This window comes from Colossoma macropomum, unplaced genomic scaffold (assembly GCF_904425465.1).
Source record: "Colossoma macropomum unplaced genomic scaffold, Colossoma_macropomum, whole genome shotgun sequence".
NCBI lineage: Eukaryota > Metazoa > Chordata > Actinopteri > Characiformes > Serrasalmidae > Colossoma > Colossoma macropomum.
In genome coordinates this window covers 9,751,889-9,823,977 of record NW_023494803.1, presented here as the reverse complement: position 1 = coordinate 9,823,977, position 72,089 = coordinate 9,751,889, and the positions used below count along the sequence as shown (strand labels likewise).

At 40.9% G+C, this 72,089-nt stretch overlaps 2 protein-coding genes across 3 annotated transcripts in view; both read left to right on the top strand.

The window, feature by feature from the left end:
• The window catches only part of mdh1ab (malate dehydrogenase 1Ab, NAD (soluble)), a 13,269-nt gene extending 301 nt beyond the window's left edge, over positions 1–12,968 (top strand). Inside the window, exons 2-9 of the mRNA XM_036592994.1 lie at positions 4,814–4,912; positions 5,979–6,075; positions 7,835–8,010; positions 9,356–9,478; positions 10,436–10,612; positions 10,941–11,054; positions 11,417–11,506; positions 12,435–12,968. Of these exons, the coding sequence (XP_036448887.1) occupies positions 4,814–4,912; positions 5,979–6,075; positions 7,835–8,010; positions 9,356–9,478; positions 10,436–10,612; positions 10,941–11,054; positions 11,417–11,506; positions 12,435–12,557 (999 nt within the window). The 3' untranslated portion in view covers positions 12,558–12,968. The remainder of the gene's footprint in view (positions 1–4,813; positions 4,913–5,978; positions 6,076–7,834; positions 8,011–9,355; positions 9,479–10,435; positions 10,613–10,940; positions 11,055–11,416; positions 11,507–12,434) is intronic.
• A 2,727-nt stretch (positions 12,969–15,695) lies between these two features.
• ugp2b (UDP-glucose pyrophosphorylase 2b) lies at positions 15,696–69,229 on the top strand. 2 transcript variants are annotated; one of them, XM_036592724.1, is made up of 10 exons: positions 15,696–15,915; positions 26,267–26,394; positions 32,335–32,442; positions 52,156–52,341; positions 57,163–57,296; positions 60,267–60,564; positions 62,176–62,373; positions 63,694–63,936; positions 68,217–68,321; positions 68,632–69,229. In XM_036592724.1, the coding sequence occupies exons 2-10, from the start codon at positions 26,296–26,298 to the stop codon at positions 68,737–68,739; spliced, it is 1,479 nt and encodes a 492-aa protein (XP_036448617.1). In that variant the 5' UTR covers positions 15,696–15,915; positions 26,267–26,295; the 3' UTR covers positions 68,740–69,229. The 2 variants fall into 2 exon arrangements, with proteins under 2 accessions (XP_036448617.1, XP_036448616.1); XM_036592723.1 differs by lacking the exon at positions 15,696–15,915 and adding an exon at positions 18,730–19,125.
• The last annotated feature ends 2,860 nt before the right edge of the window (positions 69,230–72,089 follow it).

The following is a 72,089-nucleotide window of genomic DNA, read 5'->3' as shown; positions in this document are numbered from 1 at the left end:
TGAGGCTGTTGAGGTTGTTGAGATTGAGGACCAAAGTTGCATCACGTAGCTGTAGCAAAGCAACTGTCTGAATATAACAAGCCAGAAATGCAAACTGCTGAGTAAAAAATGATACTTTAGTGTATATTACATATTATATATCATATGATTATTATGCATTAAAGGGAAACTCCACTCATTTTTCAAAAATTCTACATAATTACATGCTTAAGATGTAAACAATGCCATTTAGAGTGGTTTGGTGTGAAATGCTCAGTTCTGGACACACTTACCGAGACAGAATTGTTCACAGTGGTGGTGATAGGAACCAGACGTCCACCTCTAAAAGCTCCTTCACAGAAAGTTATTACATGAAATAGTTATAAATACTCTGCCTGATGTCTGAGACCTTGTTTTATGATACCTTTGAGAAGATTTTGGGCCTAAAATCTGTTTCTTAAAAGGGTGTGTATATATAGTCTTCTATGGCATAATAGTCCCAAAAGTACTTATTATTTAAGTTTTTTTAGATATTTTCCCATCACCAACATTCCATATAAAACTCAGAAGTTCAGTGGTTTTGGACAGTAAAATAAAAGGTCTTTATTTGTGTCATGTTGACCCCCTGGTTCCTATCACCACCACTGTAAAGACAACTGAACCATTTCACACCGAACCACTCTGAATCACTCTTGTTTACATCTCAAGGTCTGAATTATTCAGAAATTTTGAAATGTTGGTGGCATTCCCCTTTAATGTCAAAGTGCTGTCCTGCACACGTCCTGTTTTCTAAATGTGGTTTGTGACATTGCTTGGAAGGACAGATATAGATATTGTTGAGATTTCTCCAGTTATTGTCCAGCATGTCTCTACTGCCCAACAGTCTTTTTGAATTGAGTCTAAAGATTTTAGTGGATTCGTGTTTGAATGAATGGGAGCTTTTGCACTGCCGGGCTATAAATAATCCTGCACTGTAACTGTCCACGTCACTCAGATGTCAGGCTGCCATGGGCAGGGCAGAGCTCTATTTTTACATTTTCACATGGATCAGCCTTGGGCTCTCTTCCGTTCCAGGTGCTGAGATTAAATTGACCTATAAGTCTTTGTCTGCGTCACAGCACTGCAGAGTTTTTAGTGTTCCTCCTAGGGGTGGGCAATAGGATGATACTTATTGTTATTGATGCCACATGTGATTTTCTGAGCACACTGTGTATATTGTCAGTGCTTAAAGAAAAGTGGGAGCACAATTAGGCCTGTTTCACTGGATTTAGTGCAGTGCAGTATGTTAAACTGTAAACAGTAACAGGAAAACTACCATATTCATAGTTTTTTTATTGTATTTTTTAAACATGGCTTTTTTTTTAACTGTTGCAATTTATCAAATCTCAGCAAAACTAAACTTTTCATAGCATGTATTGAAAAAATTATTTAAATATTTTAAATATATGTTGTGATAATTTTTAAAATCCTAATTCTACTTCATTAAACACACCATATTTGTCCCACACTGGGGAAATTTCACCTCCAATTTAACCCATCCATGCAGTGAAACACCACATACACACTAGTGAATGCACACACACTAGGGGGCAGTGAGCACACTTGCCCAGAGTGGTAGGCAGCCCTATTCACAGCAGTTGGGGGTTAGGTGCCTTGCTCAAGGGCACCTCAGTCATGTACTGTCGGCTCAGGGGATCGAACCGGCGACCTTTCAGTTCAATCCCCTCAAACACGGCTGGTTCCCTAACCTCCATCCCTCGACGGCCCCATAATGTGGTGTGAGCCTAAAGTCAGACTTTTGTGAAAGAGTGGTTACTTGGCCAAAGTAGAAGTAAAAAATAAGTCTTGCAAAAAAAGGATAACTGAGTTCTCTATAGAACTGCAGTGGAACCCTTTGCTGTTACAGATGCTGGATGTGTCCTGGAGGCACATCGTCCTGTGCTATTTAGTGTTTTCCCTGCTTTAACACAACCTCACCCTTAAAAAAGATGGTTCTTCAAGGGTTCTTTAGTATAGAAAATGGTTCTGTTCAGCACCCAAGACACTCAAAGAACCATTTGCATGCTTAAATGGTTCTTTGCATGGTGAAATGGTTCTTCAGTTTGGTGGACAGTGTGTTTTATATGGTTCTATAGAGCACCAAAATGGTTTCTGTTGTTGTATACAAGCTTGATATCATAACAATAGCAGAACGCTGTTTTAGTGCTATGTAGAATGTATAGGACCATATACAACACATTCTCCTCCAATCTAAAGAACCATTTCATCATGCAAAGAATCATTAGCTTTTTTGAGAACGGTTCTAGGTAGCACCAAAAGGGTTCTGCTGTTATTATGATATTAAGCTAGTATGCAATACCAGAACACATTTTGGTGCTACATAGAACCATATGCAACACATTCTCCTCCAATCTGAAGAACTATTTCACCATGCAAAGAACCATTTAAGCTATTTTCAAAACGGTTCTAGGTCACACCAAAAGGGTTTCGCTATTATCATGACATTAAGCTTGTATACAATACATTCTCCATCAATCTGAACAACCAATTCACCATGCAAAGAACCATTTAAGCAGGCATATGGTTCTTTGAGTGGTCAGGGTTCTATAGAGAGCCATAGTCTTTACGAAAGAACCCTTGAAGAACCATCTCTTCTCAGTAAGGGGTTGTTAATGAGCTGATTATTTAGATCAGGCGTTATGGGAGCAGGATCAGGGCTGGGAAACACTGATCTATAAGCATAACAACTGAAGTGTTCGAGGTTCTGTTCTCCTCTTAAAATTAAATGAAAAAGCTCTGAAGTAAAAGGAGTGATCATCAGTGAAGCAGCGCAAAGGCTGAACCAACACACAACACAACAGAACCAAACTGAACCCAATAAAAGAAATTAGGAACCAAATAATAGGATTAACATGGCCAGACGTGCTAATGTGGCTAACATAGTGGTGGGCACTATGATTCTTTATCATTATCGTGAGACGTTAATCTACAATCCGCTCGGAAAAGCCTATAACAGTGAACGACTGCGTGTTGCATCACAAGGAGAGCATAATTAATCCTGTTTAATTGTATTTAGTGCAATGAAGTGTATGAAACAAAAATCACTACTCATAGTTTTTTGTACTTTTGTTAAATGTGGCTCTACTGGTTCTGTGCTTTTCTGTTCCAACTTATCAGACAGAAAAATGAAATTGTGATACATATCATGTATCGTGAAAATGCCTTCAAGAATCAGGACGTTATATTTTGGCCTGATCAGCCACCCCAGGTTAACAGTGAATGGAGGCTTGTTTCAATCAAATTATGACCATAACAGTATAACCTTGTATAGTATAATAGCACATATGATTCAAATATAATCTTGAATCATATTTGCCAACTTCATACATAGTGTATGTATCTTCCTGCTTAAAGACCGGAATGCATTAATTTAAGAAAATACACAAATAAAATAAGTATGAAATATAAATACAAATAAAAGAGAAAGCTTAAAAAAAAGTTGAAAGTGAAAATAAAGTATCTAATAGTGAAATAGAGTTGGGTGATATGGCCAAAAATGTTATCACGATAAACAAAATTTATATCGTTCGATATCGATACATACTGCGATTAATGTCAAATCATTATTTCTTTCAAGTATGAAGGCTGATTTTTGGTCCTGGGGGGTTAACTGCTGTTTTAAACTATCCTTATGGTCGGAACACGACAGACACTCACCAAACAGTGGAACATTTCACAAATCTGTCATGGCAGAGTGGGAGAAAGTGTCTGGTGAGCTGTTTCTACCAGCTGGAAAAGCATGGCTGTTTTTGTAATAGTAATATATCAAAATATCAACACCACACAAACAGAGTCCTCCTTTTAGGTCCGTTTAAACTGAAAGCGGTGCTTTTGTGTCGTGTTTGATCTACAGTATCATCAGTTCTCCGTGTTGTGTGAGTGACGGAGCGCTGCTTCAAGTTAGCCAGCTGCTAAAAACAACTAGCCTGGAAAGCTAGCGCTCTCCCGCTCTCCAATGCCTCACAGCTTCCTCAGTTTACTTTCGTTTAAATCAGGGCTGTAATTTACATGAACCCACTTCTTTCTTTCACTTTCGGTGCTCGGGAATGCACTCATACTAAAATATGACTGTCCGAGCGCTGTAACAGCGCTGTAGTTGTGAGGATTGTGATTGTGATTGTGATTGTGATTTAACGCTGCTAAAGCTGGTTAGGATGTACAGAAAGAGGTGAGTTCGCTGCAGGTCAGTATGGTTACTCCACTGATCTCGTCACTCACACTCGGTCACAGGAGAACAGATCGCCGGTCGCTCCACTCAAACAGGGAATGTGTAACTCCGCATTTCAGCCGTTGCTAAAGACTCATTTTACTCGTGGCCCCCTCCCTCTCTAATCATGTAAAAAAACTCGGAAGTGCGCCCTCTCCTGGCGACAGCAGAGTAGTGTCGCTTTCCTTGCAGTAGAAAACGCCACCAGGGCTTTCGCTAAAACGTGGAGGTGTGAGAGTGGTGTATTATATCGAACATGTCGTAACGCTCTATCGAGGAAAAGTTATATCGCGATAATTATCGTTATCGTTTTATCACCCAGCCCTATAGTGAAATATAAATTTTACCATAATATATGAGAAGACTTTAAATAAATAAATAAATAAATAAATAAATAAATCAGTGAATGGAAGCTGGTAGCCACTGATATAAATGACACTAAATTGTGGTAATTGGCTGTTTTCATTTATAGCTTGTGACATTAGTTTGACTGTTTTTGACTTGTTATATTTTTTTAATGACTAATATACAACCTTCTCAATAAATCTTTATTTTTCTCACCCACAGGCTGAAACTATCAGAGTTCTGGTGACCGGTGCTGCTGGGCAGATTGCCTACTCCCTGCTGTACAGCATCGCGAAGGGAGATGTGTTTGGCAGAGATCAGGTAAGCACGGTTTGAGCTTATGCGATATTCTGTCTCCTCTCATTACGAGCTGCTGGGGACGTTCACAGCATTTTAGGCTTACAGTTTTGCACTGCATATTATAGTCATGGACTTTTCAACATGTTTTTTTTTCAAATATCTGCATTTTTAAATGAATAGTATTTGAATATTCAATGAGAAAATGTTTGGATTAGGAATAAAAAAAAAGAAAAGCACAGAAGCGACAACATTATATTTATGCTTACAGCCACACAGCCCTCATTTGAATACCTGATCGAGTAATTATCCTCATATTTGAATAACAGTAGCTGTTACTAACAGGATTTTTAAAGCCCGACTGATACATCACTTGAACGGTAATATTGGCCCAGACTGATGACCTGCACTTTTATCAGTATCGGCAAAAATATTGCTGATAACATGTTTATAAATAGTTTTTGTTTGTGGCAAAGCCAGGACTACAGAGCTAATTAATAGAGGCCAAAACCCCAAGGAATTCTGGGTAGCTCCTCCCCAGTACTGCAGTATTTATACCAAAACTGTGAGTTAAATCAGAAAAACACTGTTTAACATTAATTACTGGTTACAGTTCAAATCGGAAATATAATATAGTTTTGAGATAAAGTATTGGCAGAGAGGTACATGCAGGGTGTTGTGAGGCAAAACAGTCCCCAAAGAAAACTTACAAATTTTTTTATCACTGTTTTACCATCAACAACGTTCCATATAAACTCAGAAGACACGTGTAGCTTCACTGGTGGTTTTGGATTGTAAACATAAGGGCTATATTTGTGTTGTGGACGTCTGGTTCCCTTCACCACCACTGCAAAAAAAACTGAACCAATAAGTTTTCTAGAATGGAGCATTTCATATGAAACGAGTATTGAATTATGTTGAAATTCTGAAAATTCTGTGGAATTCCCCTTTAAAATCTGTATCGGTCACAGAAGTTTTATATCGTTATCGGTAAAGCCCTCAACAGAACAGGAGTCGCCCTCCTCTCTGCCTGATTTTTGTATATTTTTTCACACGCCTTCTTATTTATTCTATTTCTTCTTTTTTTCAGCCTCTCGCCCTCATCCTGCTGGACATCCCTCCCATGCTGCCGGTGCTGGAAGGTGTCGTCATGGAGCTGCAGGACTGTGCCCTCCCCCTGCTGAAAGGTAAACTGCTACAGCGTCCTGCACACACATGCACACATTATCTTGCATGCATAAGCACACAAACAACACAGTCACACATGGATACACAGACACGCTCTGTTCACTGTACTGCCTTCAGCTTCTGCACTGCATGTGCAAAAATGCACCTGAAGGTGGCGATTCAACTGCCTTCAGTGTTAGAATTGCTTTATAATATTAATAATATTAATATTAATAACATTGTAATGGTATATGTTTTGCTAACACACTGTTCTCAGGATATTTTTAAAGGTCAAAATCCACAACAGCTTGGCGGATTGTTTTTTGTCATTTATATAATCTGTGAATTCAGTGTATTTTTTTAATTAATTCTGTTTAATAAAAGCTTTATTTAATTCTGAAACAATAAAAAATAATCATGATGAAGTTTGAGATTTTACATTAATGCATACAAATCATTTTGTAATTCAATCACATTGTTGTTGAGGTCACAGATTTACACCCTCTGATGGCTTCAGGCTGCCACACCATTATTTACCACTATATTAAAGAAAGTAACAGCCATATCTGAGAATGAAATGGTAAAAGTAATGTCACTGACCTGTGGCTGACCCTCAGAGATGGGCTGCTCTGTAAACACCATTGTGAGCGGTATGTAGCTTCTCGTACCGTCTTTGTGTCCGTCCCTGCTGCAAGAGGCCCCTGCGCTCACTCTGTATAAACAGTAAGGCGTAAGCGAGGGCAGGGAGATTGCAGAGATGCAACTGACCGCCTGTACGAGCACTACTTGAAACCAGAATACTGATTAATGTTAATGGTTGCATTAAAGGGCCAATATCCACATTTTTCCATGTATTTTTCGCCTTGAAGTCCTCTTGTAACATTTGTGTAGTTTTGTATAACTCATATTTGCATGACCACTGTCCAGTCGCTCTTTATTCCTCACAATTAAACAGGCTGTTGTTACTGTGCCTTTAAGACAGTAATGTAAATTAGCTTTGTTCTGATTGGCTCATTCTAAAAGCACTCAGAGCAGAAACACTGCTTGGAACTTCAGTGTGAATGGGCGGGGCTTAACTGTTGTAGGCTAAATAGGTGGATATATGTAAATGTGTTGGTTCTTGTGACATCACTAAAACAGTGAATTCAAAACATGCTGTTTTTTTTTGCAGCATAGTTTCCATAAATGGACTTCAACAAGGTTTATGCTTTACTTTAAATACCTTTATTTTTTAAAGAAGCCCTTTAAAGTGATACTTTCAAAAAATTTGCACACTTTTTCCTTGTTTACCCCAAATGTAGTCGACCAGCCAAGTAAGAAGTTTTTAGTATTTCACAGGAGCTACGAGGCTAATGTTGCTAATAAGTAATGGAAGCTTATGTACACCATTTAGCATCACACAAACTGCATAGCTAAATCAAAAGGATGAGAACATATAACAGGTTAATAAAGTCTGAGGCAGTTTTGGATGATTTAGGCGTTAGCACAGTGCTAATTGGTGGGGTATAAGCTTCCATTACGTGCTATCTATGTTAGCCTCATAGCTCCAGTGCTAAAAGAAACTTGAGACACCAAACATGTCAAATACAAGTGTGTTAAGGTGGGAAACTGTGCAAAATTAAATTTCTTTGTCGGACTTTCGCTTTAAGCATTAAATTCTAGATCAAACCTGATAATGGACAGTTTATGTTTCAGCTTAGTGCAGATATTTGTACTGTAGTGGTCACTCCTGCAGGTCAATGCCGGGTGTTTGAGCATGTATCTGTGTGTTTTGCATAGAGGTCATTCCCACGGATAAAGAGGAAGTGGCTTTTAAGGACCTTGATGCAGCCATCCTGGTGGGCTCCATGCCCAGGAAAGAGGGGATGGAGAGGAAGGACCTGCTGAAGGCCAACGTCGCCATCTTTAAATCTCAGGGTGCCGCGCTGGACAAGTACGCAAAGAAAACTGTCAAGGTAACCCAAGTTTACGGTTGGCTATACATTTGCATTGTGTAATTTACATGCAGAATACATTATTAATATGTAATTACACAGGCATATCATTAAAGGGCCCATATAATGGAATATGAATTTCCCTCCTTTTTTAACGTAAATGAGTTTGAAGAAATATACATATTTTTAAAAAAAGTATTTTTAAATTTTCAAAATGTGCTGTTTGCTCCATAAATGGAAACTAGGCTGCAAAAAAACAGTTTATTTTGAATTCACTGTTTTTGTGATGTCATGAGAACCAACACGTTTACATGTCGCTGTTGGAGAAGGAAAAAAACTTGCTTTACTTTTAATGTAAGTCAATGGAACCAGACTTTTCGGGTCATTTTGGGTCATTTCTTTTAGTCCATTCATCATGAAATTTACATACAATGTAAAGGACAACAGGTATTTTCAAATTTGTCAAAAACCTAAAAGCATCAAAAATGGAGATACGAGGTTTTCTTCCCACAACGGCGATATATTCAGCCTGTAGCAGTTTAGCCCCTCCCATTTGCTCTGAAATTTATTTATTATTCCAAATTATTTGGACTGCTTTTTGAATGAGGCACAATACAGAGCAGCCAATCAGAACAGAGCTCATTTATATCATATCGGTCTTAAAGACATGGTAACAAAAACAGCCTGTTTAATTCTATGGGATAAAGAGAGGCTGGAAAAATGTCATATTAAATGGATTCTGACTGAACTTGGTGCATAAAACCACACAGGCAGGAAAAAATAAAATACAAGAGAAATGTAGAATATGGGCCCTTTGATTATTATTTACATAATTCATTATGTTTACATCCCTTTCAAATCTGTATTGACTCTGCCCTCTAACAACTAAACAACCTTTGTTTTAATGTTAATAAATGATAAATGCAGAGAAGTGTGTATGAAAATAACTTTGCATCAAATTCAAATCATAGTAAAATATCGCCGGCATGCAGTGAACCTTGGGATGTGTTGGCTGGCGAAGGGATCCACCTGTTGGATCCCTTGTTGCCACAGAAAAGAAGGACACATTTCTCAGCTGCATATAAAGAAGGCTTTGAAATGGGACGGCGTAGTCACACCGCTGTGACGCAATCAGACTTCAAATGCAGCCTCTGAAGGACGCCGCCCCTGAATAGCTATAGATGAGGCAGTTTAGACGTTTGTTTCCTTCTCTGCCTGTTTCAATGAGCTACGAGTGAGAATTAATTCAGCAAAGTGAAAGAGGTGTATATGACTGTGGGTTGAGTTTTAATGAACGTATCTTTTAATTTCATGATAAACTTAATTTGAATAAATTCTGACTCTGTTTGTCCCTGTTTGTGTGCAGGTTCTAGTGGTTGGTAACCCAGCTAATACAAACTGTCTGATCGCGGCTAAGTCAGCCCCCTCCATCCCCAAAGAGAACTTCTCCTGCCTGACCCGCCTGGACCACAACCGCGCTCGCTCACAGGTCAGCACTCGCACACCTCGCCACAGTTTTACTTTCCTATGGAATACAGGCTGACCATTGATTAGCACTATAAATGCAAGACTTTTCTTGTTAGTCTCTTATATTTCTTGTTATTTTGTTATTCTGTATTTGGCCGTTTTTTTCCTACTGTATGCTCATAGATTGCACTAAAAGAAGGCCAGTAATAATTAGGTAAATAAACTTTCTTTAAAGGGCTCATATCATGAAAAACTGAAGTAGGAGTTTAATGCAGGACATTAACATTGTTTTAAAACATACTGTTCACTGTCCAGTCCATACATTCTATATATGGAAACTAAGCTGTAAAAACAGCCTGTTATAAATTCACTGTCTTTGCGATGTCACAAAAACCAGCACATTGACTTACTTTTACCCATTCAGCCTATTGCAGGTCTGTTTCAGTCCTGGCTGCTTTCTGAGTGAGACGCAATACAAGGCAGCCAATTAGAACAGAGATCAGTTACATAATAATAAGGGCGCATTACAGAAACAAAATTCATAAAAAAAAAACACATCTTAAAAGAAGAGTCTTAAGATTCTGCTTAAAAAGATCCAGAATTTCTTAAAACAAAGCAAAATTAAAAACAGGTTTTTTTAAATTAAATTTTAATTAAAATCTTAAGATTCTTTTGAAAAAGAGATAGAAAATCCATAATTTCTGGATCTTACATTTAATCTGGACATATATTAGTCTTAAATGCACAGTAACAAAAACAGCCCCTTTAAAATCTAAGATATAAAGAGAGGCTGGAAATGGTCATGTAGGCATGAATTCTGACTGTTTTCGGTGCCTAAAATCACATGGACCGCAATGGAAAAAAAAAAATTAAGTACAACAAAAATGTAGGATATGGGCCCTTTAAATGCATCTCTTTCACTTAAAGTGCTATTTGTGGTTCAGTCGTAATAAGCTGCTGTTCACTGTGGTTCCTTCAGGTGGCGATGCGCTGTGGCATTCCCGCAGATAACGTAAAGAACGTGATCATTTGGGGAAATCACTCGTCCACCCAGTACCCCGATGTCCACCACTGCACGGTCAATGTGCAGGGCAAGGACGTGGCCGCCTTCGACATGGTGAAGGATGATGATTGGCTGAAAGGAGACTTCATCTCTGTGAGTTTCATTCACAAATATCACCCTTTAAAGTCAGAACATTTGCGTTAGCAGGGTGGATGTTTACAGCGCTGTATTTTTCAAGGTGAGTTAGTTTTGTAGTAAGCTTAGGTGATTAAATAATAATGATAATTATCATAATCAAAATTGGCATCAGTTTGGCATTAAATTGGTATTAAAGTGGTATTAAATTTGGCAAAGGAGAAGTCTAGCCATTCACTTACAACAGACCAAACCAGCAGAATTAGCTAGCATTTCTTTACTCTTCCCTTTTTTCTTTCTTTTCATGAACTAAATGCTTATTTTTCTGTCTGTTGCCTGTCCTCAGACGGTGCAGCAGCGTGGAGCAGCGGTCATTAAGGCCCGGAAGCTGTCCAGCGCCATGTCTGCAGCTAAGGCCATCTGTGACCACATGAGGGACATCTGGACAGGCACTCCTGAGGTCAGCCCACAGAGGTCTTCACTAACACTGTGTGTAGGGATTGCTGATCTGAAATCAGTTTATCTTATGTAGCTGTGGTTTGTTTTCTAAAGGTTAAAGGTTACCTTTTGATCCTAGGTCAGTATAAACATTACAAACCTTTATCTGAAACTGTATATATTAAGGAAAACCATTCATAGTGAAACAAGCATCTTAACTGTACAACCACATTTGCTGGTCACTTTAATACCTCCGTGCCTCCTTTTTGGAAGCTTTGTAAAGTTTCCAGAATGACCAGTTCTTTGTAGATTGTGTCCCACCTCTGTGCACTTGCATCTATTGTATTTGTTCATTCTGTATTTGTTGTTTGTTTGGCCGTGTAGGGTGAGTTTATCTCCATGGGTGTCTACTCCTCTGGGAACTCATACGGCGTTCCTGATGACCTCATCTACTCTTTCCCCGTCACCATTAAGGTAAAGTGAAGTCGGACTTGAATGTTTTATCGTAGGATAATGGTGATTAGTCAGAATAACTTAGTATTCATTTGTTCCCTTTGAGGGAGCGAGTGGACCCAAACCACGCCAGCAAAAAAAGCTATTTGAGATTCAGCCACTGTTTTGATCAGGACATCGGAGGCGCAGCGTGTTGTTTTGAATGAAACAGCTTTACTGTAGACAGAGCGTCTGTAGAGGCTGCGTTTCACGTGCAGTGTGAGCACCCATGTCGCGTCAGGTCAGTCGGGCTGAGTGTTGTCGTACAGGGTGAGCACATAAATCACAGGCTTTGGCCAAACACGAGGGGCGATTCAAACGTGCAGTGTGAGCTGTCACCAAAGAACAAGATTTCTAAAATAGCACAGTATATGTCTGGCTTTAAATGGTGCAGCAGTTCTGACCATTTAAGGTGGACTGCTACTTGATTACGGGCATCACCCCCACAGAATTTTACCATTCCACCTTAAATGGTACAGCAGTTTGACCATTTAAGGTGGAACGGGAAATTTAGTTAGCTAGCTACCGAGACATCAGAACTACTAGCGATTTTATGCTTGATAAGAAAAAAAGTAAAACCAAAAACATTGAAACGACATTAAACTAAGATAATACAATGATTATTGAAACTTTTTATTAGAGAATACTTACATTTGTGGGTTTCTTTAGTCTCTTGTACAGCCGTCTTGCTGGTTTTTCTTTTTTCTCATAACTCTGTTTGGAGTGAGTCTCTGAAAAACCTCCGTTTGGAGGGCCATGTAGCTCTAACACTTCACCCTACCCCTCTATCTCAACAAGAATCGGGACACGCTACCCCTAGATGTGAACTCGCAAAATGGAGGGGTAGGGCTAAGTGGTTGGGGCGAGGGGTGAAATAGGATTGGGCCTTACTGAAGTCTTTCTCCTGCAGGATAAAAGCTGGAAGATTGTAGATGGTCTGGCCATCAATGACTTCTCCAGAGCCAAGATGGACGCCACGGCAACTGAGCTGGTGGAGGAGAGGGACACCGCTCTCTCTTTCCTGGGGGTTTGACTAGAGCCACAGAGGAACCCAAAACTCCACCCAGACGCTCCAGAACCTCCAGACGCACGTCTGTGAGAGATGCCCCCCCCTCCCAAAACCCAAAAGCACTCCGCTGTCCTCTCGCTGTCTGTTTCTCAAACTCCTTCTTCTCCAAGCTTGTAGTCCACAGCTGAACTGGGTGGTTCTAGAATCAACTTAATGTAGAAGTATACATCTCTCTACCCATCATACTACACATTCATCCACCTCCTCACTGTTTCCCAGGTATTGTGAGCTACTGATGATTTAAGGATGGTCAGAAGATGTTGGGTAGAGCATCGTTTGGAGAACACAAACATATGTACCTGTCTCCAAAACCAGGGGTGTATTTCACAAACATTAGGATTTCTGACTAAGCTGGATGGAATTCTGGCGATTTGTCAAAATCGCTGCATATTTTAATGGCTGAAATGTAAACATTCAGAGTGGTTTGGTGTGAAAATGGTTGATTGTAGAGACTCAGATGTCTTTACAGTGGTGGTGATAGGAACCAGGGGTCGCCATGACTACAACACAAACATAGACATTTTATTTACTATCCAAAACCAGCAGTGAACCTACACGTGTCTTCTGAGTTTTTATGTAGAATGTTGATGATGGTAAAATAGTGGAAAATCTGAAGAAAAAACAAAAAAACTTTTTTTTGAGGACTATTTTGCCTGCATGTATCTTTTCACCCTGCATAAAAGATTATTGCAAAACTATCATAAAACAATGAGTGCGTTTACATGGACTTAATAATCCAATAACTGCAGAGAATCAGAGTTTGCCAGTAATTTGATCAACACGTTTACATGCACTTCAGTAATCAGATAATGTGAAAACTCCACATCTACATGAGTCAGACAGTAATCAAGTCAGTTTACCTGAAAATATGAACATACATCATCTAGCAGACGAAGAAAATTTAAATCTTTCATTTCATCAAGCATGTAGTCAGTTTCAGCGTCGCTCCAAAAGTGGTTTGCTGCGTCTTACGGCAGCGCTGCTTGTTTATTCTCAGTACTGCAGTCTGTTTTCCCACATGTGCAGACTAAGAAATCCGAAAGAAATCAGAGTGAGAGTTTACATGCACTGAGAAATCTGATCACTGAACTAAAATCCAGCTCTCTTTATTGGATTTCTTAATCAGATTTCTTAACCTTACTCCGATCTAAGAAATCAGAGTATGCTGTTTACATGACCATTTGAATAATCAGACAACTGCAAAAATCCGATTACAAATGGATTATTGAGTGCATGTAAACGCACTCAATGTCGCAGAAACACTTCAGATGTCTGGTTCCTATCACAACCACTGTGAACAATCTGACTCACTGAGTTTGTCTAGAATGAAGCATTTCACACCAAACCACTCTGATAGCTCAACCATTTCATTATGCAGGGATTTTGAGAAATCTATGGAATTCCCCTTTAAGCCAACAGAATTGTATAGGATTGTCCAATAGGAACGTCTCCTGTTCGTGTTGCGAATTCTAGAACGCATGGCTGTGGAGAACAAGCTCTTATTCGCTTCCTCTCCTGGCCTCATATGTATGACGACAAACACAATAAGGTGCTGATCTAGGCTCATGGGAGAGCTGACCTTAGACCAGCATTATACAGCACTATACATACAGGCTTTGGTCGTCTACATGAGCACAAATCTCTGTAGAGGCTGAATAGGAGAAGGCAGACTGACCACAGTACCTCCTTCTCCTGTAACATCTGATACAGAATCTATAGAAATGAGAACAGAGCCAAGGAGAGGAAGCACTCTCAATGCATAGGAATAGGTCAAAATATGGTCAGTAGGTTTCATATTTATGTTTGTGTCATTGTCAAGCCTTCAAATGAGCTGTTACATGTTCAACAGGAATTTCAGGAATGTGTCTTCATATACATGAAACTACCCCAACGTCGCACTAGTTGTAAAACTGTAAAATGACTGTGACATTCAGTTACTGTACGAGTCCTACAATCAATCAAGCCTTGGAAATGCACTCTACTCTTGGACTGAAACGGTTCAGTTTTGTCTTGTTTTGTTTTGCCTGTTACTGGAGAGCCTACCACCACATGCATTGAGGACACCTTTATATCAGTTCTGAATTGTTGTGTATCTGCACAGTAAATAAAACAGAACCTTAGTGACTTTTGTGTGTGTGGTAGTTTGTCACTAGGTGAAATCCAAGTGAAATCCAAAGAGTTTAGACCTCTGTTATGGCCATGTTTTAGGGCACCTTGCACACTTGTAGTAACATGTGATGGCCACATGAGGTCGGTGTTCCACATTTAAAAGTCATTATTCTAATTATTAAAGAATTCCACTTTTTTCCAAAGTTATACATAATTCAATAGTTGAGGTGTAAGTAAAGTCATTCAGAGTGGTTTGAGGTGAAGTTTTTTGGAGAGAAATGTATAGGCTCAGGTTTTTTTACAGTGGTGGTGATAGGAACCAGGGGTCACCATGACTACAACACAAATATTTACTATCCAAAACCAGCAGTGAACCTACACGTGTCTTTATACATGGTAAAACTGTCAAAAAAAGGTAAAAAAAATTTGTGAATTGCTATATATATATATATATATATAGCTTAAGTATATATATATATATATATATATATATATATATATATGTATATATATATATATATATATGTGTGTGTGTATATATATATATATATATATGTGTGTGTATAGTGTATATATATATATATATATATATATATATATATATATAAAAATGTATGTATATGTGTATATATATGTATATGTATATATGCATACATCTTATATATACGTGGTGTCTTAGCTTACCTGAGCACAAATTTGATGTTTTTTCTAAACCATGCCTGAAAAAATGTAACTCATCAATATTAAATATCGTTGGTCACGTGAGACTATACTTAAGCAATCAACATTTGATTATAAAAAATCAAAACATTCAAATATGTACTTTAAACCAATCAGGAAAAGAAAACGGTCAGTGCTATTTTTCTTACATGCTGGACATTAAAGAGTTAATTACCACAATACTCTCGCTCAAATGAGGATTTGCGGAGCTTGCGCACGCGGCTCTTGACGTCACGCCTTGTTAATAATGCACATTTGGAAAGTCTAAAGAAGGGCATTTAAGTCGGTGGTCTTGACGTGGGGGCTCTTGCAGCAGCACTGCAGCACTAATCAGCCTCACTGCTCCGCTCTGCCCTGAGCTACGTGCTCCAGCAGCTGTCTCAGCCTCGAGAGCACTTCCGCAGCAGCGCGAGCTCGACCTCAACAACGGGCTGCCCTTCCTCTGGACAGCATCATTTGCAGCAGCCTCGGCAGCGTCCTTCGACCTTCAGCGGTGAGAGGACTTCTTCGAATTTTTTCTGCATTTTTTTCTGCGTGTTTTTCTTCGAATTTTCCCGTTCCACCTTAAATGGTGCAGCAGTTATATTGTTACAATGTAACTGCTGCAGCGTTTAAGGTGGAACGGGAAAATTCGAGCAAGAGGTTGGCGAATAGGAAGCCAGCTGTTTCTGCTCTTATTAATAGATGTTATTAGATAATATTAGATATTACTGTGCACTTTCACGATTGCCAGCTAAAGCCTGTGTTGTGCTACGTGTCGTTATGGTTGAGTCACATTCACAGCTCAGGCAGGAAACTGAAGGGCGTTTAAAAGCAACGGTCATCTCTGTCTCTCTGTACTTATTCCCTTTTTTGTGGTGCTACACAGTCAGAACAGCCTTCCCTCTCCTGCTGTTCAGGCTCGTGACTTTGGAAATGTTCGTAAATGTTGTATTTTTGAATGGCGAAGAGAGGGGCAGGGCTAAGAGGAGGGAGGAAGCGAGTTGACTTGGGTTGTGTTCCCATTTGCGCGCTAGCTAGTGCACTCATGAAGGAACACTTGTTAGGGCAAACTTAGCAATAAAGGGAAATTCCACCGATTTTTGAAAGTTCTGCTTGGTTAAATGGTTAAGACGTAAAGGAAGTCGTTCAGAGGGGTTTGGTGTGAAATGCTTCGTTCGAGAGAAACTTAGAAGTCAGAATTGTTCACAGTGGTGGTGATAGGAACCAGACGTCCACCTCTAAAAGCTCCCTCATAGAAAGTTACCACCCGCTACAATGTGACACTTACTTACCCTAAACAAACAGAAGTGGCGTTGGTCGTCGGAGTAACGGTTGATGGAATTTAGGAAACAGTCTGTCCAGGTTTGCATTGCACTAGAATTGCACTCCTGACAAGTGTGAAAAATGTAGTGCACTCGCAGCTTTGCAGTAGCAATGCCAGACAGAATTCTAAAGCATTAGTATGCATAGTGGAAAAACACGTTTTGCTCACCTTTTATGGTGCACTGGGTTGAAAAAATGTTCAGTTTCAGACAGTAATGAATCCAGCGTTGTGGTAAAGCTGGCCTTCAGTGACCGTTGTAATGGAGGAGGGATTAGTGACCGCAGACCTTCCTGGGTCTAAAAGCCATGTTTCCATTATTACAGAACAGGTTTCTGTGGATGCTTCAAACATTTATTTGAATGGAGCTTCTGTTTTATACTCTGCACTGAAACACGCTAGTGGCACAAGTTAAACGGCATTGAGCCCTGCTCTGTGCTGACCTTCAATCATGCAGCCAGTGACAGCTCTCCATAGCAGTAATGCCAACCAATCAGCATTCAGTAGCAGTAATGCCAACCAATCAGCATTCAGTAGCAGTAATGGCAGCCAATCAGCACTCAGTAGCAGTAATGGCAGCCAATCAGTGCTCAGTAGCAGCAATGCTAACCAAGCAGCCCGCAGTAGCAGTAATGCTAACCAATCAGCTCTCAGTAGCAGTAATGCTAACCAATCAGCACTCAGTAGCAGTAATGCTAACCAATCAGCACTCAGTAGCAGTAATGCTAACCAATCAGCACTCAGTAGCATTACTGCTAGCGTCCTACTGCAAAAAATGGGAATATACATGATTTTTCTTCTATTTTTAGAGGACATCCTTCTGCTTTCCAGTGTTACAGGAGGATCACGTATAAATGGTTAGAAACTTGTTTTTAGCTCTTTAGCTCCATTCACCCCCATTCACTGAGGACTTGTTGGCAGGTACCGCGTAGCATTTTGCAAGTTTTTTTTTCTTTTCTTTTCTTTTCTTTTCTTTTCTTTTTGATAGAAAGGGAGAAATGAAGTGGGAAGTGGCCAGGCTCTGCTTTAAACTGGCTCTGTTTTTGCATTCTGTGGCTGTTTCAGTCTTTGTTTCAGGTTTTCCTGAATTATACACTACTACGTTGAAACAGATCCCGATCCCACAGTATTTGGGTTGTTTGTCTGAGTCTCTGGCATCTGGAGTGCTGAGAGAGTTCCATCTTTCTGAATCTACTAAGTGATGTGAATGTTGCTTAAAGGGGAATTTTTTAAAAATTTCTCTATAACATATTCCTTGCGATGTAAACAGAGTACTCCAGAGTGGTTTGGTGTGAAACGGTTGATTTGTAGAGACTCAGATGTCTTTACAGTGGTGGTGATAGGAACCAGGGGTCACCATGACCATAACACAAGTATAGACATTTTATTTACTATCCAAAACCACCAGTGAACCTTCTGAGTTTTTATATGGAATACTGATGATGATACAATAGTTGAAAATCAGGGAAAATAGTTTTCTTTGGGGACTATTTTGTCTTACAGCGCCCTGCCTGTACCCCTCCGCCAGGAATGAATTAAAATACTCGGGTTAACATACATTTTAGCCAACACTTTATCACAAAACTATCATAAAATGATGTGTCAGGCAGTGTATTTATAATCATTTAATGTAATAACTTTCTGTGAGGGAGCTTTTAGAGGTGGACGTCTGGTTCCTATCACCACCACTGTGAACAATTCTGACTCTCTAGAACGGAGCATTTCACACCAAACCACTCTGAATGCCTCTGTTTACATCTTAACGATTGACCTATGCAGAGGTTTTGAAAAATCAGTGGAATTCCCCTTTAACACTGACGGCCAGAATTCCACACACTAGTAAAGCATCTAGAATACTAGTAGAAGAGATTGGAACACAACCCGGGATCTGGTGCCAGCCTACAGTCCAGCACAGATGAAAAACTTGCTTTTGCTCTTCCATTCAGTGTTGCCTTCTCTTTCTTTGTGTGTGTGTGTGTGTGTGTGTGTGTGTGTGTGTGTGTGTGTGTGCTGTACAGCTCTCAGTGAAAGTGGGTGTGAGTCCTCTCTTTAGTCCCTGCCCTCTCTCTGCTGCTCCGCAGTGGGCGGGAGGAGAGGCAAGGGCAGTATTGCTTAAAAGCCAATGTAGTGAAGGAGTGAACGTAGTGAAGGAGTGAGGAACGAGGGAAATCAATCCCAGCTGATCTGTCGGACTTCACCGAGGATGAACCTCACATGTTGACCAAAGGTTTCCAGCTACAGGGGGCCGCTTCAAGTCGTTTGTATGACTTGAGGACAAGCGAAAGGGAGCACTCGAGAAGGATTATTGGATAACATTGTTTTGTAAGGAAATTTTACGCAGAAAGTCTGACTTTACAGGGAAATACTGACTCTAAACTACTATGAAGCTTTACATTGAAGGTAAGCTGGTGTGCTGCGCTGTTTTCTTCATGTGGAAAAGATGTGCACTGGCAAATTCCAAGTGTTGTCTTTTCACCTTATGTGTTCCAGTTGACAGGCTGCAGATCTTTATCAGCTGTATGGTGTGCTATTGAGGTTGCTTTGGCACTTTGGGCATTACCTTCTGAGTCATTCGCCTTACAAAGATGTAGTTTGAATGAGGTTAAAGGGTAACTCCACCGACTTTTCAAAATGTCTGCATAAGTCAATGGTTAAGATGTAAACAGTCATTCAGAGTGGTTTGGTGTGAAATGCTCAGTTCTAGAGAAACTTAGAGTCCGAATTGTTCACAGTGGTGGTGATAGGAACCAGATGTCTGCCTCTAAAAGCTCCCTCAAAAGTTATCATGTGAGATAGTCATGAATACTCCTTAAAGCCTGATGTCTAAGACTGTTTTACGATGGTTGTGTGACAAAGTTTGGGTCTGAAATGTATTTTAATCAACATATTATAATCCAGTCATGGTGGTGGGAGACATGCAGGGTGTTATGAGGCAAAATAGTCCCCAAAAAAGGTATTTGTTCAGGTTTTCTGCTTTTTTAACACAACTCTCCATATAAAAGCTCAGAAGACGTGTAGGTTCACTGGTGGTTTTGGATAGTAAATAAAATGGCTATATTTGTGTTGTAGTCATGGTGACCTCTGGTTCCTATCACCACCACTGTAAAGAAATCTGACCATTTCACACCAAACCACTGTCATTATTTGCATTAAATCAACAAATTATGGAATCATATCTCGAGTCAGATGTTGGATTGCTGAACTAAACGTTTGCCCAAATCCATGGAAAGCATTTATGGTAGGAAGGAAATTGGCCTGCTATCAGAATGAACTTTAAAATGTGACACGAGATAAGGAAGCTCTTACGCCAGTGTCTACTCAGATAGCACGTGTCCAATGGACTCTAGCCAATGCATACAAAGAAAAAGCAGGGTCATTAGCCACACAGACATACCATCTCACAGTGTCCACCGCAGTCGTCTGCTGTAAACAGAATCAGAGATCTGGGCTGCCAAATCTTTTGACACATTTTCATTCATACAGTCTGTCCTTGGGTCCCAAAAGTGTACACTTTTGGTGCAAGTGGTCTGTTCACACTGGAGACTGAAGTGGGGTGTAGCATAAGGATAGATCTGAATGTTTGAGAAGAACCCAAGGATCACCACCAAGGCCATCCTGATGCTTCTGAGCAATTCCAGTACCAACATCTCAAGGCCGACACTCCAGTGGACACTGCACAAGGCAGGTCTCCATGGACGCCGACCAAGAATCCCTTTGTAAAAACTCATCTAGACAGAGAAGAAAGCTTTTGGTCATCTGTTCTGTGGGTGGATGAGATGAAAATGTTCGGCTTTTGTTTGGCTAAAGAAGGGAGAAGCATTCGACCCTAAGAGCCCACACCGTGAAGCATGGTGGTGGTAGTGTAATGGGTCAGGAAACCTTGTCAAAGTAAATGGCATCATGAGAAAAGAGGACTGCTCGAAGATTCAGGAGGAAAACATCAGGCTGTCTGATGAAAAACTTGGCCTTGGGCAGCATTGGACCTTCCAATAAGACAGTGATCCAAAACATACTGCCAAAGTGGTCAAGAAATGATAAACAGAAAACAAAATCAACATTTTGGAATGGCCAGACAGAGTCCAGACCTGAATATCATCAAGATCTGAATGTTTGGTTACTCGAATAGTCACAAAATAAAAAAAAATCATAGTAATTAGAATTATTATCAGCAGTTTAGCATCTCTCTGACTTAATATATTCTTATATTTAAAGAGGATTGATCTGCAATTCAGTGGTTGAGATGTAAACAGTAGGCTAATTCAGATTGTTTTAATGTAAAATGGTGCATTGGAGACTAAAATAGTCAAAACTAAGGCAAAATGACCATTTCAGAAACATATTTCAAATTACTGGTAAAATCTGGCCAAAACTGAATGGATAGTTTATAGCGTTTGGCTCAATAATGCAAAAAAAAGTTTTGGCTACTATGCTTGAGCAGATCTCGACAGAGGGGGGAGCTCTCAGCGTGACCACCAAGCTGATCGGCTCTTTTTCTTGAGGAGCAGGACTTGTAATGCTCAACATGGTAAACAGACACCATGTTAAGCATTATAAGCTTTCCTATTCATATTTCAACCAGTGACCAGTCTCCTCCTTTATAATATCTCTTACAGTACTGCCCTGCAAGTATCCAGGCTCTAGAGAGAAGAGTGCATAGTGTAAGAATATAATGCACAGTGCCAGAATTGAGAGGCAAGGCATGTCTCTGGTCAAAGATATTTACTTTATACTAAAAAAAATCATACCAGAGCCCATATGTGGTTGGGCCCACTGACATCATACATACAGAGGGTCCTTTGTTGGCTCACATGTATATGAATGCGTGTATGTGTGGCTGCTTTTGCAAGCTTATGAAGCACATCTTTGACAGTAGTAGGTCGCTGAAAGCCCAGTACAGACATCTGGAAGTTGGTGAAGCCTGGCAGTCTCTAATAGCATAGCTGGTCCAAGGCATTGTTTTTTGTCATTCTAAGACCTAAGAGATTATTTAAGATGAACTCAAGTATGAAGGCTTTTGAAAGGAATGTTTCTAAACTATTCTCCTCTAGATTCTGTGAATGGAATGTTTACCCGTTTTAATGGTAATTCCACAAATATCAATATCCACATATGATTGGATGAATTTTTTCCCAAATGTAGTGTCCAGTTCATATCCAGCTTCCCCATGACTTGATGCTACCGAGTTAGGAGTGAAATCTAGAACGTACTTCCTCTGAAACACATGAAGCGCCACCACGTCTTTTCAAACTGCTGTTAACCTCATTGGGCAGCTGAACATGCTTGGAGGAGAATACTAACTGCTGATTCTGTCAGGTCAGCTAACAGACACCTGCTAGCATCACACTGAGTGATGGGAGGAGAGGGAGGGTCATTTTCCCCACCCAGAGAGAAAGTGGACAGTTATGACCTTTTGGACTCCTGGCCAAAGGTGACTGTAGTATCACTGGGGATCGAATTGCAATGCACTGGAACGTATTCCATTCATTTTCAAATGGAGACGTGGGTGGCCACATGCTGCATGGTGGGTCTGGTATGTTGAGTTTTGAGGGATGCAGTGCATCAAAAAGTGCTTTTAGATGTTGCCATGCGAAATGGAAGACATGCAGAAGACCACTGATGAAAGTTTATACAGTTATACCCAAAATTATTCATACTCATGCCAAATTTCTGTTTGGCTAACAGGTTTCTTTTGGCTGGAAATGACATGAACACGTGACAGATGATGGTAACACATTGTGCTAAAGATGTTAATGATAAATGTTAACATTTTTTTATTTTTTTGGTTTACATTTTTTCCTAAAAATACCATGTCCAAAGTTATTCATACCCCTTAAACTGTTGCAATTCTTTCAGAAAATGCAAGCTCCCATACCATTCCAAGTAGTCCTGGTAATTCCTACCAAGTTCTAGAGCATTCTAATCAACTATAAATTGAAAACAGCTGATACAGTAGTTCACTGGTGAGTTACTAGTCAATTGCAAGTCAGGACAAAAACCAAAGATCTCAGTGAGGACCTCTGGTTGCATATTGTGGCTTCTCACAAGACGAGGAAAAACTAAAAAGCCATGTCCAAGTGTTTTCAAGTGCCAGTAGCTGCAGTGCAAGGCATAATCAAAAAGTACAATAAGTTCCACAATGTAAAAAAATCACAAAAGGCGTGGTATGAAGCAAAAGAGACCCCTGTGCTGGCAAGATTGGTAGTGCAAAAGGCCAAGAAGAATCCAAGGATCACCACCAAGGCCATCCTGATGCTTCTGAGCAATTCCAGTACCAACATCTCAAGGCCGACACTCCAGTGGACACTGCACAAGGCAGGTCTCCATGGACGCCGACCAAGAATCCCTTTGTAAAAACTCATCTAGACAGAGAAGAAAGCTTTTGGTCATCAGTTCTGTGGGCAGATGAGATGAAAATGTTCGGCTTTCGTTTGGCTAAAGAAGGGAGAAGCATTCGACCCTAAGAGCCCACACCGTGAAGCATGGTGGTGGTAGTGTAATGGGTCAGGGAACCTTGTCAAAGTAAATGGCATCATGAGAAAAGAGGACTGCTCGAAGATTCTGGAGGAAAACATCAGGCTGTCTGATGAAAAACTTGGCCTTGGGCAGCATTGGACCTTCCAATAAGACAGTGATCCAAAACATGCTGCCAAAGTGGTCAAGAAATGATAAACAGAAAACAAAATCAACATTTTGGAATGGCCAGACAGAGTCCAGACCTGAATATCATCAAGAATCTGTGGAAGGAACTAAAGATCAGAGTGATGGCAAGGAAGCCTTCCAACCTCGAAGACCTGGAGATCATCACAAAAGATCCAAGAATCCCAGTAGAGACCTGCAAAAACTTGTTAGCAATTATAAGAACTATAAGAAAGGCTTTGCCATTGATTACTGATCAATGGCAAGAGAGAAAGGGTATGAATAATTATGGACATGGAATTTTTTTGTAGAAATATAAAAAGCAAACACATAGAAATAGTTCAAATTTGTCATTTATATCTCACTTGTTTGTCATTTCCAGCCAGAAGAAACCTATTGGTCAAATAAAAAGCCACTATAAATGATAATTTGACACGGGTGTGAACGATTTTTGGGCTCAACTGTATATTTAAACAATCCAAAATTTTAAATCCGAGTGGGAAAATGGTCGGTTGGATGTTTGTAAACTGAACCATTTGCTGACTTTCATTCTCTAATATTCCTTGCATTCCTTCCATTGCCTAATAAACTTGTCATTCCCTAACATTTATTTTATTCTTTCAATTTCCTAATAGCCTGGTCATTCCCTGATTTTCCTTCTGTTCCTTCCGTTCCCTAATAGCCTTGTCATTCCCTAATATTCCTTCCGTTCCTTTCATTCCCTAATAGACTTGTCGTTCCCTAATATTCCTTCCGTTACCTATTAGACTTGTCATTCCTCAATATTCCTTCCGTTCCTTCCATTCTCTAGACTTGTCATTCCATAATATTCGATATGTTCCCCAATAGATCTGTCATTCACTGATATTCCCGCCCATTCCCTAATAGACTGTTTCTCTTGTCATAGGCTACGTGCTGTTCAGAATTTTGCGTGAGAGTTCTCTGTACTAAAATGGGTCCATATGTGGGATTTCAGTTTCGTTTGGCTACACAGCTCTGTGATTATGATCTAGTCACTGTGAGCTGAGAAAATCAGCTGAGTGTCTGAATCCTGCCAAGTATTCTCTGCTTTAGAGGCTCCAGCATTTTTCCACTAAATCTTTATCTACCGCATCTGAAGCAGCTGCCCATTGGCTTCTATGGTAACTGTTTTGAGTGTGCAGTTTTTATGATTTATTGGACAGATGGAAATTTAATTTAAGCTTTATTTCCCACACTAAGCGGGTGCGTCTGGCCGGTTCTCGACTGGTGACTGGAGTTGCGTCAAAGAGTCATTCAAGACCTCAAGTTCAGTAGGAGATATTCTCATTAGTATACATGCCTGATTTCTGTGTCACCCGACATAAGAGACAATGAAAGAGCAGCGGACCGGTCAGACCGGTCTCCATGGAATCACTCGCTTTATCCCATTTCTTTTTCTGTACTGAAATACATGGAATGTGAGGGTAATAAAAGTATTTTTTAAAGTATTTGTTATGTGTGCTACACCTGACTTTATGAACATAATTATGCTAAAAAAGACACGATGACACGAAATGAGTTCTTTCAGTTACACCTGTTGAACTAAGATCTTTGGCTTTAGATCAACAGATCATGTATTTAATTTTCAGTAAAAATGGCTGAAAAAAGGAAGAAATCAATCAAAAAACTGCTGGTGTTCTCAGAACAGTGAACTGACCAACCTAGAGTCTAGGCGTCAACATTACTGAATGTGTTTATGATTACTTGGATTGTGAGAAAGTGCAACCAACTTCTAAGACGGAACTTTGGAGGTGTGTCTGCAGATTTCTTTGAGAAACTGAAAGTGAGTCTCCTGAAAAGAACAGAAGCTGTAACAAAGCCAAAGCGTGGACACACTGCATACCAAAAGAGTGTGTTGTGTTTAGTTGTTGAGTCTTCTGTGTAATTTCTCCCAAAGCCACAGATGAATAACTTTCATCTGCCTTTTACATTGAATTTAGTTAAGTGACCCTTATTAGTCGCACAATGGGGAAATTTCACCTCATTTAACCCATCTGTGCAGTGAAACACCACATACACACTAGTGAACACACACACTAGGGGGCAGTGAGCACAGCAGTTGGGGGGTAGGTGCCTTGCTCAAAGGCACTTCAGTCACGTTCTGTCGGCTCAAACCGGTGACCTTCCGGTCACAAGGGTGGTTCCCTAACCTCCAGCTATGGCTGCCCCACGATTGAAGGGTTATCTCTGACTTTGTGGCCCAATCCCATTTCTTATTTTTACCCCTACCCCTTGTTTTCAAGTGTCACCTTGTAACTCAGTTACAAGGGGTAGTGGTTGAAATCTTCCCTACAAAATAAAAAAGAACCCTCAAATAAAAAGAACATCACTTCATTAACAGCTACGAGCACTGATCTGTAGGCGACCCTGCCAGTCTGCAGTGACAGCAGAGGAGGGTAAAGTTCAGCAACCTCACTGCTGGGCTTTAGTTACATTTAGGGAATCTATGTCTTCAAAGAGGGGCAGTTATTTATTATCGTCCACCCCTAATTCTTCAGCGTTATAAAGCTGAAGTGAGACATCAGCACTACTAGTGTTTTTTATGTTTGTTATGAAGAAAAGGACCAAAATAATAATAATAATAATACGATGATTTTTGTAATTTTTAACAGAGAAAATATGCACATTTGTGGGTTTCTTTGGTCACTTCCGTGTTTGTGTATATAGATAGATACATATATACATGGATAGATAGACACTATAAATGTGTAAATTCTAAAATGTGACAGTTGATATTGATAAATGTCTATTTACACATGAGTTGCAATGATCTGATGTAATTATAGATGTACTGTTAGTTGCCTGTACAATGAATGATGGGCTGGGGATGAGGTTTATGACATGGTTATTATGAATTATAATGATAATTATAATGTGTTTGCAGGTGTGAGCAGGTGGGTGCCAGACAACTCCATGGCTCAGTTTCAGGAAGTGATGCGCCAGCAGCTGGAGAGCTCCATGCTTGCTGAGCTGGAGAAGCTGCTGAGCACAGCTAAAGGGGATGCTGCTGAGGTGGGTACCACTGTCCTTATCTTGAATAACGATACGATGTTCAAGTGACGTATTTGGTGTGTTTTTGGTGTGTAATAGTGTTAGCCAGTATTTAATGTTCTACGAGCACTACTTACATACTGCACAGCTTGTTTTAAATAACAAGAATAAAATAAGGTCCCAAAAATTACACCTCGTAGAAACTTAAAAGGGGCTCCAAAATGGCTACGTCACTTTAGCGTGGATGGGAGCATCTAGGGTGCGCCGAGATGGCTAGTTATGATTATTGGCAGTGTTTCGATCTGTCCTTCAGACTTTATGAAGGCCGTGTTATTTGAAGCCGTTTTAAACCTTAGATTTTCAGTAGGGGGTTATATTTGTACAATGCGACGGCTGCAGCTAATAATAGTACAAATTCTAGACTTGACTCAATTCTAGACTTGACTCAACTCGCACTTCAGAGACTCAAGACTTAACTCGGACTCACATCCCAAAGACTCAGGACTTCACTCGAGACTCACACTCGACCCTCAGAGACATGAGATCCGACCTGGACTCACACATCGTACAGTCGAGACTTGACTTGGACGCACACCCTAGAGACTCAAGACTCGAACTTGCACTTCAGAGACTCGAGATTAAACTTGGACTCGCATCCCAGAAATGCAAGACTAAGTAACAGAACTCGGACTAAGTAACTCGAGACCCGATGCTGATTGAACTCTGACTGAAACCGACATCCCAACTCAGACTCACACCTCGGTGACTTAAGGCTCGACTCAAACTTAAATACCAGAGACTCAGGAACTCAAGACTTTACTCAGACTGGACCCCCAGAGACTCGACAGTCCAGACTTGACTCATAATCAACCTCTCTGCCAGAATGATTAGTCTCAGGCTTGTACTTCAGAGACTCGAGACTTGACTAGGACTCGAACCCCAGAGACTCGAGAGTCAACTCAGACTCAAACCTCTGATGCTCGAGACTTGACTCGAACTCACACCTCAGTGACTTGAGACTTGACTCGGACTCAAATCCCAGAGATTCAAGACTTGACTCAGACTCTAACCCCACAAAGTCAAGACATGACTTGGACTTGAACCCCAGAAACTCAAGACTCAGTTCAGACTCAGACTCTCAACTCAGAGACATGAGATTTAACTCAGACTTGCAACTCAGAGACTAAAGGCTTAACTCAGACTCAAATCTCAGTGACTTGAGGCTTGACTTGAACTCACACCCCACTGACTCAAGACTTGACTCAAACACGAACCCCAGAGACTTGTCTTGATTCAAAACTCATCTCAGACCTTAACCCTAGAAATTTAAGACTCTGCTTGGGCTTGAACCCCGGAAACTCGAGACTTGAGTCGGACTCGCAACTCAGAGACTCGAGATTCAACTTGGACTCGCAACTCAGAGACTCGAGACTTGACTCAAACTCACACCGAAGTAACCCGAGACTCAACTCGGATTCAAGCCTGACTCAAATTCCCAGACACTCGAGGCTCAACTTGGACTGGAACCTCTGAGACTTGAGGCTTCACTTGGACTCAGCTCGACTCGAACTCAAATCCCAGAGAATTAAGACTCGACTCGGACACACACCTTGGTGACTCGCGGCTCAACTCAAACTCGAATACCGGAGACTCAAGACTTGACTTGGACTCAAACCTCTGAGACTCAATTTTCAGCGTGGACTCACACCTAAGTAACTCAAGACTCAAATTCAGCTCTAACTCAAACCCCAGATATTTTAGGTTCGACTTGGACTCAAACTCCTAAGACTTAAGACTTGACTCCAACTTACACCTCGGTGACTTGAGGCTCAACTCAAGCTCAAACCCCAGAGACTCAACATCCCGACTCGGACTCACACCCCAATGACTCAAGGCTCGACTCAAGCTCGAATACCAGAGACTCAGGAACTCAAGACGTGACTCGGACTGGAACCCCAGAGACTCGGCACCCTCAAGACTTGACTCATAATCAACCTCTCTGCCAGAATGAGCTGTGCAGAGCAGCTCCAGACACTGTACTCACAGTCCTCTCCAAATTAGAGACACAACTGCTCACCACAGTGACACATACTGAGCAGCTGTGTCAGCCTGAGGTCCACCCAGTCGCCCACCAGGCCACACACATACACATCTTTACTTACTGCTGGTTACGCCAGTGTGTGCCACACTCATCTAATCCAAACACTGTCTGAGAGGAAAACGGACAGAAAATTGCGTCACAGGCTGACCGGTCCACAGATTCCAAATGCACACGTGTAATAAGCTTGAACTATTTCAACATTCATCTAAGCAGCTGCTATATGACTAGCCTCACCCTCTTTCACAGCTTAGATGTTTGCTCTGTGGCCTTATTGTTATTGTCTCTGAAGTGCTAACCAATTACTTATCTGTCAAATTTGCACTTCGCACGTCAATGGAGAGCAGGTTTTGTGTGCATTGTGATGGTAAACCACACCTAACCGGCACATGTACAAAGTCCATGTAGACCTCTTTACAGGGTCAGGGAGTTGTGTATGTGAGGGATTTTGGACCAGACAGGTTAAAGGTTTAAAGGAGTATTTTGGCAAAACCTCAAAGATTCCCCTCCTTAATCGTCCAGCAAAGTCATGTTTGATGTCTGAAGTTTGCTTCTTTAGTACTGTAGCTATGAGGTTAATGTAATGTAATCAGGGTGGGCAAAACACTCTGAAAAAGTATTGATGGCTGAATTCCGTCCAAAATGTATTCAGTGAATTATTCCATAACAATGCAAAAAAAGACACATATTCAGAATACATTTAGAATACATTTGGATGAAGAATGTAGGAAACACTTTGCTTTGATTCTTATTTAATTTGCTCCTTATTTTTTTGGTTGGGAGTTTTGTTCATGCAATTCCTCTGATATGTTTCATAAAAAAAAACAATATTCAGATGAATACAAAAATGAATACAGACTTCTCAACGTTATTTTGGCTCTCATCACCTGCTTCAGTCCACTGCTGCTCCCATAATTCTGCTGCCCTTTCATGACCTAAGCCAACAATTTGTCATATCCCAGTAACAAAACTTAGACAATTTGACTCAAGTAGGTAGCTCTGTGATTTTCAGTTATCAATGTCTGGGATGGGGCAGGACGGTGGCACTGTCGCCTCACAGCAAGATGTGTCTGGGTTTGATTCTCTGGCCAGGTGACCAGGGTCCTTTCTGCGTGGAGTTTGCATGCAGTCTTTACAGACTGTGCGCTGATTTAAAAATGGTAAACAAACAAGCATTGATGGTGTTTCTTTTGAAGATAGTATATATTTTTTTTAATTTAGTGGGGAAGAATTCTAAAAGCATTCTAATATGTAAAAAGTAACTGTATTCTGAATACAGCTCTTACAAAATGTAACTTGGACTGAATACAGATACAGATTACATCTACACTATTAAGTAAAGAGAGCTTATGTACCATAATTAGCATTGTTATTTACAGCTGTGTGCTTATGTGGTTTCCAACACTGTATGTCATACTGTTATATACTCTCTGAGCCAGAAACCACCCTTTATTAACTTCTAGCCAAAATGGCCATTAAGGATGTTTTTACACCTGCCTGGTTTGGTGTAGACCTGTCAAACGTTTTCTTGGCTTCAGCCTGTTTTGACAGGTGTGAACGACCCACCTGTACTAGGATATGCATTGAACAAATGGTTTAGTTTGCTGCTAATGACGGCAGACGAGCAGTTTAAAACAGTGCTATGGTGCCAAGTTGTCAGCAACAACATGGAGATTAAAGTAATATAAAGTTGGCTTTTGTGATTTACACAAACAGCTCAGTAATGAAATGTGTTGAAAAAATTAGCTGCATGCCCTAAAAAAACACTCTTTGACACAGATCTCTTTAAAACACTGGCGGATCACACTGAATTTTGGTGGTAGACTGCGGCTAGGAAATGTGGTAAAATGGCCAGAAACTCCCGCCGCTTGACCTTCTTTAACAACGTAAAAAGTCAGTGTTAAATTGTGCCCCGCGTTAGCTTGCTGCCTGTGCTCCCCTATTAGTAGGTTCATTTGATCACCCAATCAGAAATTGTTGCCAGGATTAAAAGAACAGTGAGGATGTTTTGATCACCTAAATCACCTCATCAGGCAGTAAGTAATAATATGAAGCTGAGTTTGTGCTGAATTAACATTAAAAACACAAGAAAACCTTTAAACAGTAAGTTACTACGCTACAGTAATGATATGGGCTCTTTTGGTTTTTGGCCTGGCCTAGTGTTAAACCTACTCTTTTGGATCCTCCTCTTTAACAAACCTTTTGGTTTATTTTACATCTGCGAGTGTCTGATTGGTTCAACCAGTGTCACGGAACCCCGACACATTTAAATAATTGAATATGTAAAAGCAAACAGTAAACATGGTAACAATTATAACTGTGCTGGGATCTATTTAACAATATATCAGATACATGTGTATGATCCATATATTATATGCACACCATATATGTATGTATATCTTCAAATATATGCCTGACCCTTTATGATATATGTGCATATATGACTACATATCAGATTTCCTTATGGGGAGTGACTGTGTGATGATGTTGACCTGCTGTTTGCACAGTACTAAACTGTGTGATGTACATTTCCGTTAGCCTCGTAGCTCTGGCACAAAACTAAAGAAGCAAACTTCAGACATCAAACATGTCTTGGTTAATTTTCTGCGTTTGGATTCTTCCTTGTGGGCAGATGATGTTACGCTGGCCGGTGTCAGCAGTGTGGTAATTATCAACCACAGCTTCTCTCTCATAAGCGTCTTAATGAAGAAGGGATTAAAGAGTTCCGTGGGATTATTTTCTGCACCGGACGAACGGAGGAGGAAATAAAATTCCCGGAAACGTCTGAATGTCGTTGGTGATTAAAATGCATGGCGCGACGTCAAGCGAAGAGAACAGATCAAACCAGTTTGGAGTCAAACAAGTGAAATGAAGCAGACACAGTCTAGGCCTCTTCACTGAAGAAGTGCTGCAGTGAACTCACCATTTCTGTGTTACAGTAACAGCACAAGCCTTCAAACTACTGTACTACAAGCAGAGAGAGCACTGATCTGATACCAGGTGATGGAGGAATGTCGGATTGGTATCAGTATCGGCCCACAGTCGAGGTAGGGCTGCTTAGTTATGGAAAAAAGTCATAATCAAGATTAGTTTGGGCAATATTGAGATCCTGAAGATTTAACATGATGACTCATTGACTACTTGACTACTGAACTACAAAACTGAAGCAAATAAAAAATAAATGTCAAAAAAAGAGATATATACACACGCACAAAACCCCATTTCCAAAAAAGTTGGGACGCTGTGCAAAATGTAAATAAAAACAAAATGCAATGATGTGCAAATCATGTAAACCCCTATATTTCATTGAAAATAGTACAAAGACAACAAGCGCAACACACACTAACACACCACCACCACATCAGTGTTACTCCAGTGCTGAGAATGATCCACCACCCAAATAGTACCTGCTCTGTGAGGGTCTATGGGGGTCCTGACCACTGAAGAACAGGGTAAAAGGGGGCTAACAAAGTACGCAGAGAAACAGATGGACTACAGTCTGTAACTGTAGAACTACAAAGTGCTCCTATATAGTAAGTGGAGCTGATAAAATGGACAATGAGCGTAGAAACAGTTTGGCGTATGTGTACCTGAATTTAGTGCAGTGCAGTGCAGTATGTGAAACATTAAACAAAAATCATTGTATTGATAGCAGCATTCATGTAGCACTACTGCTCCTGCCAGAAAATCGGACACATTGTGTATGCAGGACGGTGCGATGTGCTGCAGTGGTGCAGTGAACGTATCTGGAACACTTAGGCCATTGAAGCCTTCAGAAACATCCCTGTTTAAACACAGACCTAAACTAAGCCACTGTAAACACTGTTCTCACTGTAAAACACTCTCTGTTCTCTCTCCAACAGGTTTGTAAGAAGGACTTTGAAGGCTTTAAGAAGCTGTTCCACAGGTTCCTGCAGGTGAAGGGGCCTTCGGTGGAGTGGCCCAAAATCAACAGACCCCCAGAAGACTCGGTAAGACCCCTTAAAGAAGCTCTTTCTTTCTCTTACTTTTTCTTTCTTTCTTTCTTTGTCTTTCTTACACATACATGTACACACTAAAAATAGAACAACAGTTTCTTAAAGCAGTTGATATGCATTGATTGAGCTGCAACGTTTTCCATTCCTTCATGGCGACATCCACAAGAAGTCAGGAAAGAAAAGTCAAGAGGAATACTTGTGTTGCTATACATTCACTCGTATACATAACATCATTACTCATAGTTAAATACATAGTTGGCTACATAATTTCATTTACATTCAGCTCTGACTTTAATATAATATATCATAATATTTAATAGGCGGCACGGTGGCGCAGTGGGTAGCGCTGTCGCCTCACAGCAAGAATGGCCTGGGTTCGATTCCCAGCCGGGTGACCAGGGTCCTTTCTGTGTGGAGTTTGCCTGTTCTCCCCGTGTCTGCGTGGGTTTCCTCCGGGTACTCCGGTTTCCTCCCACAGTCCAAAAACATGCAGTCAGGCTAATTGGACATGCTGAATTGCCCCAAGGTGTGAGTGAGTGTGTGAATGTGTATGTCTGTCTGTCTGCCCTGCGATGGATTGGCAACCTGTCCAGGGTTTATCCTGCCTTCCGCCCAATGACAGCTGGGATAGGCTCCAGCACCCCACCGCGACCCAGAAGGATAAGCGGTTTAGATGATGGATGGATAATATTTAATAATTACAAAAACTGTAGAGGACATGCACAACTTTTCATCAGATTCAATCATGACACTCCTCTTCTACAAGCACCAACATGATATGGATTGAAAGTTTTAAATTTGCAGCATCGACACAGTTTCTCCACTTGGTTCAATGAGCTATGAATCAGATATAATTTGTATAAAGTTACAGCATGTTTTCGTTATTGCCAGCAATAACTGACTTCTGTAAGGATTAAATACTTTATTGGATTCACTCCTGTCTGTCTGTTTAGAATGCCACGTAACTATGAAGAGTTCCAGTTGTGATGTAATAATGCTGCCTAGACACTTAAATTGATAAGCAGCCGATTATGAGATCATAGTAACGCATTGAAAACCTAGAACTGCATCTGTAAACACTCCAGAGGGTCACAGTGTGTGTGCCAGTGTGACGCAGCGTGTCTCTTTAGCCACTTGAGGCTGAATGGCAATGAAGTATCTTTATACCTTTCATTTTAAGTCAGGCCAGATGGAGGACCACAGATATTCAACATAGAAGTTGAAAATAGTTTAAAAGCGCAAGAAAACTAAACAGAAAAAAACGTTTCCCCCACTTTTCCTTTTCTTTCTATTGTACGGAGCCCCGCTGGTCACATTCTGAATAAATAAAAATAATGCCTGGCTACAACGTAGTAAGGCATGGGAACGAGATCCTAATGCGTGGCCATGACTTAGTAAGGCGTGAGAACGAGATCCTAATGCGTGGCCATAACTTAGTAAGGCGTGGCACGAGATCTAATTGTGGCCTAACTTAGTAAGGCATGGGAACGAGATCCTAATGCGTGGCCATGACTTAGTAAGGCGTGAGAACGAGATCCTAATGCGTGGCCATAACTTAGTAAGGCGTAGGAACGAGATCCTAATGCGCGGCCATGACTTAGTAAGACATAGGAACGAGATCCTAATGCGTGGCCATAACTTAGTAAGGCGTGGGAACGAGATCCTAATGTGTGGCCATAACTTAGTAAGGCATGGGAACGAGATCCTAATGCGTGGCCATGACTTAGTAAGGCGTGAGAACGAGATCCTAATGCGTGGCCATAACTTAGTAAGGCGTGGGAACGAGATCCTAATGTGTGGCCATAACTTAGTAAGGCATGGGAACGAGATCCTAATGCGTGGCCATAACTTAGTAAGGCGTAGGAACGAGATCCTAATGCGTGGCCATAACTTAGTAAGGCGTGGGAACGAGATCCTAATGCGTGGCCATGACTTAGTAAGGCGTGGGAACGAGATCCTAATGCGTGGCCATGATTTAGTTAAGCGTGGGAACGAGATCCTCATGTGTTTCCACAACCTACTAAGGCAGGGCTCCGTATTATTGGGAAAAAATATGTAGGCAGTTAAATTTGGAGAGTTTAGCTCAAAAGTCATGTATTCATGTATTTAATTCCCAGTCAAAACAGCTGTTAAGCACAAGCATTTTTTAACATCTGGACAAAAGCAGAAAATATACAGAAAACTACATATAAAAAAACTACACAGATGCCTCAACAATATGAAGGTAACATCAGATTATTTTAGTATTTAGTGTTCCAGTTTTTAGAAAAATGTAAAGAAAGTTCAGTCTTAGAAGTTGGTTGATCATTTTCTGAAGTAATCAAACACATTCAGTGATGTTGAGGTCTGGACTCTGGGGTGGTCAGTCCATTGTTCAGCATCTTTGTTTGATGTGTCTCCCTTTCTCAGTGAGGTTCTTCTTGAACAGCTACACATCCTTTCAGACCCATAGCTCTGAGTTGTCTTCTCACAGTGGCAGTGACAGTTTTGGTATCTACCAGGTCTTCCAGCTGGTTGTTAGGAGTTCCGTCTTCTCCACTTTTGAAAACCTCTGTGTTTTTCACTTATTTTGCTTTGACTTTCTCCTTCTAGATACAAGCGAATTGTCTTATATCTGATCTCCTAAGAAATTTCCCCTCAAAAGTGTGCTTGTACTTAATGGCCGTTTTGTCTGAAAATGAAATAAAGGTAACTTTTGCCCAGGACTGTATTTGCAGTAACATGTAGATGACTCTGCAGATGTAGTCAACGGTCATCATGACAACACACTATAATGCAGAATAATGATCTGAAAGACCAGCTTCCCTTACAGAATGTGGAGTTTGAAGCTTGTTGATCCTAACAGGTCATAAAGTTGCTCAAGTCAAAATGCTGTGTGTCATAAAGGTGTCTGCAGCCCTGTGTTTAGTCTTCCAGGGTTAAGTAAGGCTCAGTAAAGCTCTGTGATCTCCTCCCGAGGGCTGGTGGTGCAGTGTGAGCAGACTCAGGGGAGCGTGGGGTGCGGAGGCTGTTCATACGGGTTATTTCCCAGCTCTGCGTATTATTACAGCCCGCAGCAATATCGCTGCCCTCCGTGTTGTTATTAAACGCCCACCGAGAGCCGTAGAGCTCTGTTATTTCAGACAGCCTTATATTAAAATGGGGCGGAGTGTTATAAGCAAAGCACTAGGGCTAATGTTCAGGAGTGGAAATTGGGAGCTGTTTCTTTCTGTTTGACGCTTCATCGTCCCGAGAGCACAGATCATATAAGAATGGGTCTTTTGTCCCACAAACTTTCTCAGTCTCGTTTCCTCAGCCAAATGACTCACTACAAGAGCTGCTAGTCGACACAGCGAAGAAGTTAATAGTGGAAAAGTTGATGCATTATTTCATTAAAAACAAAAGCACTGCAATGCTGTATGATCCACGCGGTCATTCTGATAAAAGGTGTAGTGCAACCTAAAAGAAGCAATTGCTTGTTGAGGGCATAATAGTTGGATTGCAATAAATATTCAATAAAATTTGATTATTAAAATATTCAAAAGCAGATCCATTCAGATAACTGGTACTTTTACATGGGAAAGTAGACACTTCTGTTCATCGTTTTTTATCAGTCGGATGGGAAATGAATAGTTGTTTATGATGCTACATGCTAGTGAGTCACCACTGGTGAGCAATAACAGTGCATCTAAAGAGGCAAGAAGTGACCAAACAGTTATTTAATTGTGAAAATGTGTTTTTAAGAGGTTATAATGACTCTGTTTCCTCTGCTCTCCTGGACCACTCATCACTGACACATCCAAACAGCCTCAGCAACCTGCTCAGGGGGGCCAGATTGGGCAGGATCCCCCAGAATGCTGTTTCATGCTGCTACTTATGACAATAATTGTTTATCAGTGATGTTTCTCCATTAATAGTAAAATCCAGCTTCAGTTTTGTACATCATACGTATTTACCTCAGTATACATACCATCAGTGTTATTGGGGTATTACTTAAGTTCATCATAACTACCACAAGTTAACCCCTTAAATATCAAGGATCTGCCGGCAGGTCCTTATAACTTGAGAATACCTCATCCAGTTTGCATTGGTTGATGTGTAATTACTATGTAATAAGCCTTTGGCTGTATGTGTGATTGCAGAATGAATCATCCAGTAATTACTCTGTCTCTGCTGGTTTGCATTAAGCTAATCTAAATTAAATCAAATCAAATCAAATCAAATTTATTTGTATAGCGCTTTTTACAACTGATGTTGTCACAAAGCAGCTTCACAGAAATCTGTTTAGGACAAAGTTTTAACATGAAATGTAAATCCTCCAGGTGAGCAAGCCAGGGGTGACAGTGGCAAGGAAAAACTCCCTCAGAGCTGAGGAAGAAACCTTGGGAGGAACCAAGGCTCACATGGGGGGACCCATCCTCCTCTGGTCAAACTACCTACAAAATTATTATTCTACTAATATTAATAGTAGTAGTAGTAGTAATAGTTAGGAGTCCACTTCAGTGTAGAATGGGCAGCCAGTCCAAGGCAGGTGGCGGTGACTGGGTTGTGGGTAACTGGTCTGAAGCGGGTAGCCGGAGAGCTCTACAAACAATCATCCAGCAGCGTCCGGCCGGACAGGTGGGCAGTCGTTTTCTCGGAAGAAAGGTAGGGAAATGGAGTTAGTTTAGTTCTGTAGTTCTGTAATCTAAACACTGCATTTACTGCTTTCTAGGGCTGGGCGATAAAACGATAACGATAAGTATCGCAATATAACTTTTCCTCGATAGAGCGATAAGACAGGTTCGATAAATGTTCGATATATTACACCACTCTCACACTTCCACGTTTTAGCGAAAGCCCTGGTGTCGTTTTCTACTGCAAGGAAAGCGACACTACTTCCGAATTTTTCGACTTGATTAGAGAGGGAGGGGGCCATGAGTAAAAAATGGTCGCCAGATATACTTTAGCAACGGCTGAAACGCGGAGTTATACAGTCCCTGTTTGAGTGGAGCGACCGGCGATCTGTTCTCCTGTGACCGAGTGACGAGATAAGTGACGTAACTGTACTGTCCTACGGTGAACTCATCTCTTTCCGTGCATCCGAACAACTTTAGCGGTGTTAAAACACGTCTACAGCGCTGTTACAGCGCCAAACCGTCATTTTTTAGTATTAGTGCATTCTCGAGCGACGAAAGTGAAAGAAAGAAGTGGGTTCATGTTCGAAAGTAAACTGAGGAAGCGGTGAGGCATTGGAGAGCGGGAGAGCGCTATCTTTCCAGGCTAGCTGTTTTTAGCAGCTGGCTAACTTGAAGCGGCGCTCCAGCGCAACACGGTGAATTGATGATACGGTAGATCAAACAAGACACAAAATCACCGCTTTCAGTTTAAACATACCTAAAAGGAGGACTCTGTTTGACTGGTGTGAGAGATTCACACTGCAGATAATGCTTTTACACAGCGAGCGTCAGATATACTGCGGTTCACCCCTTAAACTACTACGGTAGCATAGAGAAACCCAGTCGTCGCTATCTCCACATCAGCACACATCAGCACTACCAACCACACACGCGATTCTCACGCACACTCACAGGCCAAACACAGCACACACTCCGAGTGAAAGTTTCAGAACCCATCGTCCACTCTCCAGTCCACACAGTCCATATACTGTATACAGTCCAGATACTGTGTCATACTGTGGTGCGAGAAAGTTTATCAGCCCTTTAAATTCTTTGAATTTCTACATAAATGTAGCCTAGAATGTGATGCAGCCCTCATAACTATATTAAAGAGAACCTAACAAAACAAATAACACTCATGTAGTCTTTCATTCATGTCCTGAACATAATCCGACATTTAAAAGCCTGTTCTTGGCAGACGTATGTGAACCTCTGGAATGCTGGTTAGGGTCAGGAGGTTTAATGACCTGAATCAGGTGTGCATGGGGGTGACCCCACCCTACTAATGAAACATAATCTGAATTATCATAAACTGGGTTTTATCACTTGTTTGTGAGCGCAGGAGATTTCTCACAAAAAACAGCTGACGATGCTCACCTGGCTGTAAAAGATTCCCAGCCGGATATTTTGACCATCCTGAAATACAGCGGTCGGGCAACCGCCCAAGCTTTGACACTTCACAGGTCTCGGAGGAAGCCTGCGTTCGCCTTTGGCCTCCTAGTGCTGGTGGTATTGTGTGAATGAAGAAGTCCTAACTAGTGGGTAGAATTGGATACAGCTAAACTTGGGAGAAAAATAAATGAATAAATAAATAAATCAATAAATCAATAAAATACAGCGGTCATGTGAAAAATAATTTAATTGACGCGCCAGTGTGCTGTGAAATCGATATTTGTGAAATTACCATAGAAATAATTCTGACAGTCAGCCTGAAACTGGGCTTCACAATTTCACTGTGGAGAACTTGATTGTTAGTTACTGAATAATGAGTTTCAACTTCTGTTCGTATCTGCATATGATTAGACTTTTTCATGTTAGACAAACCGTCCTTTCCTGTCAAAGTGGTGACATCATAACTGCCTGTGTTAGAGCTCTAATTTGAGGTGGTAATGTCAGTTTTAAACGCCTGGTTTACTCCAAATGCTTTTCCTCTGCTCTAAGCGACAGCTTGCTGGCTAGAGAGCCGTCCAACTGGTGAAGAAAGAGTCTTATTGAGACGGCTCTGGGGATCAGACTGAGCTGAGTTTGACAGGTACTCGGGTGTAAGTTGTTTTTGAGTGGCTAAAAAACGTAAAGATTCTGTATAGAATCTAAAACGTGGTCATCCCGTCGCTCACTGACAAGAAGTGACCAAAAGATTGTTTAATTGTAAAAATGAGTTTTAAAGAGGTTATAAAGACTCTGTTTCCTCTGCTCTCCTGCACCGCGCATCACTGGCACATTCAAACAGCCTGCTCAGGGGCGCCAGATTGGCCAGGATCCCCTATTTTATACTACTTGCTATGACAGTAATTGTTTCTCCATCACCTTGTAGTATTTCAAGTTTTATTAAAAGGCGTAGATAAAAAGAAAATAAATGAACAAATAAAAGCAATAAAAAGACAATTAACAATGAATAATAATAATGATGACAATTGCAATAGTAACAATATATAAGAATAAAACATCCTTTTTCCATTGAAATGTTAAAGTGAAACGCACATCTTGAGCTTTTCTTGTCCTTACAGAGTATTTGAATATTCAAGATCTATAATAGATTATAGAACCTCTGGAAAACTGGTTAGGGTCAGGAGGTTTAATGACCTGAATGACAATTGTGCGTGTGGGTGACCCCGCCCTACTTATAAACCATCGTTCTGAATTTTCACTGTCAGAATCTGGTTTTATTAGTTTGTGAGCGCAAGAGATTTCTCACAAAACCAGCTGACAATTCTCACGAGGCTGTAAGAGGTTCCCAACTGGATATTCTGGTCACCTCGAAATACAGCGTTCATGTGAAAACCAAGGCAGGTTTATTTAGCCCTCCTGTAATCTTCAAATGTACTAACATCTTTTATACTTGGGGTCAGTTTGGCCCCGACAATGTAAATCTGTGGGGAAATATCAAAGTTCTGGTGTGAATTCTGTTCCACCTCACCGTGTGGTGTGACCTATCAGTGGTTCTCGCACTACTACAGGTGTGGGTATGTTATGGTTATGGTCCTAAAGCAGAGGGAAGTTTAGAAGATTGTAAAATTGCATGTAATAGTGACCTCAGTATCATCCAGAACAGCCAAAACATGTGTAAAATGTTGTTTGTTATGGTTTATACAGCTAAAATAAAGAAACAACGATGATGCGTACAGAATGTGTACAGGTCATTGAAAACATATCATGATGTTAATTGTATGTTTACCCTGTTAAATATAAGTGAAATCAGTGTTTGTTAGAACTTTGTAAGGAAATAATCCTGACAGTCAGTCTGAAACTGGTTTTCACAGTTTCACTGTGGAGAACTCTGCTCTTCTTACTGAATAATGAGTTTCGCCTTATTAATGCAGAAATGCGACACATGTGAACATGGCTGTCTGCTAGCATGCAGCCACACAGCGTCACTGTCAATCATACTGTCTCCTAAACTGCATCGGCAAGTCTGCATCACTTCAATAAAGACCTGGATGCGGTTTAAGTGGGTTGAGAGAAGTTTTGGGGATGTTTTGAAAGAAAAGATTTCGGTGACTATTGATTTCTAGAGTTAACAACGTTAGCTTTGTAGCACCAGCGCTAAACTAAAGAAGCAGAATTTTAAAACTAACCATGTTTTGGCTGATCAACATTAGGGGTCAGTGGAAAATTGTGTAAATTAGACACACTCCCTCCACTTACCTGGGACATAGATGCATACGCTACTTGGAATAATTTATTATGCATTGGTTTATCAAATTGATTATGATTATTCTGTGGTTATAGTGTCATGTGGCGTAATAATGTAGTTAACACTTAACACTGATGCTACATAAAGGTGTGTATGTGTGTTTGGCTTAGGAGCTTCAGTCTGGAGTCACCTTGTTTATGTAATCTGTAATCTTTTGAGCCCCTCTGGTTGGTCATAGGTAAGTGGAGTGAGTGTGTTGTACACCTCATTAACTGTGTAAACTCTGTTCTCACCGAATACGCGAGCCTGAGTAAACCGTGGTAGTTTGTCATCTGCCACGTTGTTCCCACACCGTGTATTTTCTTCTCCTGTTTCCTGGATTGTTACTCCACCCCAACTTAACTGCTTTCTGGTGTGACTCAGGGGTGAGTTCCCAGGAAATGTCATTATGAATGTAGACACTGTATTTGTAATGAATTGAATGGTTAGTTGTAATGGAAGCTTGAAACGCCCAGTAGCTCTACTAGGAGAAGCAATACTTCTCCAAAGTGCTAATCTTAAGCCCGGGCTTATAAACTAACGGAGTCTAATCACATAAAAAGCTAGACAGGCGAAACAGATCCGTATTCAGGTGAAAGTGACCGATGATTGGTGGGTTGCGGAGGTGTCAGAGTCATATGGTCTCCCAGGGAAGTTCTGGGAAATGGAGTTCCTGGATGAGTCTAAGCTGGAGGAATGCGTGACAGATGTCTTCAGGACAGTAGGGCTGCATGATATCGGAAAAAATGACTCTACTCGGAAAGAATTGCTCATTCTAGAATGATTGGGGTGATTGTGTAGAGGAGGCAATCAGCATAGAAAATCAAACAAATAATAAGAAAAAGCTGAAAAATTACTTAAACTTTAATGCTATGCAATGGCGTCTATCCAAGAACCATTCAATCGGAGTAAATTGTGTTGTATCAGACTTTTCTTATAGATTACTAATGGAAAATGAGAAGCGTGCGACTCTTCCTTTTGTATCAAGCTGCAAAAAAGTCGTAGCATGACGTGTTTGTTTTCATTTGCCTTACTTGACGTTGAACATCCCGTGATGTGACTATAGCCTTGTAGCTGAAGTGAAAAACTACGGACACTAATCTCAGACACCAAACATGTCTTGGCTGATTGACTTGGCTGCAGTCACACTCATGAAGTCTGCACTCAGCAGATCTAACAGGATTATGCCCAGTTTGGAGTGAGCGGACAAATTGGGGTGGTGGAGTTCACAAGCCCAGCGTGCTGCTTGGTCACTAACCGTGCTTATATGCGCAGTTTTGAGTGTGCATTAGGCTTCTGGCTAATAAGCTTACCCAGTGCGGCTGGAATGTGCAGCTCTCTGACTGAGTTAATTTGATGCAGATCTCATGACCTGGAAGGTTCTGCTGTGAATGCGTGTGTGAACACATATAGGAGTGATGTAGCTTCTGCCATGTTGGTTTTGCAGCTGTGGATAGTTGAGTGTTAGTTTATGAGGTTAAATTCACAGCTGTGTGTGTGTACATATGTTATGGTCAGTTTGAGTGTATCATGGGTCATTACTGCCTCTACCCTGTTTCTCATTCACTAATGAGATTCTTCAATACCTGCCACTCAGATATGGAAAAGAGGAGGCCCGTGCCTGGTGATGGTTAACCTGTTATCGCAGTAACAGCCTCCAATGATGGTATAAACATTAGAGGTACTGAGATTTACCCTTGAGGGTCCCACTCCAGTGACAAGAGGGGCACTGCCCCAGTGAGAGTTTACTACCTTTGTTTGTGAGAGTGTACCTTGATAAACCAAAAAATTTAGCTGCCAGCCATATCCATGTAAAACCACTTTCTTTGAAGATACGTGTTTAAAATGATTCTAGGATGAAACTAATTTCTCACAAGTTTTAAACAGTTTGTATGAGCCTGTAAAAATGAAGATGTTTTCGATGGTAATGTAACAGTTCGTCAGAAACCAGACGCTAGCGGATTAAAAGGACTATAGGCGTTTTAATAGGGCTAGGCAGATGCGTGGTCAAAAAGGCAGGCGTGGGTCAAATCCAAAAGACAAACCAAAAACAAAGCGGTGATAATATCACCGAACAGACAAAGTCAAAAGGGGCAAGGCAAAAACAAAGTCCAAAAAACAGGCAAAGATCCAAAAACACAGATCAGCAAAGACAGGCAACAGTACAAAAGGGCAAAGGCAAAAGGCAAAGTCAAATAACGGAACAAAGGTCAAAAACGTACAGCAAATAACACTCAGGAGAAACGCTCAGTATGTTCTGGAAGAAGCAATACCTCGCAAAGAGCTAAACTACAGCCCGGGCTTAAAAGCTACTCTAAATAAGTCATATGACTGAAAACAGCTGTAAGTGATTTTAAGATAATTTTTGCAACAAAAAAAATCCAACAAACAGAAAATGATGGCATATTATTTAATAACACTTCCATTTTTTTACCATATCCTAATCTTATATTGTTCCTAAAGTACTCTAAACTGTGAATAAAGTTTTGGCATCTGGTTTATAGCATTTCAATCTCCACTGTAGGAGTTATTACTGAATAACAATTATTATTATTATTATGACCCCAAACTTTTGAGTGGTAGTGGATGTCTGTTACCAAGCAACCAATTATGCATGTATGTCTGAAACTCACATTTAATCAAAATAACATTAAAAACATATCTTGGCTGGTCAGCTACAGTTGGGAAAAAAAGTGAAAAAAGAAAGGAAAGTGTGATGAACTGGAAGTTTGAAAATGTTATTTAAATTGTAAGAGCACCTCCTGCTGTTTACTGGGCTTCATTGCCAGTTTCAGTTTCCATTTCCCAGGATTTTGGTTGGCCTGCAAGTCACACTAACCTTATTCCAGTTAATAAACAGCCACACGTCCAACTCTGTTTACTCATTATAACACCAAGTTTTAATTGACACCTCACAGGTAATGAGAGGGAGCAAGGGGAGTCAGCAGTGACCGGAGAATTAGAAAAATAATTTTTATTCATATTTGCAATATAAATACAGCCATTGTGCTAGCTATAATAAACTTGTTATTCTGCATTACACAGTTGCCTAAAATGGTAACATTTGCTTTTCAGCAGATTGGCTTACTGTAGAAACGGAAGGTTAAATCAGAAGTTCTAATAAAGTTAAAAATTTAGTCTAGTTAGGATGTTTCTGTAACACTGTTTTCTTGTCTGGAGTTAAAATTAAAATTATAAACATAGAAACTGTTATTCTGTAATAGCGACTGTGTTAAATTTGATTCAAACTGAAATTATCATGGTGACTAAACAGATATTATTAAGTTAGGACGTTCCTCTAATACGGTCCCAGAAAACTTGACTACAGAGGTCATTGGTTCTATCGCAGCTGTTGATTACCACCAATATTCCTTTCAGGAAGGCAATAAACTCCATGTCGCTCAAATGGCCCACTGTTCCCATAGTTCAAAGTAAAGTGCTTTTTAAGTAAATTGTTTCAGACGAAAGTGTCAGATAAATGATGAATCTAAGCCATAAACACCACATTATGAGGTGATTACTCTTACAGAGAGAAAGAACGAGGCCTGCCTTATTGCAGAATTTAGTTTTAGCAGTAATTCTCACACATCCAGGTCTAATATCCAGATGCCCTCAAAGATCTCGTAAAGCAGATTGTGGTAGGAGTCAAACTCTGCAGGAGGGAAGACGTCCAGTCCCGATCTGGTTCAGTATCTGAGCTGATGCAGGTCTATTTTAATAGATCGCTATGAGTCCGATCCTATTTCCATCTTCTCTTAAGGCTATTTTACCCTATTGCATTCTGTTTACCGGACATCAGTGGATAACCTGTGGTCACTTGTTGATATTTGAACTCAACAGCATAACAAACATGCCAAGGCGAACAACATTGGCCTAACAAACTTTTTTTAGATCTTTGTAGCCTTAAAACCCTTCGTAAACATTGTACAGACAAAATCCATGATATAACGTTAGAGCGAACGACAACACAGCAAGTAATGTAACTAATGTTAGCTAGGTTGTGAGTTAGCAAACTGTCACTACAATTGGATTAACTTTCACAAACATTAGCAAATGGGACAAAACAATACTGATCTACTGTGAAACAGCAAAAATAAGCTAATGTTACCTGCCTGTGAAGCGGAAACAGAGCAGCCTCCTCATCCATTTTCATACCTTTCAACTCTCGATGAAGCTAAAGTCAGCAGCTTCTTGTTTGAATGTTCCTGTTCAACTTGAAATGGTGCAGCACTTACATTCTGATGCCTCAGGCGCAGGATTGTGACCACTGCACCATTTAAAGTGTTCACAATTTTGTTCGACGACTGAGGTAGAACTTGAACTAACGCTAGCTTGGTTGTATTTATGAACCTATAGCTCAGTGGCAAGGCTAGGTCAGGATTGGTTGACACCACAGGAATTTCCAATGGAAGGGTGATGTATTTGTATAATGCATGCCGAGTTTTGTGTAAAAAAATAAAAGGCACAAACAAAAATATATCACAGTATGCAAATTCTAAAAATAAAGTGCATTAATTGGATTATTATTATTAAAATGAATAATTAATGGCAGTCCAGCATATTGTACCTAAATTGTATTGGTTCTGCTCACTTTCATGTACTTGAAGTGAACAGTTTTAGTATTATCTGTAAAGAATAAAGGTATTGCATCAGACTTGGTACTGTCAGGTGTTTAGTGTTATTAAAAACTTTGATTGGCTTATTAAAAATTTAAATTAGTCAGCATTAGTCCACCATTGGCTGCAGATCATTTGTCACCGACGGGGATGCAGACACTCATACACGGTCCAAAAGACATAACTTTTCCTTCTTGTTGAAGGTCATCCTCCTCGTCTCAGCAACTGTCCCTGGTACACTGTCTGCTAGTTAACATGTCTGTTAGTTAGTGTGATTGAAATGTGTCCCAGTCAGTCAGTCAGTGAGCAAAAATGACTCTTCTAGGTAACTCTCTCTCCCTTCATCTCTCTCTCTCTCTCTCTCTCTCTCTCTCTCTTTGTCTCTGTCTCAGCACATTCATCTTCTTGTTTTGCTGCTCCTTTCATTCCTCGCACGAAACATTTTCCAGCTATTGCTTCCTTTTTGTCTCCTCCTCCCTCCTCACGGTTCACGACCAGAAACACTGCACTGCTCAAGTGTAATTGCTATTGATTTGTGCTGTGTTTGAATAGAGAAATCTATTCCTCATCAGCTGCTTGTGCTCTGCTGGAATGCAGCCGTGTGTTTAACCTTCACTGCAGCGCAGTAAGAATGAACAGGAACTGTTATTTGTTAATTACTTTTCATGAGGTTTGGTGTAAAACCTCATATCGGGGTGTGCTGTTTTAATGAAAGCCCTGTAGCAGCAGTGAGGGGTCGTCCACATTTTTCATTTAGAATCTGTAGAGTTTTCTCGCAGCCTTGCACACACGCAAACACAACCAGCCTGAATCGACTCTGACAGAATTAGATCTTTTAGACGGAGTAGATTCTGTTTTAGATTAAAACATGCAATTTAACTGAAGTGCCTCAGGCCGATGTCCACAAACCTCTCTCTCTCTCTCACTCTCCCTTTCTCCCTCTCTGAAAGAGCGAAATCAGGATTTAAACAGGATTTGAAGTGTCCTCTCCATCTGTCTCTCGGGGCCTGGGGCAGACTCGTTTAAATGTCAGGACGGGCAGCTTTTGAGGCAAACATACGCTGGTCATCCACACCTGGCTGGCCACCAGTCTGTCACTAGAAGGATGTTAAGAGGAATCTAATTTGCAACAACCTTAGAACAAATGTAATCGATAAGATATTTGCACTGGAGCTATGAGGCTAAGCTAACAAGTATTGGAAAACTATATAATACCAAATAGCATCATGCTAACTGCAGGCCTAAATCATCACACATTGGCCCCAAACAGTGTGGGGTTAATCTCTGATAGACTTTATTATGTGGTTCTGACATGATAAGACTTGCTGTTATCTATAAACATAGACAAAAGTGCATCACATGGCTATAAACAGGAGCCACCAGAGGTCTCACAAGCCACTTTGACCAAGTCTGGGACAAGTCTCAGTTCTTTTAGTAGAGAATTTCAGTTAATGTTATGTACTTTGTGTTATCTTATGTGTTTAGTCTCTTTATTAGCTGCAGGCAAAGTGTCCATGGAATCAGGGGTCATGGAATCAGGGAGCTTCCTGCAAATTCCTTCTCCAAAGGGATGCTGTCAGGACCAAAGTGTGCTTAATTATTTTTACCTTTAATCATTTTTTGCCTTTTGCCTTTAATAAAATTTAACAAACAAAGAGGAAAGTTCTGCCGTGACCTTCCCCAACCCAACAAATCCCTCCCATCGTTACCCAACAAATCCCTCCCATCGTTACCCACCAAATCCCTCCCATCGTTACCCACCAAATCCCTCTCATCGTTACCCAACATGCCCCTCTCATCATTATGATGATAAAAGGGATGTCCCTCTCACCATTATCCAAATAGTTCCCTCTCACCATTACCCAACACGTCCCACTTATCACCATTACCCAACACGTCCCTCTCGCCATAACCCAGCACGTTCCTTTTACCATTACCCAACACGTCCCACTTATCACCAAACATGTCCCTCTCACCATAACCCAACATGTCCCTTTTACCATTACCCAACACGTCCCACTTATCACCAAACATGTCCCTCTCACCATAACCCAACATGTCCCTTTTACCATTACCCAACACGTCCCACTTATCACCAAACATGTCCCTCTCACCATAACCCAACATGTCCCTTTTACCATTACCCAACACGTCCCACTTATCACCAAACATGTCCCTCTCACCATAACCCAACATGTCCCTTTTACCATTACCCAACACGTCCCACTTATCACCAAACATGTCCCTCTCACCATAACCCAACACGTCCCACTTATCACCATTACCCAACACGTCCCACTTATCACCAAACATGTCCCTTTTACCATAACCCAACACGTTGTTTGCTATCACTCTAAACTGAACATCCTGCAGTAAAACACATTTTTCTCCTTTCCTCCCTCAATTTGTTCCTCTTTTTGGCCTTTTTGGTCATTTTTTACGCCCTCTTTCTCTCTTATGGGCCCTTTCAGGGTCTGTTTGTTTTCATGCTGTCAGAGAGAGCGTCACAGTGAGAGTTAGGATACACCCTGTCTCTGAGGGACCTATGTGTGTGTATTGTGTGTGCGTGTGTATGTGTGTGTATGTTTGTGTGTGTGTGTTTGTGTGTGTGTCCTCTGACTCAGTGAAGCCTCATCTGGCAGACATCTGGCTTCATGGCAGCGTTCTGGGAAACAGTATGGACGAAAGAGAGGGAGGGAGAGAGAGAGAAAGAGACTGACGCAGAAGAGAGAGAGAGAGAGACACAAAGAGCGAAAAGGATAGAGAAAGAAAAAGAAACAGTGAGAGGAGATTGACAAAGACAGAGAGGGCAGAAAGAGAAATAGTGAGGAGAGAGAAAAAGAAAGTCGGTGAGAGAGGACAGCGAGATAAAGATAGAAGGAGAGAGATTCAGAGAAAGAGTGAAAGAGGGCAGAGAAAAAGGGGGAGACAGGGAAGAGATAAAAAGGAGAGGGCTGAGAGAAAGTGAGAGTGAGAGACAGAACCAGAGAAAGTGAGAGGGCAGAAAAGTAGACGAAAGGAGAGAGAGAGAGAAAGTGAGGGTAGGGATTTTGAGAGAGAGGGAGACAGAGAAGAACTGTGAGACAGGTAGCGAGAAAGAAAGAGAGAGTGAGGTGAGAGAAGTCAGAAAGATAAAGGCAGAAAGGGGGAGAGAGAAAAGAGTGAGTAGGAGTAAAAGAGGAAAGAGAGGAAGATAGGTAGGAAAAGAGAGTGGCGCGAGAGAGAAAAAGAGAGTGAGGTACAGTGAAAGAGGACAGAGAGTGTTTCTCTTTTTAGGGCTGTAAGTGCTGCAGTGTGTGAACAGTGTGTGGCATGTGTACTGAATACAGTGTGTGCAGTGAATAATGTGTGTCCCGTGTATGTGCAGTGTGTGTACTGTATGCAGTGTGTGTAATGTGTGTAGTGTGTGCAGTGCATGTAGTGTGTTCAGTGTATGTGTAATGTATGTGGTGTATGTGCAGTGTGTGTAATGTGTGTAATCTGTTTCTGCAGTGTGTGTTGTGTATGTAGTTCGTATTGTGTGTAGAATGTGTGTAGTATAAGTAGTGTGTGTGTGTGTGTGTGTGTGTGTGTGTGTGTGTACTATGTGTGTGCAGTGTGTATGTGCAGTGCGTGCAGTGTGTATAGTAAACACATTTCCAGCACCTCACACTCATTTCTGGTTTAAGCCACAGTGTAATTTAAAACAAAAACTAAACAAATGTTGTTCAGGAATTTGTAGTGAGGTCAAAACATTTTGGCCCAATCCCGTTTCACCTCTCACCCTTACCACTTAGCCCTCTCCATTTTGCGCGCTTACTTCTAGGGGTAGGGTGTCCCGATTTTAGGGGTAGTGTTAGGGCTACATGGCCCGCCAGACAGAGGTTTTTCAGAGACACACTCCAAACTGAGTGTTATGAGAAAAAACGGCAAGATGGCTGCGCAAGCGACCAAAGAGACCCACAAATGTGAGAATTTTCTCTGTTAAATTACAGTAAACATTAAATTATCTTAGTTTGATGTCATTTCAATGTATTATGGTCCTTTTATTCATAACAAGCTTAAAATTCGCTAGTAGTGCTGATGTCTCTTTAGCTAGCTAAATTTCCTGTTCCACCTTAAATGGTGCGGCAGTTAAATTCTGGCACCTCAGGCGTCAAAACTGCAGCTCTGTTTAAGGTAAAACGAGAACATTCGAACAAGAAGCTGGCGAATATCTGACTTCAGTTTCATGTCACTAAAGAATAAGGGGTGGGCAATAATAAATAATCGCCCCTCTTTGAAGGCATGTGAGGCCCTAAATGAAAAAGCCCAGCAGTGAGGAGCTGAACTTTACCCTCCTCTGCTGTCACTGCAGACTGGCAGGGTCGCCTACAGAGCAGCACTAGTAGCCTGTTAATGAAGTAATGTTGTTTTTTATTTGAAGATTGTTCCATTTCGTCAAATCATTTCGTAGAATGAGCATCCATGATGTGAAACATGCTCTTCTGTAATATTGGTCATTTCTGACCTCAGTGCGGGCAGTGGAAGGAGTTCAGACTGAGTGCACGCAGAGAAAAGCTGAGCAGCAGAATGAAATTCAGCATGAATCCTCTAATCACCCCTGACCACACTTTCCTAAACCTCATAGCTGCTCTTAGATCATTCAGAGTACAGCTTCATGACCTTTCACAGTCACCGCTTGGTCATTTGTTCACAGACACACTGAGATGTGCCAAGTCAAGGGGGGTTGAATACACTGGTCAACTCGTTCAGTGTCCAACTTCGTCGTTCCACAGCTTTCTGTGTATGAGTTGTCAGTGTCAGTGGTTTTCGTAATAGTACCGGTGGGAAATCATCACGTCAGAGGTTAGTGAGTGTCCAGGCCTGGAGATAAGGTCACACCTTCTTTAGGTGTAGTCTAACGGGGCAGTCGTGGGCTGGAGGTTGGGGAACCAGCCTTGTGCCCAGAAGGTCACTGGTTCGAACCCCTGAGCTGACGGTACGTGACTGAAGTGCCCTTGAGTAAGGCACCTAACCCCCAACTGCTCCCTGGGCGCTGTGGATAGGGCTGCTCACTGCTCCGGGCAAGCGTGCTCACTGCCCCCTAGTGTGTGTGTTCACTAGTGTGTATGTGGTGTTTCACTGCACGGATGGGTTAAATGAGGTGAAATTTCCCCACTGTGGGACTAATAAGGGTCACTTAATCTTTATGTTCTGAAACTATATTATGAATTTCCATTAAAAAATGCAAACTTCAGTTCAGTTCAAGCAGCCGTGCAGAATTTCAAAGCTGCGCTCCAAGTAGTTTAGTTATGAATCTGAATTTATGAATTTGCTCTTTTCCCTAAACGGCATCTTAAATATCGAGTTTAACCACATACAGAATGACTGAAGTGAGCTGAAGTATTAACAACAATAAGGATAATATTTCATTTAAAATTTTACAAGTTTTGTGCCAATAGATTCCTTCATCAGGTTAATATATTGATTATAATTATTTTTATATTAGGTTTTACATTAGTGCAATATTTGGTAACCTTTACTGAGTTTTTCAGTAGTTGCAGTACTTATTATATTATTTTTAATTCCTCTTTTTAATAATTTTATTTGCAATTTTGTTGTATTTTCTTTTTTACTTTTTCTTGTATTTTTTTTAATATGTTTTAGATATAAAGTTATTATATTATTTGTCAGTCACTGAATGCAGTAACTGAAGCTACTTCTAAAAACTAAAATTCCATTTTGTAGGCCTATTTGGCTCGATATTTTCTCACAAAAGGACTAATCCTGTTACCTCATATTTTTCCTGAATATGGACAGTTATGTCTGATTAGTATGTAAATTACAGATACACTGTGACGTCTTCATGGTTTAATATTTTTTTTGAAAATGATTAAACTAAACTGTATAAACAAACACTGAGTTTTCCAGCTAAGTTTATAACGCTGCAGAAAGTCTATTCTCCCATATGGAGATGTAATATGTACTTGTATTTCTTGTTGTTGGAGTAAATGTTATACACAGAGAGAATCTTTCCATATACAGATCAACTTACATCTTACAGTTATGGTTGTGCATTGCAAAGCATATTGTTGTTCATTTTATATTCTTCTTCTCTGTTTATTCTTAATTTCTGCCGGATTTTTGCCGCATAACTTGTCCCGCAGTTTTTGAAATATCAACACCATCCAACTCCAGTTTGTCTGGTCTGATTGTGTGATTCAGGCTTGTATACAGCATTTTGATCAGATGCATGTTTTCATAACATCTTCGCTACAATCCGAATTTTTTCCCAAAGGAATGAATGGGGTGGAAAAAGTGCACAACCATCTACTGCACTTCTGCTTGACCAAAAGACACCGTTTCGCATACACTATCCCAGGGCAGACCCCCAAACACGAATTCAATGTTGTTCTGACCCACACTCATCTGTTTGTCTTTTTTCATCCCTCGTTTCTCCCATAGAGTCATGTTTATTTTCGCCACCACACAAACGCTGTTACTTCATTGCCCTACAGCCACAAAACTACATGTAGGACCTCAAACTCTACTGCACAGCCATACTGACCCGCAATCCTCTGTGTGTCGTTTTTTCATCATTCATTCCTCCCATAGAGTCCCTTTCATTTTCAACAACATGTAGCTAACACTTGGCAACCCCCTACAAACAACTAAATGAACACCCCATAGACCATGGCAACTGCCTAGCAACACTTTAGCAACCACATGAGATGCCACAGCAACTGCCTAGCAACACCTTAACACATCCACCCTTATTGAGTAATAGCGTAATTCTCATCTATCTTTGTTTTTTCCTCAGATCCAGCCGTATGAGAAGATCAGGGAGAAGGGTTTGCCGGAGAACGTGGCGGACAGTCTGAACAAGCTGGTCGTGGTCAAGCTGAATGGAGGTCTGGGCACCAGCATGGGTTGCAAAGGGCCGAAGAGCCTCATAAGCGTCCGAAATGAAAACACCTTCCTGGACCTCACCGTCCAGCAGATCGAGGTAGGACACGCCTTCTCCAACGCTGGCCCATCAAAAGTTTGGGGACGCAAAGTAGCAACAGATTTTCATTTTTCAAGTTCAGTTAAGTAAGAAATATTGATTTGATAGTTTTATTTTCCAAACTATTGTTAAAACCACATATTGTAAGTCTTTTGGTCCAAAGGTGTTTAAACACTTGTAAGGTTTGAGTGCTGACATCACAACAATGGGATAAAATATGTGCCAAGGTGGCACAAATATTTACATATGTGAGAATTAAATTTTTCTCTAAATAGAAAACATTTTTTCTGCTGAGGTCCACTGGTGATGATTGTGTGGCTTTATGTGCCAAAAACAGTTGTAATTTGTTTTTACAGTTATTTTCCAACCTCTTTTTATCCATTAAAATTTTTTAATGGATAAAAAAAAAAAAATTTTTTTACATGTTTCTTTAGGATACATGTAAATGAGCTCTATTTTGATTGGCTGCCCTGTAAACACTGAAACACTCCCTATAACTTTGCCATAAATGGGTGGAGCTAGACAGCTGTAGGCTGAACAAGCAGATATAGTTAAATATATTGATATTTATGACATCACAAAAACAGTTAATTGAAAACAGGCTGTTTTTGCAGCTTAATATCTATAAATGGTACCTTTTGGAAGTTTTCCATGTTTACGTACTACATCTAACTTAAAAAAAGTGTGGTTTTCGTTATTATGGGCCCTTTAATATGTTATTGAAAATTCATGAAGGTTCATTTGTAGTGAATTAAAAACATCTTGAAAAGTTTTGATGAACAAAATATGCAGACATGTGTGTACATCCCATCTTTGAGAGTTCAGATGAGTAAAATTAATTTCCTAGAAAGCTGCAGCCGTTATTTTAGCAGTGAAGGTGGACCAAGGACACATTCTCTTTTACAAGCACACCCCGGGGGGAGAGAAGAGAGAGGGGTGACGGGGGGTCCATGTGGAGCAATTTGGAGTTAAATGGCTAACTCAAGGACACAACAGCAGGAATGTTAGAAACTGCAGCACTGCATTTCTTTGGTACAAAATCTTTCCTAAATTTCCCTTCTCTAAGGGAACCAGCTGCCCTTTCAAGTCAGCAGCCCTGACACGATAGATCAGAATCTCCTAAAGAATTAATGTTACTTTGACCCGCCTATCACATCTGACCCATTACTCTTGATAATTATCTGATCTGTGGCGTCACAGTTGGATCAGGTTTCTTCAGGAATAGCATCGGATGCCTACGTTTCCTTCTACCTCACTGCTTGTGGCGCCTAGCGTTTCAAAATGTTTTCAAAGAGCCCAAATCATGGAAAATCTTTCTCTGCTATTATTTAAAATAAGAGTTGGATAGTATGTAAACATTGTTAAAGTTTCAAAAGCAACCCTTCACTCCGCAGTCCATATAGCCCATATATAGAGATTAGGGCTACGTTCACACTACAAGCCTCGTTGCTCAAATCAGATTTTTTTGCTCAAATCTGACACGCTGGTTCACACTTGTTTAGGTAAGTGATTCAAATCTGTTGTTAATATGAACGAACCGGCGTCCTGAAATGACCCACATGCGCACATCCTACTCAGTAACGTCACGTGAATGAATCATGTACGTCACGTGCTTCAGCCTTCGCTGTGAAGATAATTCACTCTGATCAGCTCTCAGCTGTTCATTATTAAAGCGAGACGAATGCAAAAAAGGTGAGGTGTTGCTGTTCCACCATTTACAGGCTTTAACTTCTGTTCGGCGCTGCTGCCATGGTAACGCTGAATGATGGCGTACATGCAGTGGAAAAAAAACATGAATTCCGATCTGAGTGTTTACATTAAGGACATTACGTATCCGATCTAGGACCACATATGAAAGTCTATGTTCACATTACTGGGTTGAAGTGGCACAAATCGGACTTTTTGCCCTGATATGAGTTAATTATCTTCACAGCGAAGCTCGTTCTGCTCGTTAGTTTGTGCTGATGATGCACGTGATTCATTTACGTGACGTTACTGAGTAGGATGTGCGAATTAGGGTCATTTCAGGACGCCGGTTCGTTCACATTGATGACAGATTTGAATCACTTAGCTAAACGAGTGGGAACCATCCTGTCAGAGAGATCGGATTTGAGCAAAAAATCAGAAAAAGACTTGTAAACGTATCCAAAGTCGCTCATGTCAGATTTGAAAGGATCAGATTTGCGCGTCCACACAGCCCTGAAAACATCAGATTTGAATCACATTAGGGCAAAAAATCGGATTTGTACCACTTCAACCTGGTAATGTGAACGTAGCCTAAGCCTGTTTTGTATGGATTGTTTTTGTGATGTCACAAACACACCTAAAAAAGTTTGTAGTAAGTGACTTTATTAGCATGAATTATTTGTGTGGGCTATAAAAGGGACAGATCAATTAAGCCTCAGACATTGTTTCGAGCATGTTGACGTTTGAGCATCCCAAAAAAAAATCGATATTTTATTTATTCACATATTTCCATTATGTTAGGATGTTACAAGCATTGAACTTGCTGAAAGTTCTATTTAGCAGTACCTCAAAACATGCGAAGCAATAAGATTGTTAAATATAGTCAGCAAACAGCTTTACCCCTACTTTGTGCAGTTTGAAATTGTGAGAGCAGGTGAAGGCTGAGGAGTGTAGCAGAGAGAGAAAGAAAGAGAGAGAGAAAGAGAGAAGGGCAGTAACAGAGGATGCTGTGTTCTAAGCGAGAGGAGAAATGAGACGGGCCAGAATACACACCCCTGTGGTACACCTCTGCACCAGAACACAGCTCCGTGTCTCTCAGCTGGAGTTTTACTTCCCTCATGGGCTCAGATTCCCTCCTGTCTGCTTAAGCCCATTAGCAGAGGTAAATGGATAGGCTGGCTGCCTCCTGTATAAATACAGTGTGCATAAAGAGCTCTGTGTACTCTCAGCCGTGGGGCGCACATCACTCGTCCCATGACTGCTGACAAGCACCAACCCCATTCGCACAGTACAGATCCTTGTTGGAATGTATAGAGGGATATATGAATTCTAGCACATCTTGTAGATAAATCTTTAAACACATACACTGCAGTGATGGTCAATTGCCTTTATTCCAGCTTCCATTCTTACCAGGAGACTTACTTTCAGTCTCCCAACACAAAGAAATCTGCAGACACACCTCCAAAGTTCAGTCTTAGAATATGGCTGTAGTTTCTGCTTCTCACGATCCAAGGAGTCCCAATTACAAATTTAGACTCTTTAGGCCATAAAACCTTCTTCCACATCTCGGTTTCAGAGTTCCAGTGCAGATGTCTTGCTTTTTCTCAGTGAGGTTCTTCTTGACAGCTACACATCCTTTCAGACCCACAGCGCTGAGTCGTCTTCTCACAGTGGAAGGATGGACAGAAACACCTGTGGATGTTTTCAGATCTGAAGCAGCTTGATTTTCTCCTCTCTCTCAAAGATGAAAGTGTTTTTTATCTGATGGGGACAGTTTTGGTGTCTACCAGGTCTTCCAGGTGGTTGTTAGGAGCCCCATTTTCTCTGTAGCTTTTAATCGTTTTTTTTAGAATCTCCTGTTTTTATCAATTTTTTTCTTTGTCTTTGTTCTCCAGTATACAAGTTGATTATCTCATGTCTAACCTCCTCAGAAATATCATGATTAGGTGTCATAAATTTCATAATTAGTGGACCAATAGAAATGCTCCAAATAAAACTTCATGTTTTTTCCTTCTCGAGTAATTGTACCATTTTTGAGGTGCGAGGTTTTGTTCAGGCAGCACACTAAAAAATAAATACATAAATGTTATAGAAAGGTTTAATATTAACCAAGAAAAAAGTGCAAAATTGAATACTTTTCTCTCCATGTTGTAATTTTCCATGCATGTTGCATTGCCACTGCTTCAGGACACGTAACCTCAGAAGGCTGACCATAAATTATGTAATTCTAGGCCATTCAGACCAAGATATTGAGTAATGATCAACCAGCGGGCGAACCACTAAACTCTCTTTACTAAATCACCCTGAGAAAGCATGCGGAAATAAAGAGAACGGTTATTTGTAAAGAAAGAGTTTCAGCAGTTTGGCTGCTTTGAATGGTCACATTAGAACATGAGCACTTAAAAAAGATGGTGCTTCAACGGTTCTTTAGTAAAGGCAGTATGTGTGCTATATAGAACTTCAGATAGATGGAGAATATGTTGTATGTGGTTTTGTACAGGACCAAAAATGGTCCTTCTGCTTGACATTGCAACAACAGAAGAACGCTTTTTGTTGCTATACAGAACAATTTTCAAAAAGGTTCCATGTAGAAACTTATACAACACACCCTCCATCAGTCTGAAGAACAATTTCACCATGCGAAGAACTTTTTTAAGCATGCAAATGGTTCTAAATAGAACCATTGCCTTTAATAAAGAAGCCTTGAATGTTTGTAGATTATAAGAAAGTAAGAAGATGTTTTTCTTTCTTTCTTTTTATTTCAGCGGAAACACTAAAGTTAGAAGTTTATTAGCTTCCTGCAAATTAATAGTTATTGATCGCAGGTTCTTCTACTTTTTCATACATGGCATGACTTTTTCTTGCTGCTGTTTGTTAAGCTTGGTAAATAAACAGAAATTATATGCTAAAACGTGAGGATAATGCCATATTTAAATGTCTTCTCTGTAAAGGATGTGAAGTTTTTCACTTCAAAATCAACAAAAAGTAGTTTGATCAGGGGTGTTCAGACGTTCTAGCCACAAATTCTCAATTTTGGCCACAAGATTCATCATCTTGATGCACACTGTTATACCTGCCCACAGCTGGATGTTTCTGTAACACTGTTTTATGTGTCTTGTCTCTTATGATCCTCAGCATTTGAATAAGACGTACAACACTGACGTCCCGCTGGTCCTGATGAACTCCTTCAACACAGACGAGGACACCAGGAAGATCCTGCAGAAATACACACACCACCGCGTGAAGATACACACCTTCAACCAGAGCAGGTACACATTCTTCTTCTTTAAAACACAGACCTCGTTTACACCTTGTCACTTCATGTCTTGAGTATCAGGATATCTGGATGAAGTAAAAAAAAGAAACGCAAGTGTAAACGAACCATGACGCATTAAAAACAGATACAAATCTGATCACTCAAACCACTTCAGGAGGTGGACTGAGACGATAAATTCGACAACCGAAACCCCTCCCAGTACAACCAAAACTCCTCCCAGTACAACCAAAACCCCTCCCAGTACAACCGAAACTTCTCCCATTGCAAGCAAAACTCCTTCTAGTGTGACCGAAACTCCTTGCAGTACACATGAAACTCCTCCAAGTACAACCGAAACCCCTTCCAGTACAACCAAAACCACTCCCAGTACAACCGAAACCCCTCCCAGTACAAGCAAGACTCCTAGTATGACCGAAACCCCTCTCAGTACAACTGAAACTCCTCCCAGTACAACCAAAACTCCTCACAGTACAAATGAAACTCCTCCAAGTACAACCAAAACCCCTCCCAGTACAACCAAAACCACTCCCAGTACAACCGAAACTGCCCAGTACAACCAAAACCCCTACCAGTACAAGCAAAACTCCTCTAGTATGACCAAGCCCCCCAGTACAACTGAAACTCCTCCCAGTACAACTGAAACCCCTCCCAGTACAACCGAAACTCCTATCAGCAAACCTGAACTCCTCCCAGTACAATTGAAACTCCTCCCAGTACAATTGAAACTCCTCCTAGTACAACCGAAACTCCTGCCAGTACAACCAAAACTCCTCTCAGTACAACCAAAACCCCTCCCAATATAACCAAAAACCCTCCCAATACAACTGAAAACCCTCCCAATACAACCGAAAACCCTCCCAGTACAACCAAAATCTCTCCCAGTACATCTGATACTCCTTCCAGTACAAGCGAAACTCCACCCCATGCAGTACGACACTGGATATGTGATCCATGTCTGCAAGGAAGATAATCCTGGAGGTCATACTTTGCTGGGGATCGGATGAAACAAAATGCTCAGTAGCGATACAAACAGAAACTACTGTGCAAAACAAGCAAAAACTACTGTGGAAACAAACTTCGTCTCCAACCAGAGCAGTTCTAAAGAAAGACTTTCATTCCAAAGCGCGTTATAGACTTTCTGAATTTCCATTATAGATGTTGCCACACATAAAAGAAATATCAGTGCTATATTATGATTAATACCACCTTCATTAGAGAAATGTCATTTTCTCAATTATACACCGGCTGTTATCCTTTTCAAAAACATGTTGTGCCCAAAATTGCAACAAATGGATGCACAGCTTTCTGGAATGAAACTCTTCCTATATGGGGACTCCAGAAACTGGAAGCTCTCAAACTTAGCAAAGTACAAAGCATTGGCTTGTTAAATATTAATAAAGTGGCTCAGAAGTTATGGTAAAGTTAATATTTGACAGACTATTCAAAACAGAAAGGGAAAAAATCTTCCTAACATTTCAGCAGCTTTTGAAGAAAAACATAATTTCTTTTTTATAAATTATTTTAATTTCATTTTCATGTGCAGCAGACACTGTGGGCACTGGCTTGTATTTAGAAGCACAGCTACGGACTATGCTGTCGCTTCTTTTTAAAAGGTTTTGACTCAGTTAAGTGTCTGAGAACAGTAATCAGTTCATATGTCACACATTTCTTGGCGTTACATACAGCCATATGAAAAAGTTTGAACACCCCGTGGGAAATTACATGTTCTGTTGATTTTAAAGGTGAACATAAGTTAACATGTCCTCTAAAATTTAGTGCACAATTTCTATTTGTTTGCTTAGTTTAACATATTGATATAACAACAACAACAATCATAATTTCAACTTATATAGTGCCTTTCACAAACCCAAGGATGCTTTACATAGTGTCAAAATAAATAAAAAATAAAAAATGTAAATAAATATCTGGAAGACTAAAGAGAGGAAAAAAGGAAGGTTTTTAGCAGAGATTTGAAGGAAGACAAAGAAGTGGAAGGTAGAGCACTGAAAGATCTGTCGCCCATAGTAGGAAGTCTAGTTGAGGGAATGAGCCAATGCAGCTGTCGAAGCACAGGAGTAATATGAGCTGTGCGCTTGGTGGAGGAACCCTGGCTGCTGAGTTTTGGATGTACTGAAGACGATTGATTAGTTTAGCTGGAAAGCCATAGAAAAGTGAGTTACAGTAATTGATGCAAGAGAAGATGAAGGCATTGCTCAACATTTACCGTTAGTGCCATTCAGCATAGGGCGTAACCGTGCAGCGTTACACAGATGATGAAATGCAGTTTTGGTGACCAGCTTAATCTGAGACTCAAAAAGTGAGGGATGAATCAAGAAAACAGCCTTCTTAACAAATGGGGCTGGCTTAATAGCGACACCATCAATGTTGACTGAAAAGTTAAATACTCGGGAAAGTGAAGTTTTAACTAACAGAACCTCGGTTTTATCAGGGTTTAGTTTCAGGTAATTGTTTTGCAACCAGAGTTTTAAATCTCTGACATAAGAACTGAAGCATAGCAGTGAAAGTTAAAACCATGGTTGCGGATGTTCTGACCGAGTAGGGAGATGTAATTGATAAAGAGGAGAGGCCCAAGGACAGATCCTTGGGGTACACCTCGAATTATTTCAACCTATGAAGTTGTACAGAAGTTCATTAGGTTAGTATCACTTAATATAAGTTAAGTGACCCTTATTAGTCCCACAGCGGGGAAATTTCACCTCCACATTTAATTGATCTGAGCAGTGAATCACCACATACACACTAGTGAAGGCACACACACTAGGGGGCAGTGAGCACACTTGACCAGAGTGGTGGGCAGCCCTATTCACAGGCACTTCCGTCACGTACTGTCGGCTTAGGGGATCGAACTGGTGACCTTCTGGCCCATGACTGCCCCCATATCTGTACAGCTGATATCATCTCACCTCTCTCTCTCTCTCTCTCTCTCTCTCTCTCTCTCAAGGTATCCCCGGATCAATAAGGAATCGCTGCTGCCCGTGGCGAAGGACATAGGCCTGGTTGGAGAAAGCGCTGATGGCTGGTACCCCCCCGGGCACGGAGACATCTACGCCAGCTTCTTCAACTCCGGCCTGCTGGAGCAGCTCATCGCAGAGGGCAAGGAGTACATCTTTGTCTCCAACATCGATAACCTGGGCGCTACGGTGGACCTACACATCCTTAACCATCTGGTCAGCCAACCCAACGGCAAACGCTGTGAGTTCATCATGGAGGTGACGGACAAGACCAGAGCCGACGTCAAGGTGAGAGGACGGTTAACCTGCTGTACAGTGTGAAGATCTGAACTAGTGTTCAAAAGTTTACAATCAATGCTTTCAGTAATGAAGAACAAATATGGTTGCAAGAATTTATACAATGAAGTGAAATGCACCAGCTACTAATAAATAGTAGAAAGCTGTAAAATGACTTAGGAATAAATATATATTTATATACATATATATAAATTGTAAGTACTATCATTGTGAAATGGAAGCACCTAGGAGCAATAAAAGCTTAGTCGACCAGTCTGGGTTTGGCGAATGCCAGGAGAACGTTACCTGCCTGACTGCACTGTGCCAGCTGTAAAGTTCGGTGGAGGAGGGATGATGCTATGGGGTTTTTTCAGGGGTTGGCCTAGAACCCTTAGTTCCGGTGAAGGGAAATCTTAATGCTTCAGCAAACCAAGACATTTTGGGCAATTCTATGCTTCCATTTATGTGGGAACTAAATAGATAAACTGCATATGCCAACTATACAGGGTAATTCAAAAAGATTCATCCGATTTCAAAGCGCCATATTTTTACAACCAATCACATACCAACTGAAAGAGGGGATCATAGAGTCTCTGTCACTGGAAGATGGCTCCCTTCAGTCTGAGAGGAGATGGAGACCCCTGAGCAGAAAGCGTTCTGCGTTCTCCACTTCAATAAGAGTGAATCAGTCATAACTGTGCAACGTGATTTTCGTCGGCAGTGAAGCTCCAACAGCTCAGAGCATTTGTTGCTGGTTCCACAACACTGGATGATCTCCGAAATCGCACTGGAAGAGCCGTGAGTGCAGCGACACCTGACATGCTCAATCGAGTGTGGGATGAATTTGACTATGGCGTTGATGTTGTCCGTAGGTTCATACGGAGTACTTGTAAAATTCCATAATAAACTTTATGCCCCTTAAACCATTTACAGTTCACTGCATTGTTCTGTAATGATTTACAAGTGAAATAAATCATTTTGAAATTGGATGAATCTTTTTTTAGATCAACTGCATTGCTTAATAATTTATAGTAATAATAGTTATGCTTCTTTTGTTGCTTGCAGTGTTATCTTTGGGGGTTTTTTTGTTTTTGTTTTGTTTTTGCCTTTCTGATTGGAGTCTAAAAATGAGCTTTTGGTCCTTCGTACCAGTGACAGTAATCACACAAGTTCAATAGTACAGCAGCAAATACTCCAGATCTCCAGTCTACAAAGGCAAGACCTCTGTGTCCCCCAGCGGATCATTACTGATGTAATCGGGTTTACTGCTGCATTATTTTTTATTGTGGATGAATTGCTGATCTTTGAATTTTTTGATATTTCTTTGGGTGTTTTTTCAAGCATATTGGTGGGTTGTGAAGATTTTTGGGCTGGAAATTACAGAATAAGTGTCCAGCAATGCCACAGCCATCCATTGAAGTCCAAGAGAGAATAATAGTCCTCTCCCTCTCTCTCCCTCTCTGTCTCTCTCTCACTCTCACTGTGTGTGGGTAGGATGGTCCTCCCTCTCTCTTTCATTTTTGGAAAATCTAATGCCTTTAACTTAAGTTGCATGGAGTTGGCGTAGTAGATCCCAGCGACTGGGCTGTTGCATGTTACGACAGTGCTCTGTGTGTTCTCCAGGGAGGAACTCTCATCCAGTACGAGGGGAAGCTGAGGTTACTGGAGATCGCCCAGGTTCCTAAAGCTCACGTGGACGAGTTCAAATCTGTCTCCAAGTTCAAAATCTTCAACACCAACAACCTGTGGATCAGCCTGGCCGCCATCAAGAGACTGCAGGAGCAGAACGCCATGGACATGGAGATCATCGTGAATCCTAAGGTAAAAAAAAACAAACATTAACCTTCACAACCCACGTAATACCTCTTCATTACTTTCTGGAAATAGTTCACTTAGCAAAAGTTCAAGGACATTAAATCACTTCCAGATTATCATATCTAATTGTGGTGTCGGAGGTTGGTTGTAAATTCTGATAGCAGGTATCAGTATCAGGATGATGTCATCAGATAAGCTGGACGGTGTAATGAGAAAGTAAAAAGTGATCCAATCTTAAAATCTGTGCTGAAATTATTAGCTGTGTAGTTCTTCCTGTGAGCTAACCGAGTAAGTAGTTCCAGCATCATAGCCTACTTTTAGAGGAGGGTTAGGTCCCTTTTAAATCTTGGTTCCTCTCAAGGTTTTTCCTCTCAAGGAGTTTTTCCTTTCCACTGTTGCCATTGGCGACACTCATGTGGGTTTTGATCCGGATTTTTCTGTAAAGCTGCTTTGTAACAACTCTTGTTGTAAAAAGCGCTTTATAAATTGACTTCACTTTTAGATGCTCATTTTAAGTGAAGTGCATCAATTGAAAATAGAATTTGGTTTGAATAATATGCCAAAGCTGCATTTCTCTATTTTTTTTTTTTTTACACTATTTGAGTTCAGTAGCTGTCCTTTACATTGTTTGAAAACGTCATGAAGATTGAACCAACAAAAATGCTCCAAAGTGGCTCAGGAATAAAATCTTTTTTTATTCATTTCTATTGAGTGTTAAGATGTTTTTTTTCTTCTCCAGAAAAGCTACTATTTTGGAGATACTCAGGCCCAGTCCCATTTCTTATTTTTACCTTGTTTTTGAGTGTCACCTTGCCCCTTGGAACTGAGTTATAAGGGGTAGCGATTGAAATCGTCCACTACGATATAAAAAAAGAGCATTACTTCATTAACAGGCTACTAATGCTGTAGGCGACCCTGCCAGTCTGCAGTGACAGCAGAGGAGGGTAAAATTCAGCTCCTCACTGCTGGGCTTTAGTTACATTTAGGGAATCATATTCCTTCAAAGAGGGGGGACAATTATTTACTATCGCCCACCTCTAATTCTTCAGTGATATGAAGCTGAAGTCAGATATTCACTATTCAAGAATCGGGACACCCTACCCCTAGACGTGAACACGCAAAACGAAGTGGTAGGGGTGAGGGGTGAAATGGGACTGGGCCTTAGTCACTGACGTTTAGCATTGATTTTTGTTATGGTGCGTTCTTTCTGTGAATTTCTCTGATTCTTGCAAATCAGTGAGAAATATTCCTGATGTCCTGTGGTAAGTCTATAAAACATTTCTTGTCAGAATTGTACTTTATTGTAATATTTTAATCTCTCTCCAGACTCTGAACGGTGGGCTGAACGTGATCCAGCTGGAGACCGCTGTAGGAGCGGCCATCAAATGTTTCGACAACGCTCTGGGCATCAACGTCCCCCGCAGCCGCTTCCTGCCCGTCAAAACCACCTCCGACCTCCTGCTGGTCATGTCTAACCTCTACAGCCTGGAGGCGGGCTCTCTCACCATGAGCGAGAAGAGGGAGTTCCCCACCACACCTCACGTCAAGCTGGGCAGCTCCTTCACCAAGGTAACGTCCACTAATTTGTTATTGCCATAAATCACTTGACAGTATGTCACAGTATGCTTTTCCGGGTATTTTGTGTATGAAATTTTGAATAAGAATAATTGTATTCATAGTATTTTTCAAGGTGACACTGCTGGTTTGTTTAGTCCATTCCTACTTATCAGATCGCATAAAAAATAGATATTAAAAAAAGATATTTAGTATCGTGACATTGTATTTTTGTCATATCGCCCACCTCTAACATTCACTGCTTAAGAAACACAATTAAAGAAATAGTGTGGCAACACATTTTACATATATTAATTTCCAAGCAGTGTAAATAACAGTACAGACAGTTCCGGGTGGTTGTTACTCCTGTTTTTAGCTATGCTACATAATTTAGCCCATGTTTTTGGATTACAGTGTGTCTTACAGTGTTGGAAACAGCATAAGCAAGTTACATGCTTTGAGGCAAGTGTGTGCTGATTTAGGCATGCAGTTAGCACCATGCTAATAAAAATACACATTCCCATAACTTGTTAGCCACATTAGCTTCGTAGCTGCAGTACAAAACTAAAGAGGCAAATCTCTTGGTTGATCGACTAAATTTAGGGTACAGGGGAAAACTGTGATTGGTTTCAACTCAAAGCAAAGCAAAATTTGGCAAAAAATCATTTACACTCCTGTGGTACATCAGGACGGATGATTATAGCATCGAAATTCGGCACGTTTTGAAAGGGGTATCACATAAAATACAACATTTTCCCCCAGCGAGAACTTCATTCCCCTTTTTTAATTTGCAGAGATATTTTATGTAGTATATATATAATACATAATGTTTCTATAATGTATGAAATGTTTTATATTACTTTGTAGCATGTAGTTTTTTTATAATATACAAACAGTATGCATTTTGAGCGTTAGAGGGTAGAGAACATTGCAGTAATCCTTGAGGTTCTCAGAATCTATGAATTGCTTTCATAGGCTTTTGGATGAGGTAATATATACACTATATAGACAAAAGTATTGGAACACAGCTCTTAATCACTGAATTCAGGTGTTTCATTCAGTCCCATTGCCACAGGTGTATGAAAGTCAAGCACCTAGCCATGCAGTCTGCCTTTACACACATTAGCGAAAGAATTTGTTGTTCTAAAGAGCTCACTGAATTCAAGCTGAATTCGTACTGTAATAGGATGCCGCTGTTGCAACAACTGAGTTGCGAAATTTCTTCCCTCCTAGATTTTCCACGATCTAGTGGTATTATTGAAAAGTGGAAGTGTTTTGGAACCAAAGCAACTCAGCCACAAAGTGTCAGACCATGTAAAGTTACAGAGCGCTGACGAGCATAGTGCATAAAAGTTTCCAACGCTCTGCTGACTCAGTAACTGCAGAGTTCAAACCTCCTCTGGCATCAACATCAGCACAAAAACTGCAGTGGGAGCTTCATGGATGAGTCGGGTTTGGCAAATGCCAGGAGAACGTTACCTGCCTGACTGCATTGTGCCAGCTGTAAAGTTTGGTGGAGGAGAGATAATGCTGTGGGGTTGTTTTTCAGGGGTTGGCCTAGAACCCTTAGTTCCAGTGAAAGGAACTCTTAATGCATCAGCAGAACAAGACATTTTGGACAATTGTATGCATTTTTGGGGAAGACCCTTTCCTGTTCCAGCATGACTGAGCCCCAGTGCACAAAGCAAGCTCCATGAAGTCATGGCTGGGTGAGTTTGAGTTTTGGAAGAACTTGACTGGGGCACAGAGCCCTGGCCTCAACCCCATCAAACATATTTGGGATGAGCTCGAACAGATATTGCGAGCCAGACCCTTCCGTCCAACATCAGTGTCTGACCTCACAAATGCTCTTCTGGATGAATGGGCAAAAATTCCCACACTCCAAAATCCTGTAGAAAGCTTCCCAGAAGAGTGGAAGCTGTTATAGCTGCAAAGGGGGACCAACTCCATATCAATGCCTATGGATTTAGAATGGGATGTCATAAAAGCTGTAGGTGTAATGTGCAGGTGTCCAAATAAGGTAAGGTCACAATACTATAGCTAAAAATCTATTTACCATCAACTTTGCAGTGATCCATCTGTACATCTACTGATTGGCTGATTGATTGATTGAGTTCTTTATTAATCCCAGAGAAGAAAATAAGCATTAAAACAAGCAACAAACACAAATTGAATACTTTAGCCACCAGGACAGCGCTCGTCCACTACGCTTACTTTCTGATTTATGCAGTGAAAAGTTTGAGAGTTCAGTAGCTGCTGCAGCTCTGCATGGCGTCCTCTCTGCTGTTGGAGTTGGTGCAGACAGCTGTATGTAGGGCAGCCTCATTACTGCAGCAATGTGCTGCCCTTCAGCTCTACAGGGACTCGGCTGGTGGAGCTGCAGGTCAGCAGAGGAGTGCAGCACATCTACCCTGAACATTCTGCTGTAGTCTTTTATCTGCATTGATGAAAAAGTGCATAGAAACTTCAGCAGACCAGAAGACCCTGCATCAAACTCCCTCCGTCTCTTCACTGGATCGAACCTTTTCAAGACCATTTCAATTAACTGTGGTTTGAAATGACTCTTAATGGACCACCTGAGACTGTACCCATGTCCGTGTCCACTTTTAAAGGATCAACATTCCTGTGATTAGGCCTTTAGGGGGTGTGGAGTATTAAACGTTGTGATCTGTGGATGATTTAAAGTTGTCACATCATCAGAGTTTAGTTCCAGCCTGCATCTGTATGCAACACCTGACATATGAGAGACTTTTGAAGAATTCTATTGGCTGGCGCAGGTGTGATAGTTTGTGGTTCTGCAGAGATGCGGTGAAGCCGATATGGCAGAAATGTAAAATCACAATATTTAAAGATATTTTCCCGGGACACAATATGTAACACCCTTTCTGAGGCTCAAGAAGTTGAAACAGAAAAAGAAACAAGAAGTGCCAATATATGAGCAAAAATGATGAGTACAATAATTTTCATTCCAGGTTTCACAGACGGCTCTGCACTTAATACAGTTAAACAGGCTCCCCTTACAATAAATGAACACATTTATAATAAAATATCCACAACACGCTCAGAAAAGAGTAGCGTGATGGAATTTATCATAATAATGATAACTGTCGTCACAGCAAGAAGGGCCTGGGTTTGATTCCCCAGCCGGGCAACAAGGGTTCTTTTTGTGTGGAGTTAACACGTTCTCCTCGTGTCTGCGTAGTACAACAGCAGCAGTTCTGCAAACGGAAATGATTGATGAAGAGAGGTCAACGGAGAATGGGCAGACTGGTTTGCGCTGACAGAAAGGCTATGGTTACTCAGATAACCACTCTGTACAATTGTGGTGAGCAGAAAAGCATCTCCGAATGACCAACACGTCCAACCTTGAGGCGGATGGGCTACAACAGCAGAAGACCATGTCGGGTTTCACTTCTGTCAGCCAAGAACAGAAGGCTGAGGCTGCAGTGGGCACAAGCTCACCAACACTGGACAGCTAAACTGGAAAAGCAAAGCCTGGTCTGATGAATCTCGATTTCTGTTGAGGTACACAGATGAAGGGGTCGGAATTTGGCACAAACAGCATGAATCCGTGGTCCCAACCTGCCTTGCGTTAACAGTCCAGGCTGGTGGAGGTGGTGTAATGGCGTGGGGAATGTTTTTTTGGCACACTTTGGACCTGTTGATACCAATCAGTCATCGCTTGAATGACAGTCTGTTTGAGTATTGTTGCTGAGCATGTGCATCCCTTCATGGCCACAACTTACCATTTTCTAATGGCTACTTTCAGCATGGTGATGCACCACGTCACAAAGCAAAACATATCTCAAACTGGTTTTAGGAACATGACCGTGAGATCAATGTTCATTTGGTGGTCTTCCCAGTCACCAGATCTGAATCCAAAAGAGTGTCTTTTGGATGTGGTAGAACAAGAGATTCACAGCATGAAAAGTCTGCAGGAATTGCCAGAATTTCAAAGCAGTGTTTCGACATCTCATGGAATCCAAGCTGCAAAGAATTGAGGCTGTTTTGAGAGCAAACGGAGGCCATACCCAGTATTAATATAGTGTTTCTAATAAAGTGCTCTGTGAGGGTATGAGAATGAAATATACATGTTAACATACAAATACAATTTTACATTATAATTTAACATTTTCATTCAGATTTTTGCTACTGATATGCTTCCATAGCTTAGAAAGCACAGAACATTGGCCAGAAATTAGGCAGTAAAGTATAGTATCATTTTATATGTGGACTGTTTGTGCTTCTAAACCTAAACTGAAAAGCTGTATGTTTGTACTCTTTGACATCTGCAGGTCCAGGAGTATCTGATCCGCTTTGAGAGCATCCCGGACATGCTAGAGCTGGACCACCTGACTGTGTCTGGAGATGTCACGTTTGGGAAGAACGTCTCACTGAAGGTAAATGACAGAGAAATGCTGAGGGAGTAGATTTGGATGCTAAATCGGGGTATCAAACCCCTGCAGGGCCACAGCACTGCCAAGTTTAAAACATTTGGTGAAAAATAAAAAAATCTAATTTACATCATTTTGTCCATCCAGTTAGCGAGATGCTAATTGATAAGGTATAGGCTTCCATTACTTGTCAGCTACATTAGCCTTGTAGCTCCAGTGCAAAACCAAAGAAGCAAGGAACATAAGGGAACTTAAAGAAAGCCATAAGCTTGAAGCCATGAAGTCATCCTGACCTTTGACCCTCTGTTCTGCCCAGGGAACGGTCATCATCATAGCCAATCACGGGGACCGGATCGACATCCCAGCCGGCTCCATGCTGGAAAACAAGATCGTCTCCGGAAACCTGCGCATCCTGGACCACTGATGTGACCGGGGCACAAGATCACATGACTCCTCCTCTCCTGTCCCTCCACCTCATGACAGACAGACAGACAGACAGTCAGAGAGACAGATAGGCAGAGCCACACACACAACCTCTCACGATTCCAGACTTATTTTTGTAATACTTTGAAGTCTTTGAAGTCTTTTAATGTGTATTTTTTCAAACATTCCATTTTCTGGGTCAGTATCGAAACGGCGGGAAATCACTGTATGCATAATATAGCACAAAGTCAAATTGTCATCTGTTGTTGTTTTTTCTACTGAGTGAAGTTCAGTATTTTCCCTTGAAGTGCTCTGATAGCGACGCCCCAAACAGTGCTGACTTCGGCCTGTTTCACACTTGAGTGGTGTTAAAATGTGAAGAGAGAAGCAATAAGCTTTCTACGCTAACAGTTCCAGCTGTGAGTTCCAGATGCCACCATGCATCCTGGAACCGTCTATGGAACAAAATAAAGTGCAATACCGAACAAAAACAGGATGTGTGTGTTTTCACTGTTCAGGTCACAACCTTACCAGTAATCCTTTACTGAGAGAGAGAGAGAAGGAGAGAGACATACATGGGAAAAGAGACCAAAGCTTAAAAAAGAGCAGGTTAGAGAAAAAGCTGCGTTCCAAAGCCTAGACTGCAGTTCTCGGCCGCTACATCATAGAAGGCCGTTCCAAAGTGAAGAACCCTTCGTATACAGCCTAGAAATGCAGCCTACGTTCTGAGTGATTTCGAGGAAGCAACTGATGTATCCCTCCAGTTCTCTGCGCACGAATGACGTGAAGGAAAAAAACAGCATCACAACAATAGCAGAAAACGAAGCCGTTGGAGCAGAGCTTGTTTTAAAATGTAAGATGTTCACATCCTTGAATTCCTCTTCGTTACCTTATAAAGTGTAAAATGGTTGATTAATTAAAACATTCGTCTGTATATCGTATCGTATCGCATATCGAACTCCATAAGAACATCATCTCCATTTCCGTGAAGAAATGAAAAAAGCAACAAACAATCAATCAATGCAACGGGCTCCATTTTCTCTCAGCAGTTCCTCACAAGTTTCACACCTTAAGTGCAAGAGGCGGGGCCTTTCTGGTGACATCACCATGCAGCCTCGTTAGGACTGTTCCATTTGTGTGACCAGTAGGCTACTAAGGAGGAGTTTTCATAGGACAGTCCTACCGAGGACCCACCCTACCTCGACTGCAGCCTTGACTTTAGAATGCAGCTAAAATAAGGTTTTCCCCTCACTGCTCTGTTTATAAACACTGAGCTCACACTATCCTAGAACTCCCTGAGGCAGCAGGTGACCATAAAGCTGTAATTTGAAGGTAGCCAGGCATTAAAATCCTGAATTTATGAACTGAACACTCAGTATGCTCAGCATGGCAAAACTGCCAAGACCAGGAAACAGAAACACAGCAGATCCAGCCAGTTGTACAGCTCTCAGCCTGCAGAAACTGTAGAACATTCTCCAAGAATTTCAGAATCCTGAGAATTCTAGATACTGCAGGTAATCCCAGAACCCTCCAAGAATTTCAGCAGTGTCAGAAAATCCCAGAACTCTTCAAGAATTCCAGAACCCTACAAGAATTTCAGGAGTCTCTGAAAGTTCCAGAACTCTTTAAGAATTCCAGAACCCTCCAGGAATTTCAGGAGTCTTGCAAAGTTCCAGAACTCTTCAAGAATTCCAAAACCCTCTGAGAATTCCAGAACCCCCCAGAATTTCAGGAGTCTCGCAAAGTTCCAGAACTCTTCAAGAATTCCAAAACCCTCTGAGAATTACACGACTCTGAGAATTCCAGAGCCCTACAAGAATTCTGGTTTAAACTGGGACCACAAACACAGACAGCCTATCAGAAAGACCGGGTCAAAAACAGATCACTGAGGTGCAAAACTGACCTGAACAGACTGCACAAGAAACGTTTGATATTCCATATAAATTAATTGGCTCAGAAAACCTTCACAAGTCTACACAAGCAAGAAAAGAAGTCCACAAATGTATTTTCTCTGTTAAAAAGTTAAAATAACCACTGTATTATCTTAGTTTAATATCGTTTCAATATAGTATGGTCCTTTTCTTCATAACAGGTATACAAATTGCTAGTAGTGCTGATGTCTCAGTCGCTAGCTAGCTAAATTCCCCGTTCGGTGCCTCAGACATCAGAACTGCTGCACCATTTAAGGTGGAATGGAATAATCTGAACAAGAAGCTGGCGAATATCTCACTTCAGCTTCATAGCACTGAGGAATTAGGAGTGAGTGATAATAAATAATTGCCCACCGACTTTGAATGCATATGATGCCCTAAATGTAACTAAAGCCCAGCAGTGAGGAGCTGAACTTTACCCTCCTCTGCTGTCACTGCAGACTGGCAGGGTCGCCTACAGAGCAGCGCTAGTAGCCTGTTAGCAAAGTAATGTTCTTTTTTATTTGAGGGTCCCGTTTCATAGGAGAAGATTTCAATCACTACCTCTTGTAACTCAGTTCCAAGGGGCAAGGTGACACTCAAAAACAAGGGATAGGGGTAAAAAAAAGTGAGGAATGTTCTGTGTTTGCCCCCCCCCCTCTCTCTCTCTCTCTCTCTCTCTGTAATGAGGAGGGTCTCATTAGTCCAGTCCTCTCACACTTTCTCCAGCACGCCTCAGTGCTGATCTGACAGCACACTCCCCTCTCTCTCTCCTCAGGGCTGTAACCACAACACTAACTTTAGAAGAAAAATGAGAGATTCACTCGTCTTCTACATTTTTTCTGGTTAAAAAGAAATTTCAGTAAACAGATTCACCCCCCCCCCACCCCCCACCCACACACCCACACACCAAATGCAGTTGACTAGCTAAGACATTTGGTTTCATATCTGATGTAGCTAATGTAGCTAACACTTAATGAAAAGCTTACGACCAGTTAGCATGGTGCTAACTGCCTTTCTAATTCATTGACTGCCTAAAACTGAGTGGAGCTGTTCAGTAAATTTGAATTTTTGCTTTTAAGGTTTCTGACACTATAAAAGCAAATAGAAGTATAGACAAAATTCAGGCTCCAGAATTACTGTTTTTAGCTATGCTACATAATTTTGTCCATCACACTTGGAAGTATGTAGCATAGCTAAAACAGTAAGGCAGCTGGACAGGGCTCCTCATCTAAAGAAGCAAATTACAGACACCAAACATGTCTTGGCTGATGAACTGCATGTGAGGTAAAAGGAAAACTGCCTGTTTTTTTCCATTAATTTTTCACCAAACTATCTTTGTTGGATATATATATTAAATGTACAGAAGGGGCTCAGATGAGGAGCCCAGTTCAGCTGCCTTGGTTCCATAATATCATGCACCTGAGCTGACTACTCAAGG

Bases quoted from the DNA above. Each gene is read 5' to 3' on its own strand.
- ugp2b (XM_036592723.1), top strand. The intron at 57,297-60,266 runs GTACACATTCTT...CTCTCTCTCAAG, and splicing joins CACACCTTCAACCAGAGCAG to GTATCCCCGGATCAATAAGG. The intron at 63,937-68,216 runs GTAACGTCCACT...TGACATCTGCAG, and splicing joins TGGGCAGCTCCTTCACCAAG to GTCCAGGAGTATCTGATCCG.